The sequence below is a fragment of the Pleurodeles waltl genome, chromosome 12 (assembly GCF_031143425.1).
Source record: "Pleurodeles waltl isolate 20211129_DDA chromosome 12, aPleWal1.hap1.20221129, whole genome shotgun sequence".
NCBI classification, from domain to species: Eukaryota; Metazoa; Chordata; class Amphibia; order Caudata; family Salamandridae; genus Pleurodeles; species Pleurodeles waltl.
In genome coordinates this window covers 163,879,469-163,951,557 of record NC_090451.1, presented here as the reverse complement: position 1 = coordinate 163,951,557, position 72,089 = coordinate 163,879,469, and positions in this window count along the sequence as shown.

Genomic DNA, 72,089 nt, shown 5'->3' with positions numbered 1-72,089 from the left:
ATGGAATCGCCCTTCTGGGGTGTGTGGGGGCACAGTTTTGGAGAGTGGTCAATATTTTTAGAGGACTTGTAGGGGATTGCCAGTGGGCACTTTAAGTTGGTATCTGTAACAGGCACCTAACCTACATAGTCTGGATTAATAAACTTGACCAGGATACTTGACCTGGAAATTGAGGGTTGCTGGAGACCGGTGAACTCTGATCTTAAGCTCAGCCCGCCCTGCAACATGCAGTATGCCTCTGCTCACCCTGCTTGCGGCAAAGGACTGCAGAGGATCATGGGGGCCACTGGAGGCCTCGTTCACTGCCCATGAACTGCGGCCACCAAGTGATTTGACCGTCAGTCCCTGTTTGGCCTCTATTCCACCCCTCTCTACTGCTCACATTCTTTGTGCCCCTGTCTTCAAGCGAGGGCTACTTTGGAGTTTGCTCAGCCCTAGGACTGATGTGCTTTGTCACAGCACAGATCTCTGCTGTCTGGATGTCTGTTTTTGCCAGTCCGGCCTGCTCTCCCCAGCGCTAAGTGATATCTACAACTCTAACTGCAGCAGAAAGTGGAGTGGAGTGGAAAAAAGCAGAGCAACAGTAAATTGTGAGTCAAGTCTAAGGCAAGTGGGGTTATGTGGGGACTGTGAGATAGGCTGAATCTTAGGCTGCAGGCAGCCAGGGTCGGGCAAAGGCAGCTGGTCTTATGCCAGTACGGCTTGCATGGGCTGTGCTGTCCAGCGCTGCCCTTGCTTCCTTGTCCCCACTTCAATCTTCTTTACTTTTTTAAGCCATATCAACAAGTGGTTTGACGGAGCGCTGAGACATAGTTGTTTAACAATATACTGAGAAACTTACATTTTGTTGACTGCCTTCATAGTTTATTGGCAAGCTTGGAGGGAGTGGCATAAGAACTGAACCGGCCAAGAGGTCTGGTAAAGCAAGAAAAGACATCGCCATCTCCCAAAAACGTAAGAAGTATTGTTGTGGTGATGCAGTGCGCAGCACAGCTCAGCTGTCACCAGTCCTTGATGAGGGGTTTCATCCTTCCTCTTTTAGTGGCAGCAACCCCGCGGACTGTTTTTCATGATGATGAACGGCTTAACACTGCAGTTCTGGATCCCCATGATCATGTTGTTAATCTGACTCAATCAAACTCCCTGAAGCCCCAGGAGCCCCCTCTCATGGCTTATTTCAAGAAAAAAAAACTGCTGTAGCCAAGGTGAGCAGCGGAGCCACTCAGCCTGAGGTGGGTTTGGGCACACCTCTGATGTTTGATACCATGGATGCATTACCAAATGTTCTCCGATCTTTGGAATTACGTGCACTAGTACATTGGCCTGTATTACCAGTCATTTTTGTGGACGATTCTGGTTCAGAAAGCCCACAGAGGCAGGGGAGGCCTCCATTAATCAGTTAGTCTCTAAAGATAATCTAAGCTGTATGGTGTCACAGGCAGCCAATCTGGTTGTGATTTCACTGAAATATGAGTTCTCTCCAATAGTTATTCCAACGGACAATTCTTTTTACTCCACTGACTGGGTTGCCTCCCCAGCAGCGCCTTCATGGCACAATATGCAGGCTTCTATCAGCCAAGATTGCCAGCAGGACCATAGTATGGCTTACCTGACCATTGCCCCGGCCACACAATGGACTTGCAGTCCAACTGGTAGTATTCTTCCTATGCTTCCCATGATATCTTCAAGCAGGGCTAGTAATGGCAGCTCTCAAATAGAGATTAATGAAAGGGAACTTAACGACCAGTCACTTCTGGATCTATCTTGTCTTCAAACTGAATCTGTGGAAGGTGCTGACATTCAAGGGGCTGACAATACAACTCTGCACCCAATTCCACGGTTACCACCAGTGGCCCTGTATGGTCTCAGTTTCTTCAAACCTTGCAATCTGCTGTCTTGGACCTGAATTATCACTCTGACAAGCTGGACGTGCAAGTTGATTTGCTGAATGCATTAGCTGCCTATGTAGTGGGGATTGACCAGAAATTAAAAATGTAAATCAGCTAATCATCAGAGCGCAAACGAGCTCCAACTTAGTCCAACCAGCCTGTTGTTGCTCTCCCATTGTAGAAAGCTTATCATCTCTTCCCACCATTTTAAGCTCAGTCCTAGCCGAAATTGAGAAGTTCTCATCCTGCTCTCTGCCCCAGTTACTCCACTGAATCTGAGGTCCTTTTCAGATGTGGCACGAAAAAAAAAAAAAAAAGTTAAAACAGCGGACGATTACTTTCAGTTCAAACACCATTTTGAGTTGATTTGCTGATATTGGGATTTCTGAGCAATGCACTCCTGCAAGTTCAGTTCATTTGAAGAGCTGTTCACCTGGAGTCAAATCTATAGATGTTATCCCTCCATCCCACTTTAACTCTGTGCCACAAGTTGATTCTTCAAAATTACCCCCTCAGGGATTAATCTGGGAGCTCAACATCTGTTAAGTAAGAGGAAAAGAAACTACTTTGCAAACAACGGAACAAAAGATGGAGCCCACCGTTTCATGAGACTGCAAATAAAGGCCATCAGTCTGTTCAACATGACTCGCGACAGTTGCAGCAGGTGACCAATTTTATCCTGTTGACTAGTTCCTTCACGGACAAATAGGGGGCCTCTTGATGCCTAGCGAGACTGTGCATGATCCACTGACCAGTGTCGCTATGAAAGGAGTCTGAATCCCCCCTAAAGAATCATTCGTTCAGGACATGAAAGGCAAAGCAGACTGTCTTGCTATTCCCACGGCTACAAGCTTTGGGGTGATGGCATTTTTGGCATCACAGCCACATCACCAAACCCTTTAGTGGCCCATGATACCATTATTTGTAATGTTGTGGGTCTGAGACCCCCTTCCTCCTCCCCTGGGATGCCCCTATGAGCCAAGGAAGGCAGTCCCCTTTATTGTTATCCTGTCATCAAGGCTCTTCCACTGAATTGGTGGGTCAGTCTCACCCAAGGCCGCCACTTTGCTCTCCAAGTGCTTTATTTAACTGTATTACCTCTAAGCTACTTTTTATACCGGAACATCGTTCAAGGGGTGCCCATGACATTTTGAATAGAGGGAACATTTTAAGACTTTTTAAAGCCATCACAAAGCTGAGTGACAATGGATCTGCTGATATCATCTCTATTGAATGTCTCCCACAAATGGGCTCTCGGACAGGGGAAATTAATGTGATATCACTGGCTTTTGCTACTCTAGCGCAATCACTCCGCTATAGAAAAGACATATTCCACTCATAGGGTATTATGATTACTCCCCATAAGAATCCTGGTTATCCTGCATTTGTATCCAAACCCTCCAGTCTAAATCCTCTTGGTGCTTCCGAGATCGGGTGCATTCAGGACTCTGAGAGTGCCTCACAGAATTCCACAGAGTTTTTTTCAACTCCGCTGAACTCTGCACAATCGGAGTCTGTCAACTCCACCTGGTCCTAATAAAGACAGGGCCCTCAGACCCACTCTTCAGTTCACTTTCTGGATCTGCAAAAGGACTGCAAACGTAGAAATCTTCACTGCTAATTTGTAAAGCTGCTTCCTAACGGCAATGTTTCCTCCTCGGACACCGCCTGCAGCCTTGCACCGCTGTACTTTACCTTCACAGAACATTTTTCTTGAAAAATCTTTTAAGTCCAAAGGTAAGCGCTGACCGGGCCCATCACTTCAAGTATCCGACCTGTGCTCCACCGAGGTGCCAATTTTATATTAAATACTTAAATGATTCCTATATTCGATTCTACTTATTAGATTTTTGTCATCTTGTTGTGAACAAATTATTAAAATTCACTTTATGTTTCCAAACTCTTGTGTTGTGTTTTCACTTTATTGCTGTTTGTGTGCTGCATAAATAGTTTACACTTTGCCTCTAAGTTAAGCCTGACTGCTTTCTTTGTGCCAAGCTATCTGGTTAATTTAGTGATTGTGGCTGTTTCTTGACCAGGGCTCACACTCCAGTCAAAAAAAAAAAAAAAAAAAAAAAAAAAAAAAATATATATATATATATATATATATATATATATATATATATATATATATATATATATATATATATATATATATATATATATATATATATATATATATGTAAATGGAGTTTGGAGTTTGGTGATGCACTGGCAAGAGAGATCTCTTCATTAGGTCCAGTCGTCTGTCCATGGTAGTTATTATAACAGCCACATTTATCACCACAGCAGCAAAAACAGATCAAGTAATGATCTAACCTGGTGTAATAACAGTTAACACTGCAGCAAGAATAGAGCTGTGCCTATCACATGTACAACAGTTGACAGCACAGTAGGGTCAAGAGCAACAACCACTGATGTAAGAAAAGCAGAAACCACATAGGTAACCACAGCTGCCACTATGGCAGGGACAGCAGCAGAGACCACAGTGGTAACCATAATATAGACAATAGAAAAAACAGATGTCACCACATTAGGAACCACAGCAGTGGCAACAGCTGTTATAACAGCTGTTATCAACACAGCACCCAAAACAGGTACCACAACAGCTGCAAACACAATAATGCCCACTGTTGCAATGACTGGAGGGACCTCTGGAGCCCCAACCTTGCAGGGACCTAGATAGTAACACAGTAGGAGCCTCTGCATCAATGACTGTGGCCATGACAACTGCAACCATATTAGGTTCAACCATAGCAGTGACTACAGCAGCAAAAGAGGAGTCATTATACTAGCCACAACAGCTCTGACTTCAGACAATAAACATAATGACAATAATTGCAGCAAGCACAACAGGGAGGCAGTAACAGCGGCTTTTACCACAGCTATATCCACAGCAGAATTAACAATAGTAGCCAAAGCTATCACCATGTCAGGTTTAATTGCAGCAACCACTGCAATAACCACACTAATACCCATAGTTCCCATAACATCAAAGATAATGTCAACAACCTGAGTTATCACCACAGCAGCAACTATCCCAGTCAGGGCAACAGCAACCATCAGAGACCACAGCAGTGATGGTACCAACAGCGTTTTCAGACAGAACAATTGCCCACTCAGCTAGGACCACAGGAGCAATCACTGATGTAACCAAAATGAGGAACACACAACACACTACAGCTGTCATCATGGCATGGACAACAGCAATAAAAAAATCTTCCACAACAGCAGGAACAATAGCAGATACAACTGTTGCCACAGCATGCAATACCATAGCTACATGTAAAAATGCTGGCAAAAAGCCACTGTAGCAATAACCACTGCAAAAACAGAAAGGTCCTGTAAGAAATGGGGTCTTTGGTTGGCAGTTCTGTTACCCCCTGTCCAAGCAAGGACCCTCACTCTAGTCAGGGTAAGTCACACACAATCCAAATTATCCTGTGGCCACCCTCTGGTAGCTTGGCACTGAGCAGTCAGGCTTAACCTAGAAGGCAATGAGTAAAGTATTTGTGCAATAAATCATGCAAGTGTCAAGCCCTCCACTCTCCCAGCCAAGGAAGACTCATTCAAAATGCAGATGAATGCAAGTGAGGCTGAGTGTCCTGTGTTTGGGGTGTGTCTGAGAGTATGCACAAGGGAGCTGTCAACTAAACCTAGCCAGATGTGGATTGGAAGGCACAGAAGGATTTAAATGTAGAGAAATGCTCACTTTCTAAAAGTAGCATTTCTAAAATAGTAATATAAAATCCAACTTCACCATTAAGCAGGATTTTGTATCACCATTCTGGCCATACTAAATATGACCTGGCTACTCCTTTCAGATCAGGATCTACCACTCAAACAGTATGTGAAGGTAGCCCCAATGCTATCCTATGAAAGGAGCAGGCCTCACAGCATTGTAAAAACAAATTTAGGAGTTTTACACTGCCAGGACATATGGAACACACATGTTCATGGCCTGCCTTTTATCTACATAGGGCCTACCTTAGGGGGTTCATATATGTAGAAAAAGTGGAGTTTAAGGCTTGTCAAGTACTTTTAAATGGCAAGTCGAAGTGGCAGTGAAACTGCACACACAGGCACTGCATAGGCAGGCCGGAAACATGGTTAGGGGGCTACTTATGTGGGTGGCACAACCAGTGCTGTAGCCCACTAGCAGCATTTAATTAACTTGCCCTAGGCACATGTAGTGCACATGACTAGGGACTTACAAGTAAATTAAATAAGCCAACTAGGTATGAGCCAATGTCACCATGTTTCAAGGGGTGAGCATGTGCACTTTAGCACTGATTAGCAGTGGTAAATTGTGCAGAGTCCTAAAGCCAGCATAAATGAGGTCAGACAAACAGAAGGAGGAAGGCAAAAAGTTTGGGGGTGACCCTGCATAAAGGCCATTTCCAACAGGTCCATTACAGTGATTATAGTTGCAACAAGAGTAGGGCCCGCAGCTCCCATTTTGGAATGCAGAAAAGCAGTAATGACAGTTTCAATCAGACCACAACATCAACCAATGCTGCAACCACAGCATCCACTAAATCAGCAGCAGTAGCTTCCACCAATCAAAGAATACGGTAGCTACAGCTGCCATGAGTACAGTTACAAAAACAGCTGCAACTATAGTGGTAAGCACAAAAGAGACCAAAGCAGTGACAGCAACTTCCACAACAGCTGTTACCACAGTTGAGTTGTGACCACAAGAGAAACCATAGCTGCCACCACGATGGAGACCAGAGAAGCAAGTACAGCTGTAATAGCAGCAAATATAACTTCTGCCTCCACAGCAGAGGTAATGGCAGCGGCAACAGATTCCACAAGACGGACTGCAGCATAAACAACAGTTGTCAGCCCTGCAGGGAACACAGCAGTAACAACAGCTGCGACAACAGGATGGAGCACAGAAGAAAAAGTGGTTGCGGCATCATCAGGCACCAGAGCTAACAACGTCATCAAGAACCAACCAAATCAGTGACGACAGTGTTACAAATGCAGTGACCGAGGCAGGAAGAAACCAGTGACAACAGCTACTCCCATGGCCTGGGCAACAGCAATAACATGCGTTACCACGGCAAAAAGATAGAGACAAAATCAGTAGCCACATTTGTAGCACTAAGAAGATCAAAAACGTGATGCGGGGAATGATTAATGGGACATTCTATAATTCCATGTGAAAAGCAGCCATTAGTGGGTTTAGCACAGCAATCACAGAAGCATGTCTTGGTGTAACCTTTGAATTAGGGTATCTCACTGAGAACAAAATATGCATTGGCACTGCCTGTATGTCTGGATCTAATGTGCTATCATTTATGAACACAGAAAAGTACAACTGTGCACAGAATACTTGTGTCTCATGTCTGCGGACTCTTGCTGTTTCTGTGCCCCTCCCCACCACATGTCGTGCCCTGATTTTACTCTCAGCCTGTGTTGCAGTGCGGCTGTCTAGCAGCGACATACACAAATATTCTATAAATTTTTTAACATGCCCAGAAGTATTATCTAATTGAAGTCAGACCTATTGGCTAGTATATACTCAACTCGCTTGTAATTTCTTTAGGCATGTGATGTAAGGAAGTTGTGAAGGGGAATAGATATTTTAGCTATAAATAGGGATCTCCGGTGTTCCGCAATCGGCTCCAGCGGGAGGGCTACAGTGGGAGAGGTGAGAGTGTTTTGTTGGGAGAAGAAAATTGGAAGCAGGTGCATCATCTTTGGCACTTTCAGTTGCAAGGGGCAATTTAAAGTTAGACAGATGGTTTAGCTATGAGAGAGGGATGCTGAGAGGAAAGGGAAGTACCACTATGAGGCTGGTTTGCAAATTGCAGAAGGAATTTCTGGGCGGTAGAATATCAGGTTAACTAATCAAATATGTTGGCTTGGTGCTTATTAGTTGGAATATCAGTGGTGGGTTGCAAAATCTGGTCCAAATCCACCTTATTAAGTCCTAGTTGTGGGGGCTGAAGACAAGGGCAATTTGTTTACAAGATCCTCATCTGGCACGCTACAAGTGAGCATTTTTAAGGCGATATATTCTCAGAAAACATTGAGTACCACGTTAAACTTCTAACTTTCAAGATGTAGCATTTATGATTTAGTCTGAGCGAGATTGCGTTTTCCCAAGTCCTTTGATCATTTATTGCAGAAACCTTTATGTTTGCAAAATTTTCATCATTTTTACTCACACCTGTGAATAAAAGCTATGCAAGATTTCTAAACATTTAGGGCCAGATGTAGCAAAGTTTTGCGAGTCGCAAATGGCCTGAATCGCTATTTGCGACTGTGCAAAATCGGAAATGGGATGCAAAAATCCCATTTCCGACTCGCAAAAAGCGATGCGAGCCGTTAGCGACTCGCAAAAATTGCAACCCCATTTAGCAACCCGCAAATTGGAAGTCGCAATTTGCGAGTCGCAAACCATATGCAATTGCAACTCGCAAATTGCGACTAGTCGCAAAAAGCCCAGTTTGCATGTCCCATTTACCACTAACTCAGAGCAGGTGGTAACCATTACCAAAGTATAAAAGGAGAACCAGAAGGCATCTGGGTTACCCAAGATGGCGGAGATATACCTGATAGCAGTGAGGTGGAGAGTCCATGCAGCCCAGCAGAGGAGGCGGAGGAGCCAGAGACAGGAGAAGATTTACAGAACAAGGCAGACTCTTTTTCAGCAAACTGAGGAAGAGATCTATGACAAATACCGCCTTAGCAGCGCAGCCATACTAGAATTAATTGAATTACTAAAACCACAGCTAGAATGCCAGACTCTGCGCGGCTGCGCCATCCCTACGCATGTGCAAGTGCTATGCTCACTGCACCTCTTGGCCTCAGGGAGCTATCAGGGGGTCATTGCTGTGGCAGGTGGGGTATCTCAAAGTGCACTGTCAAGGTTCCTCAGGGCATTCCTAGATGCCATACTCACACACATGTCTCACTTCATATACCTACCCAGGAATGAGGCAGAAATTAACAGCACCAAGCTGGACTTTTACCGGATTGCCAACTTTCCCCATGTCATAGGGTGTGTAGATGGGACACATATTCAAATATGCCCCCCTGCAAACCTGGAATATCTGTTCCGCAACAGAAAGTGTACCCACTCACTGAATATACAGGTTGTTTGTGACGCCCATTATGTCATCACTGACATTTTCGCAAAATTTCCAGGCAGTACCCATGACTCCTACATTTTTAGGCACAGTGGGATACACCAACGGCTGGAACGTGGGGAGTTTGGAGACGGATACCTCCTAGGTAGAGCTGCATACACCTCGTAGACATACACACAGGTCACTGTGCACACCAACCAGGACTTTCTAACAGTATACTGTTTGTGCCCAACAGGTGACAGTGCATATGCACTACGGCTATGATTAATGACTCCGTTCTTAACACCCAGCAATGATTCCGAGAGGCGATACAACAGTGCACATAAGAGGACCAGGAACATAATTGAACGCACCTTCGGATTGCTGAAAGCAAGGTTCAGATGCCTCCACCGCAGTGGAGGTGCCCTCCAGTATACCCCCATTACAGCATTCAAAATTGTTGTCGCATGCGCCATCCTGCACAATATTGCCACCCGACGTGGGCTACCTCTCACCCCTGCAGACCCAGATTCAGAGGATGAAGAGCAGGAGCAACCACATCGCCATCATGGGGATCGGAGTATTGCAAATCAAGGCAGACTGAGACGGCAACACATCGCAACCCAATACTTTGGAAGGTACGTGTCAACTTCAACCATACTCACCTATTGACCAAAAACTCCATTTGTTAAGTGGAACAAAAAACTATTTAATATGTGCAGAAATTGAACTATTTACAATGCCTAACTGTTCATGTACATCAAAAAGCAAACCATGCATGGGGCACATTGCTGTCATGTGCCCCAACATCAGGGACAGGGTTCAGTCTATGTCCTACGGCGGCCTCTGCCAGCCTGGCTGGTCCCAGGTTGGTCTGCAGTGCTCTGCCTGGTACTCCCACTCTGGAGCACCCTAGTGTCACTGGCAGAGACACTGCTCACAGTGGAGCTCTCTTCGCTGTCCTGGGGGTTGTCCCCTGTGCCCCTGGACACATGCCGTGCCTCCATTAAATCGATCACATGTGTGATCCGGCCCAGGCCTCTAGCCACATCCACTGCAAAGTGGCCCATTTCAACTTGGAGGCCAACTGTCCTTCTCGACAGGCCAGTGGTGTTGACTGCCAGTCTGCCAATTGATGTGGCCATCCTGTCCAGCCTCTGGAGCAGCTGACGGTCCCTGCACCGCCCACCCTCGCTCTGTGACAGTAGTCCTGCCACTAGTTCCCGCATGGACAGGGCTAGGTCCCCAGTGTTTGTGCCAATGACGTCCAATTGGGAATGGAGCTGCTGCATGCTGGCCTCATTGCTCCTCACAAAGCGGTGCAGAACCCCACTAATTCTCCCTAACATATTGTTCTGCAGGTGCTGACCACGGAGCAGCTGTGCCTCGGTGATGGTGGTGGATGGACGCCTGGACTCAGGCTGCAGCCCTGCTCTCCTGAACCTGCGTCGCCTGCGCAGCGGTGTATGCCCTGTGAGCTCTACTGTGGCACTCCTGGCTATTGCTGGTGCAGCCTCCGGAACCACTGTTGCAGCAGGTGTTGACATCAAGGGGATGGTGTTGGTGGCGCAGGTGGGAGTGGTGGCAGCTCCTGTGCTTTCCTCATGGGGCTGGCTGCTGTGGCTTGTGGTGGTGTCTTTTGGGAGACCTGTGGGACATGGGGAACAGACTGTCAGTGTCTACTATCTGTTGCACACTTCCTAATAAACATTTGCCTATTTACTGCCTACTTGACTACGTTGCCCATAATGCATCATTCTGGTGTTTGCTACCCTGAAATGGAGCTATCATGGTTGTGCATGCCCCTGTGTACATGGTGGGTGGGGGTATGGCATTGATGGGGGTACAGGCATATCACATGGTACTCACCGGTTGATGTAGTGGGCTCAGAGGTGTCCAGATCTCAAAATCCTGTCACTGCCTCCTCCTCCAGGGTCTCCTCCACCCTTTCCTCCAGGGGTGTGGGTGGTGGTACGGATGATGGTCCCCCTCCTGTGCCTCTCATCTCCCGGAGCCTTTCTGCCACCCTCTCCTTGGCCCGGGAGCGGAGGTCATACCACCTCTTCTTGATCTCATCCACACTCCTGTGGCTGACTCCCAGAGAGTTCACTTTTTCTTGAATTTCCAGCCAGAGTTGTTTTTTGGTTGAGTCTGGCACATTGAGGGCTGCCTTTCCAAAGAGATCATCATAGTGCTGACAGAATTCTTCTGTCAGCACCTCCAGCTCCTTCTCAGAAAATTTAAGTTTTCTCTTTCTTGGTGTTTCTGCCATTGTAGCTGCTGTTCCTCCTGTTGGCTGTTCAGCAGTTTAAAATGGGTGTGGTCCTCCCTCCTCCCAGGTGTATTAGTAAACTTCATGGCTGTGATGTCATCATCATGTGCCAGGAAGTGTTTCCAGAGTGTTCTGGAGTGGTTTCTGGAGTGTTCTGCAGCACCTGCAATCAATTTAAATGTAACTCGCAATTTGCAACACCCACTCGCAAATTTCGAGTTAGTTTTTGCGCGGTCGCAAACAGCGACCTCGCAGACAGCGGACTCGCTATCTGCGTTGAGACTCCGGGTGCGAGTCGCAATTTGTACACGGACATTGTACCTGCATTTCTATTAGCGACACGCAATTTGCGAGTCGCACATGCTCGCAAATTGCGAGTCGCTAATTTTTTTGTACCTACATCTGGCCCTTAATGCGGAAACACTGGATTGAAGTAGCGCAGAACTTTTTACACGAGTGTGCTTTCAGTAATTATGCCTTCAGTAGGGCCCCCATAGCACTGTGGTACATGTAGTCCATGCACATATCAGTTAACCTTCATTTAGCAGTACAATGCAGATCATTTTTCAATAAGGCAAAGTCCTTTCATTTAAATTGTTTGCACAATTCAATTTTCCCTGAAGTAATCTCTTGACATCACCGTGTTTCATTTGGAATGTTACTGCAATTCGTGGCTACACAAAGATTGTGGTTGAGATTTATCTGTGTGACACAGTTTGAAAGTACTCTCGAGAAAAGGCACATCTGATTTCAATGCCAGCTAACACTTCTGAGCGAAAACCTGCACTTGGATGTATGGAAACCAATAAGGAGGAACTTTTTTGAATTATAGAAGGCCAATAAAAGGGCACTACACAAAATAATGCTTTCTTAATAAGAAATGTGCGCATCCTTGCTTTTGATTCTTAGGACATTACAAGTATACCAGTGCATTCTTTTAATTCCAATATTAGGGAGGTGAAATTCTGCATCTGCCCTATCCATGGTCCTGATGCTGATGAGCTTAAAGTTTAGTTAAAGAACACAGTTCAATCAATCAATCAATCACTGCATTTGTAAAGCGCGCTACATACCCGCGAGGGTCTCAAGGCGCTGGGGATGGGGGGGTGCTACTGGTCGAAGAGCCAGGTCTTGAGGAGTCTTCTGAAGGCCAGCAGGTCCTGGATCTGTCGTAGGATGGTAGGGAGAGTGTTCCAGGTCTTGGCGGCGAGGTCAGGAGAAGGATCTGCCGCCACCGGTGGTTTTTCGGATGCGGGGGACTGTGGCGAGGGCTAGGTTGGCTGAGCGGAGGCTTCGGGTGGGGGTGTGGAAGCTGAGTCGGTTGTTGAGGTAGGTGGGTCCGGTGTTGTGCAGTGCTTTGTGTGCGTGGATCAGGAGCTTGAAGGTGATCCTTTTGTTGACAGGGAGCCAGTGCAGGCCTCTCAGGTGGAGTGTGATGTGGCTGCGGCGGGGGACATCGAGGATGAGTTGGGCCGAGGTGTTCTGGATGCGTTGGAGTCGTCTCAGGAGCTTGTTTGTAGTTCCTGAGTAGAGGGCGTTCCCATAGTCGAGTCTGTTGGTGATGAAGGCCTGGGTAACGGTTTTTCTTGTGTCGAGGGGGATCCATTTGAAGATCCTGTGGAGCATACGGAGGGTGTTGAAGCAGGACGCGGAGACGGCGTTGACTTGCCTGGTCATGGAGAGAGTGGAGTCGAGGATGACCCCCAGGTTGCGTGCGTGGTCCGTGGGTTCCGGGGCTGTGCCTAGTGACGTGGGCTACCAAGAGTCGTCCCAGGCTGATGGGGTGGGTCCGAGAATGAGGACTTCCGTCTTGTCTGAGTTCAGCTTCAGTCTGCTGTTCTTCATCCAGTGGGCTACGGCCTTCATTCCTCGGTGGAGGTTAGTGTTGGCGGTGTGGGGATCTTCGGTGAGGGATATGATCAGCTGGGTGTCGTCGGCGTAGGAGATGATGTTGAGGTTGTGTTGTCGTGCGACGTGGGCGAGGGGGGCCATGTAGATATTGAACAGTGTCGGGCTGAGGGAGGATCCCTGTGGGACGCCGCAGATGATCTCGGTGGTTTTGGAGCGGAAGGGTGGGAGGTGGACGCTCTGGGTCCTGCCAGAGAGGAAGGATGTGGTCCAGGCCAGGGCCTTCTCTTGGATACCGGCGTCATGGAGGCGTGCTGATAGGGTGCAGTGGCAGACCGTGTCAAAGGCTGCTGATAGGTCCAGGAGGATGAGGGCGGCTGTTTCTCCTTTGTCCATCAGGGTCCGGATGTCGTCAGTGGCGGCGATGAGGGTGGTCTCGGTGCTGTGGATACTGCAAAAACCGGATTGGGAAGGGTCCAAGATGTTGTTGACTTCGAGGTAGCGGGTCAGCTGTTTGTTGACAATCTTCTCGGTCACTTTTGCCGGGAAAGGGAGCAGGGAGATGGGCCGGAATTTCTTGAGGTCCTTGGGGTCCGCCTTGGGCTTCTTCGGAAGGGCGTTGATCCCGGCATGCTTCCAGCTTTCTGGGAAGGTTGCTGTCTCGAAGGAACAGTTGATTGTTTTCCAGAGGTGGGGCACGATGGCTGCGCTGGCTTTGTTGAAGACGTGGTGAGGGCAGGGGTCCGATGGGGATCCGGAGTGGATGGAGTTCATGGTTTTGATGGTGTCTTCGTCGCTGACGCTGGACCAGACGGTCAGGCGACTGGTGCGAGTGGTAGTCGCAGGGGTGGTGGACTCGGTGGTGGGTGCAGGTGGTCAGGGTTGAAGCTGTTTTGGATGTCGGTGATCTTGCAGTGGAAGAAGGTGGCCAGTGAGTCGCACAGGTCTTGAGATGGCGGGATGTCGTTGGTGATGGAGCTGGGGTTGGAGAGTTCTTTCACGATGCTGAAGAGCTCTTTGGTGTTGTGTGTGTTGTTGTCTAGGCGGTCCTTGAAGGCGGTCTTCTTGGCGGTCTTGATGAGTTGGTGATGTCTGCGGGTGGCGCTCTTGAGGGCTGTGTGGTTGTCTGGTGTTCGGTCGTGGAGCCATTTCTTCTCCAGCTTTCGACAGGTGTGCTTGGAGATCCGGAGGTCCTCAGAGAACCAGGCGGCATTCTTGTTGGTGTGGTTGGTTGTAGAGGTCTTGAGAGGGGCGAGGGTGTTGGTGCAGTCGTTGATCCACTGTGTGAGGTTGGTCGCGGCGGTGTCTGGGTCGGTGGGGTCGGTGGGTGGTCTCAGGGCGAGGGCGGTAGTCAGTTGGTCCTCGGTGACCTTGCCCCAGCTATGGCGTGGTAGCTGTTGGGTGCAGTGGTGTGTGGTGGGTTTTCTGAAGGTGAAGTGGACGCATCTGTGGTCGGTCCAGTGTGGTTCGGTGGTGTGGTTGAACGAGACGTGGGGGCTTGCGGAGAAGATGGGGTCGAGTGTGTGTCCAGCGGCGTGAGTGGGTGTCATTACGAGCTGTTTGAGTCCGAGGTTGGCGAGGTTGTCGATCAGAGCGGTGGAGTTGGCGTCGTTGTTGTTCTCGAGGTGGAAGTTCAGGTCCCCGAGGAGGATGTAGTCCGTGGAAGCGAGGGCGTGGGTGCTGATGAGGTCAGCGATGGTGTCACTGAACTGTGGGTGGGGTCCGGGAGGTCTGTAGATGAGAGTTCCTCTGAGGGTGGTGTTGGGGTCGGTGTGGATCTGGAAGTGCATGTGCTCGGTGGTGGTGAGGGTGTCATTGGTGTTCGTTGAGATTTTGATGGAGTCTTTGTGGATGATGGCGATTCCTCCTCCCACTCCGTTGGTGCGGTCTCTGCGGGAGATCTTGTAGCCCTGTGGGATTGCTATGGCGATGTCTGGTGCTGAGGAGGCGTTCAGCCAGGTCTCCGTCAGGAAGGCGACGTCGGGCGGTGGAGTCTAGGAGGTCCCAAAGTTCGATGGCGTGCTTGTGAGCGGAGCAGGTGTTGAGGAGGATGCAGCGGAGGTGGTTGGGTTCTCTGGCTGGTGGTGTGGAGGGTTGGATGTTGGTGAATCTGCAGTTCCGGCAGGTGAAAGGCCCCTGGGTGCGTTTCGTGGTGGCCCGGTAGCAGGGGTGGTCTCGTCTGGTGTTGAGTGCATGGAGGGTGCTTGCGTCATAGTGCAGTCTGGCATTGCGGGGGGTGCGGGTTCCAGGGGTTCTGGTGCTGGGTGCTAACCAGTTAAAATGTCTTTCTATAAAATGATGTCAGGGGAGGATATTATAATGTGATGTTAAATCAGGATGTTGATAGGACGCAACCACTGTCTCAAAGCCATAACTATGCCAAAGCCAGAACCTGGTGTTCTGCTTGCATATTTAGAGGAATGTTTAATAATCTTTCATGCAATTTCAGGCAGCAAGCAAAGTTGCTGTCCTGCATTGCATGAAAGCCAGAGAGCAGAAAAGCACCATATTTACAAAGATTTGGAGCATTACTGCTCTCTCCTTGAGCTGGTGCAATGTGTGCTACCCAGCGCCAATGCGGGCACTATTGCACCATAGTGCAAGGGTGCCTGCATTACATGCAAAAGGAAATAAATATATTTCTCTGTGTTATACCTCACTTAGGAAGGTGTAGCATTTTGATGCATTCTGAGGTTTAATTCAGTAAATCTGGGAGTGCGCCGAAATCCATGGGTGGATGTATGGTAATGCTCATGCTCCACCCATGGAACACCTCCAAGTTGAAAAGTAACGTAACAGCGCAAGCAGCTGCATTGCATTACAGTTCTTTATGAAGCCATGCCAGGCCATGCAAATCAGTCCTTCCATGGCTTTGTAAATTCCAAATAGTCCTTTGTGTTGCCCTGTTTTAGAAATGGAGTCTTTGGTTGGCAGTCAGATTACCCCCTGTCCAAGCAAGGACCCTCACTCTAGTCAGGGAAAAGGAGAAACACACCCGGTTAAGTCCCGCTCACCCCCTTGGTAGCTTTGCACCAGCAAAAAGGCTTAACCCAGAGACAATGTTTGAAGTATTTGTACCAACACACAGTAATACAGTGAAAACACTACAACATGGACACCACAGCAGTTTAGAAAAATAGGTAATATTTATCTAGATCAAACAAGACCAAACAACAAAAATCCAACATGACAAGTCAAGATATGACTTTTCAAAAGAATAAGTCTTACTCGATAGAAAACAATGGTAACATTGATTTTACACCAAGTACCTGGTTTGTGTAAATAATAAAGCTGCATGGGTGAGCATGCGTTGGAAAAGTCAGTGATGCATCGATTCCTCACTCGCAAGTGAGGCCATGCGTTGTTTCTTCTCCCGTCAGGCTGGTGATGCGTCATTGTTTTCCCTCATAAGAGAGCGATGTGTTGATTTCCAGACAGGGCACTTAAGATCCACGCAGGTTCACAATAACTTTGACACCCAGCGGCCATGCCTTTGGGAATCCAGTTGCATGGCATTAGGAAACCACGCTGTGTGGGGTCTGTGTCGTTATCAGCAGTCGAAAGCGGGTGTTGCATCATTTCTCCAGCCACGATGCGTCAATCTCCAAGCCACGATGCAGGTGGAGCAGCGATTCTAGATTCAAAGCAGGTGGCGTGTCGTTTTCAGTTGCGTTGCAGGTGGTGTATCAAAAATGTCCCGTACAGCGTTCTGTGCGTGGATTTCAGTCCTTGTTCTGCCAACTTCACCTTTCAAAGGCCCAGGGGCAGGATGGGGCACCACTTGGCAGGGCAGGAATCTCAGAAGAGAGTCCAGGTGCTAGCAGAAGAAGTTTTTGATGGCCCTGAGACTTCATAACAGGAGGCAAGCTCAATCCAAGCCCTTGGAGACTCCTCACAAGCAGGAATATACCACAAAGTCCAGTCATTGTACACTTTCAGAGGCAGAAGCAGCAACTGCAAGATAGCCCAACAGAGAACAGGCAGGGATAGCACTTCTCCTCAGCTCTTCAGCTCTTATCGTTGGCAGGGAATCCACAAACAGACAGAGTCACAGAATGGTTTCAGCAAGAAAATGCCAGCTTTCGATAAGGGCATTTTCAAACTAACAATCTAAAAAACAACTTTACTAACAGATGTATTTTTAAATTGTGAGTTCAAAGACACCAAACTCAACATTTCTATCTGCTCTCAAAAGGAAACTGAAATGTAAGGATATTTAAAGGCAGCCCCCATGTTGACCTGTGGGAGAGATAGGCCTCATAACAGTGAGAACCTAATTTGGCAGTATTTCACTGATAGGACATCATGTAAAACACATCAGTACATGTCCCACCTTTAAAATACCCTGCACCCTGCCCATGGGGCTACCTAGGGTCTACCTCAGGGGTACTGTACATGTATAAAAAGCAAAGGTTTGGGCCTGGCAAGTGAGTACACTTGTCAGGTCAAATTGGCAGGTTAAAACTGCAGACACTGCAGTGGCAGGTCTGAGCCATGTTTAAAGGGCTACTCATGGGGGTGGCACAATCAGTGATGCAGGCCCAGTAGTAGCATTGGATTTACATGCCCTGGGCACCTCTAGTGCACTTTACTAGGGACTTACTAGTAAATCAAATATGCCAATCATGGAAAAACCAATTGCTCATATCATTACACAGGAGCACAGGAACATTAGCACTGGTCATCAGTGGTAAAGTGCCCAGAGCATCAAAAAACAGCAAAAACAGAGTCCAGCACACAGTTAAAACATGGGAAGCAGAGGCAAAAAAGTCAGGGGAGACCACGCCAAGGATGCCAGGTCTAACATCCTGCATTCCTAACCCTGTATTCCCATTCATATGTAAAAGCAACTTATTTGAATTTGACACACCCTTAGTTGAGAGTTCAAGTGTGCCACTGCCACTTTGTTGTGACATTATCCTGTGGCACTGAAGTGCAGAAACTTCAGTTCTTGTAGTCTTTCTATCCTACTTTGCTGTCCACTTTTATGAGGAACAATAGTTAATGAATTGTTTTATTATGTTCTTAGTACGTTTTTTAACCAGTTGCCACAGCCCTCCTGCTTGAATGAACTCTGCTCTTTAGTTTTTCCCCAAGACGATGCTGTTTTACATACAAAAGTGAGACAGGCATTTTCAGGACTTTAAGTGGGCTGTATCCTGCCGGTGCTGAGCACCGGCTGTTCTAAAAACCAGATCCTGAGAAGGGTCCCTATCGGGTTCTCAATTTATGGCCTCACCTTCAGTGTGAAAATAAAATAACTTGCAGATAGTACAAGCAAACACAGGCATTCATTGCTGTTTGATAGTGACCTGAAATCTCCATGGCTCAGAAGTGGTGGAGGGCAGAGCTAAGGCTCTAAATGTAACACCTATACAGTTATTTCCTAGACTACAGTCATGCTAACCAACGGGTCCAGTCCATGGGCACTGATGAATGGCGAGAGGGGAAGTAGTGTGGTGCTGAGAGGCAGGGGGATATGCTGATTTCTCCCACCATATGTGGTCTCACGTAGCATAGAAAGGGTATCTCAGTGGGTAAGCACCTGTTTAACACGTAGATCATTCATTGGAAGAACTATTTGGGTGTCTCAGATTTTCATTCTTTCCAGGTAGATACAACTGCAAATGACACAGTGTTCAGATGCAGTCCATTGTTTGTTTAAAAATACATATCTTACAGTGCAGACTACTCAGTAAGTAAAAGAGGATCTGTCTTGGCTGACATCGATAGAAATGCAGAGGAAAAGAAATCAGGCAGTTTGTGCTTTTGTTATTACATGTGCCTTTCCCTTGACTTCAGGTAGTTTTGAGAAACTGTACCTGCCCCCAGATGACCACGAAAACACCAGCAAACCACCCCTGAACCTTGTGAGCTGCTAAACTCTGAGTGCCTGATTTAGAGCTTGGTGGATGCGATTACTTTGTCAGAAACGTGATAGATATTCCGTCTGCTGTATTATATCCTATAGAAATCGTAATAGGGTGGACGGGATATTCGTCACATCTGTGATGGAGCAGCCTGTCCGCAAAACTCCAAATCAGGCCCCAAGTCTTTTGTTAATGCCTCACAAAATGTTTTTAATGTTGTGTGGATTTCACATGGGCTGTGAGATTCACTAACTGGCAGAGGATGTGGTGTTATGGCCAGAGCTGCTGACTTCAGAACTGGGATATCAGGTTTGAGTCTCAGCGTTGGCTCGACATTCTGTGATTCTGGGCAAATCACTTGATCTCCCTGTGCCTACAAAAAATGAATTTGTTCTAGTGTAATGTAACTCGTGCTCATATAACGTGATTCAGGTCAAACACACGCTATATGCAACTGAAAAAACAAACAAAAAACAAAGACAAAAAATTGCAAGAGGGGTCCTTTGTGGAGTTAAGTATACTGTCCAAATTGAAGTGGTACAATACCTCCCCAAGGGTAGCAGGCACAAACTAATGTAACACAATACAATGGACCGTTTATTATTTCGCAGTCTCAGTTTCAAAACTGGAACGTTTCCAATGGTGTTTATTACAAAGCCATCGTTGTAACTCATTTATCTTATGTAGCTAACAACTACTGACAAAGTAATAGCTTGTTTTAGGTGTAGGTGCAAGGTCAGTCAATAACAGAAAAAGCTAACAGAATAGTTGGGTGGCATGCCATGGTAAACACATATTTTTAACATACATGTTTAAGCCATGCCCTTAATTACACCAGGCCACGCCCCTTTGAGTCCCCCAGTGTTTCATCTCACTTAAAGCCCTGGGTGTCTCCTTTCGGGGCAGGAACTGTGCAGCCGCAGCTTCCTAGTGTTGACAGTGTGGATACTGCTACTGATGTTTATGCCAAGGCAGTGACAATAAAGTGACCCAATAACATATTATCTAGAGCAACAGCACTAGTAAGCACAAAGTCACAGATTTCTTACTACAGTTCAAAGGTCAAATTTGAGTTTATTGCCACAGTACGGACATTTTGAAATTAGAAAAAAACACGTGTCTGCACAGGTTATATATGCTTTTCACAGGGAAACTTTACTTTTAAGGCCCCATCAGTGTGATTTTATTTCATTGGACAAAGTTAACCTGTTGAGAGACAAAAGGCCCATCCTGACCCTCTTGAAACTAACTAAAAAACGGTAATAAATCACATAATGTATTTGGTGCAATCGCATATGTACAATTTATAGTTTTACATCTAATTGGTGTAATAGTTCTTTTGAGGTTCAAATTGGGCAGTAATTGCCCTGATTTTCAATGAAATTATGCTGATGTAGATATCATTGCCACCAATCATTTTGGTACCTTTACAATCTGAATCTGTTTTATAACACAATTATTTTCTGCCAACAGCAAGCGCTGTTTTTGATGTGGCATATGTTCAATATCCTTCATCAGCGATGTCCTTAAAACTTGCTTTGTTTATCGTTTTGACAAGTCTGGTCATTTCCATACTGTTACATTTGAGGCGAGAACGTTTAATAGAGATAGATAAAATGTGGAGATTGGCACTTAAATTTCATAAGTTTACCTTGTCCTCGTACTAAAATATCAGACCATTTTTTTGGTATTTGATAGCATCAAGGCAATTAAATGTATGAACACGCTTATTATGTGAATACTGAAAGTACAGGCGATAGTAAGGCCAAAATTTCGTGGGACCAAAGATTTTGTGACTTCATTAACTACTTCTGTCAAATGAGGGACCATTTTTGGACCATAATGGACCAACTACATAATTTCGAATATCTACTGGTGTTTCACTTGAAACCTCATAAAGTTAGACAAACCTGATAAAGTTAGGAAACAATTCAAAATCCCAAATGATAAAAAAAATAGTCTGTGCTAAAAAAACAGGAACAGTTTAATGTTTCATCCATGACATTCAATGCAGCGTCTGAAACAGTGCTTGAGGGTTCCCAGACCAACTTTCTCATTACTTTTGCTTCTCGCTTCAGAGGAAACAGGTTTAGGTTCGTCACACTGCTCAGAAGCAACGGGTCACTAATAGCTTGACACATTAGCTTTGTTGAAAAATATCACCGCCCCAGGCCAAATTCACCCAGCTTGACTCTGTGCCTGTTATTGTTACCGTTTCGTTTTCATTTATAGTTTCTTTAAAGTGTCTTGAGTCTGTCACAAGTGTCCATTGGTTGCCCTGCCGTAATGGTCTAATGCGACTGCGTGATATATGAAATTTAAAGTGGATCAGGGGTGTTCAGCGTAGGTCCAAAAGGGCTTTATCACATTTCTGGCTATCCCAAAAATATGAATGAGTATACAATAACGGAGATATAACACACTTACATTGTCAGTAGGTAGCCTGAAAATCTGGCATGGATCTGACACACTACACTGGACAGTGCTGTCACTAAGGGGCTGATTACAAGTATCCCTCAGAATTCCACTGTGAGGGGGAGTTTGTAATACTTATGAGTTTGGTATTGAGGCACTACAATCTGAATGTCGTTCTCCATTTTGGAGTGAAATATACAAAATAGGTGGTGGTAGAAATGGTGTTTTGGTTGGCAGTCAGGTAACCCCCTGTCCAAGCAAGGACCCGCTCTCTAGTTAGGGTAAGTTACACACAATCCAAATTATCTGTGCCCACCCTCTTGTAGCTTGGCACTGTGCAGTCAGGCTTAACTTAGAAGGCAATGTGTAAAGGGTTTGTGCAATAAATCATGCAATAACACAGTATAAACACCACAAAAATACACCACACAAGTTTAAGAAACTATATAATATTTATCTGGATAGAATAAGCTCAAAACATGTTGAAATATCATTTTAGAAAATTATTTAAAAAAGTCTTGAGTTCTTAAAAGCAATAAGTATCTCTTGCAAGCACAAAGTACCTGGTTTGCGTCAAAATTATCCGCAAGGGACCGCAGAGGAGGATAGACGTGGAAAATGGAGATGTGTGTGTCGGTTTCTCCAGGAGCACACAGATGATGCGTCGATATCTTTCATGCAGCCAGGGCCTTGCGTCAATTTCCGGCATGCGGAGTTGGCTCCTCTTCGGGTATTTAGACACCCCAGGGACGATGCGAAGAAATCTTGGACGTGCAGAACGAAGTCACAGGAGCTGCGTCGATTCAGTGGGCGATGCAGGGAAATTTCTGTCGCACAGCAGGCGCTGCGTCGATTCTTCTCGCAGGAAGTTGTGCTGCATCGTTCCGGCTCGGCTATTCGTCGATCCAGTGGACCGTGCATTGACGTTCCAGTCGCAATGCTGGCGCTGCGTCAATTTCCACTCGGGGAGCCAGGCTGCGTTGTTTCGGTTCGGCGTGCAGTGATTTTCGCACTGCAATGCAGGCTGTGCGTCGTTTCTGGCAGGCTCTGCGTCGAAATTGCGCCGCACAAGGAGTTCCTGCAGGGATGAAGTCTTTTTGTCCGTGAGACTACAGAAAACAGGACGCAAGCTCAATCCAAGCCTTGGAGAGCACTTCTCAGCAGAGCCAGAGGGCAGCAAGGCAGCAGGGCAACAGCAGGTCAGTAGTCCTTTGCAGAAAAGCAGTCAGGTGAGTTATTTGGGCAGCCAGGTAGTTCCTCTTGACAGGTTGCAGGTGCAGGTCCAGAAGTGTCTGAGTTGGTAGGATCAGAGGCCCTGTTTAAATACCCAGATATGCTTTTGAAGTGGGGGAGACTTCAAAGAATGCCTAAGAAGTGCACAAGGTCCCCTTTCAGTTCCAACCTCTCTGCCGGGGTCCCAGTAGGGGGTTTGTCAGTCCATTGTGTGAGGGCAGGCACTGTCCTTTGACATGTAAGTTTCAGGTCCTCCACCCTCCCAGCCCAGGAAGACCCATTCAGTATGCAGATGTGTGCAGGTGTGACTGAGCATCCTGTGTTTGGTTCGGGTTGTCTGAGTGAAATGCACAAGGGAGCTGTCAACTAACCCAGCCAGATGTGGATTGTAAGGCACAAAAGGATTTAAGTGCAGAGAAATTCTCACTTTCTAAAAGTGGCATTTCTAAAATAGTAATATTAAATCCAACTTCACCAGTCAGCAGGATTTTGTATTAGCATTCTGGCCATACTAAATATGACCTTGTTACTCCTTTCAAATCGGAATCTACCACTCAAACAGTATATGAGGGTAGCCCTAATGTTAGCCTATGAAAGGAGCAGGCCTCACAGCAGTGTGAAACGAATTTAGGAGTTTTACACTACCAGGACATATAACTATGCAGGTACATGTCCTGCCTTTTAACTACACAGAACCCTGCCCTATGTGTTACCTAGAGCCCACCTTAGGGGTGACATATATGTAGAAAAAGGGGAGTTTGAGGCTTGGCAAGTACTTTTAAATGCCAAGTCAAATTGGCAGTGAAACTGCACACACAGGCCTTGCAATGGCAGGGGTGAGACATGGTTAAGGGGCTACTTATGTGGGTGGCACAATCAGTGCTGCAGGTCCACTAGTAGCATTTAATCTACAGGCCCTGGGCACATGTAGTGCACTTTACTAGGGACTTATAAGTAAATGAAATAAGCCTATTGGGTATGAGCCAATGTCACCATGTTTTAAGGGAGAGAGCATATGCACTTTAGCACTGGTTAGCAGTGGTAAAGTGTGCATAGTCCTAAAACCAACAAAAAGAGTGTCAAAAAGTGGGGGGAGGCAGGCAAAAAGTTGAGGGTGACCACCCTAAGGCTGTCAGGTCTCACAGGTGGTATTTATCAAATCCAGTAAATTCCAGAAGCTGCAGGGAGGGGTGGGGCTAGGCCACGGGGAGGTGGGAGAGTGCACTAAGTGTGCAAGTGTGTTTGGCCGGCCGTTTCTGGTCAGCCAAACACACATGTGCACTTAGGTTTCTCCAACCCGGCTATATACACAGCAGGCTGAGGAAACAGCACAGACCCCAGGCGTGTGTCTGAGTGGCAGTGATTGCTGCTCAGACCAGTCCTGATGATGCTTACATGCTATGTTTAGCATGTAATCACTGCCAGAACTGATGGGGAGCCTGTGCTGGTGTCCCAGCGAATGCTGGGACACCGGAAGAGGATCGAGGCAGCAGGAGACGGCGACAGGAGACGGGTGGCGCAAGGTAAGTGGTTTCTTTTCTTTTTTTAAATAAAAGTTTCCCCCATCATTCGTCACCCCATGCCCCCCTCCTTGACATATGCGGCAGCTGCCACTGTATGTGTGCAAGGATTGGATTTATGGGTTGGAAGGCATTTAACCGATTTGATAGTTATCAGCTGCAATAAATACCACAACCTTCGATAAAGTTTGGCATGTCAAATCCACCGAAATTTAACAGGGAAAAGCATATGGTACTTACTGTATCGTGCGAATTGTGGTGTGTTATTCTTATAACCCACAAACTTGTAATAGATGCTATTTATTCCACCTGATGAATAATGTACCCCAAGGTATTATTATTTAGTTAAAAGTTAGTGTTGTGGTCACTGCAAATGGTGCGAACACCCACAATGTCATTCCTGTAATTAACCATAAACGTGCTTAATGCATTTTTCACACTCATGTGCACTCCTAAATTAGAACAAAAAACTCAAATGAAAGTGGTGCAGAAAGAGTGTGAAGGTGCATGAAGCTATTCCATTTTTGCAGGTAGTCTATTGAAAAATGAATCATCGAATAAAAAAGGGGAAAACAACAGAGAGTTTGTACAATTAAGATAATCCAAAGATATAGGGCTGGGATCGAGAGAGAGAACATCAAACTGCTGAAGTGGTGAATTTCCCTGAAGGGTCGCTGTAACACCTAATGGGTGCCTATAATGCTAATGAGCCATATGTACACTGATGGTGAGAGTAAACATGCAACTGTGAGTTTCCAAGTAACAACTGTCCCTAAAATTCAAAGTTTTTATGAATTGTTAGCTCAGCACTGCTCTCATTTTCCTCATACCATCTTTTTTCCTGAGGTAATAAAAATTGTGTAAGAAATTGGGTTATTGATTGACTGAGGTGACAGCCCTGGACAAGCATTAACCACAATCCATGTCACGGTAAGGCATAACCAAACCCCAAAGTAACCTGTGCTCAGCACAGATCAGTCAGGCTTAACTTAGAGACAATGGGTAAAGTACTTTTGCAACACTTCAAACAGTAACAATGAAAACACAACACAAAATGAGCCCACAACAGACTGGGTTCCTATTAGAAGAGTTAGAAGATTAGATCTTAATTTAATAAATAAAACAGGACCAGAACAACAAAAATCTTTAAAGGTTTTAGTTTAAATAGCGCCAAAAAGGGTAAAATGCCAACTGTGGATATCCAGTCGCACCAGACTGGGACAAAGTCATAAGTTCAGGCTGGCCTCAATGGATAGCAGGCCAGCTACAGGGACCCAGTTAGGTCTGCTGAACAAAAGTACCTTGAATTCTGTTTTTTCAGAACATTGTGTGGATCTGTGGCAAAGATGCGTTACATAACTAAGGGGGTGTGTTGGTTCAGAGATGCAGTGAGACTGCGGTGCAAAGTCCTGTTACATCAGCATCAAGGATACCATCGACAGGGCCCTGCGAAGTGAAGTCCAGTGTCGGGGATGCGACATGCAGTCAGGGTGGTGTGTTGCTTCCGAAGAGCTGCGATGCAGAGTCTGGCATCATCATTGAGGCTGCCATCGATTAGAGGTGCTAAGGCCTGCAATGAGGAAATGTCATGCAACAGTGGTTCCAAAGGTCATGCAGGTTGTGGCAGCATTTCACGTCTTTACCACAGGTTCAGTCCACACAGTGACGGTAATGTGTCAGTTCTGCTAAGGTTTGCACCACGCACCAGAGAGGACGTGTTAGACTTGGCACCCTTGGCATGGTCTCCCCTGACTTTTTGACTCTGCTTCTCAGTTTGTTGCTGTGCGCTGGTCTCTGTTCTTGCGGTTTTTGTTACTCTGGGCGCTTTACCACTGCTGACCAGTGCTAAAGTGCAAGTGCTCCCAATGTGAAATTGTGTGTGTAATTGGCTTTTCCATGATTGGCATATTTGATTTACTAGTAACTCCCTAGTAAGGGCCACTAGAGGTGCCTGTGGCCTGTAAAGCAAATGCTACTAGTGTGTCTACACCATTGATTGTGCCACCCACATGAGTAGCCCTGTAAACATGGATCTGACCTACCACTGTAGTGTCTGTGTGTGCAGTTTTAAACAGTCAATTTGACCTGGCATGTGTACACACTTGCCAGGCCCAAACCTTTCCTTTTTGTACATGTAAGGCACCCCTAAGGTAGATCCTTGGTAGCCCCATCGGCAGGGTCCAGTGTATGTTAAAGGTTGGACATGTAGTGATATGTTTTTACATGTCTTAACAGTGAAATACTGTTGTATTCTGTTTTCACTGTTGCAAGGCCTATCTCTCTCATAGGTTAACATAGGGGCTGCCTTTAAATAACCTTAAAGTGCAGTTTCTCTTTGAGAACAGATAGAGATATGGAGTTTCGGATGTCTAAACTCACAATTTAAAAATGCATCTTTTAGTGAAGTTTTTTCTTATATAGTTGGTTTGAAAATGCCACTTTTAGAAAGTAGGCATTTTTTTGCTTAAACCATTCTGTGACTCTGACTGTTTGTGGATTCCATGTCTGGATCAGACTGACCGTTGGGCTGTTTGCGAATCTCCTGTAGACAGTGACACAAAGGGAGCTGGGGTGTAGCCTGCATATCCTGATGAGCCATCTGGGCTAGAGTGGAGGAGGGAGGAGTGGTCACTTACACCTGAAAGGGCTGTGCCTGCCCTCATACAATGCATTCTCTACCTCCCTGGTGTGTGTCTGGGGCCTGGCCTGGGCAAGGCAGGATCCTGTAAACCACAGAGACGTTTCTTTGAAGTTGGGCAACCTCAAAGGCAGAAAGGGGAAAAGTATTGGACCCAAAACCCCAGACTTTAGATTTCTTCAAGATTTTTTTCTGGAACCAAGAGGAACCTTGTGCCAAGGAGAAGAGCTGAAGAGCTGAGGAGAAGTGTTGCCCCTGCCTGTGACTGTGCTTTGTTCGGCTATCCTGTAGTTGCTGCTTTTGCCTATGAAAGGGGACAAAGACTGGGACTTTGTGGTATAGTCCTGCATTGAGAAGAATCTCCAAGGGCTTGGACTGAGCTTGCCTCTTGTTTTTGAAGCCTCAGGGACAGCAAAGGCTTCACCAACTAGTCTCTGAATCTGTGTGCTGTGGACTCTAACTTGTCAGGGGGCGCCATTCCAGTTCCTCAGCCCCTGAGAGTGAATTTCTGATAAAATCCAGTGAAACTACACCAAGTGACACCATGCGACTTTGCAAGAATGCCGCTGCACGGAACCCATGACACCACCTGTACCTGAAGCTGTCGACTGTGTAGAAGGGCAATGACCCCACTGACAACACAGGCCCCAGCGTCACCATTGGCGCTGACATGCCAGGAACTAGCAAGATCAGAGTGTCGTAGCACCGGCGTTCGTGACACCCGACTATTTTGCAGCGCCTGTGACCCTGTGATGTGACCACGACCTGGTGGGGTCACCCCGCAGCATTGTGACTTTGCTGCCCTTTTATTTTGTTGGAGGTGCCCAGGGACTGATTCCTCACAACCTATGCTGCCTCACCTACACTGCTCTGCACAAGACCGGATGCCTCTTTGTGACACCTCTGCTCCTTCACCTTTCAGCACCGGAACTGACACCGCCTTAGATACAGCGAGGCCTCGCTCCCTGACTCTGTGCACCAGCCTGTTTTCCACACTTCGGCTAAGGTACTGTACCTGGGGGTCCGTGTGACTCTGTAAATGGTGCCAGTGGCATCGCATTGTGGGAAACGACTACGTCACAATGATGCTTAACATCTAATTTGCAGTATTGGTGCTTCAAGGCACTCTTTTTGTGTTTTTAATTGCTAAAATCATATTTTTAATTGTGGATTGTGGATTCTTATCATATCTGGTCTTGTTCAACTTAGATAAATATTTACTATTTTTCTAAACTGGTGTGGTGTCCATTTCGTAGTATCTCATTGTATTACTGTGTGTGTTGGTACAAATACTTTACACATTGCTCTGGGTTAAGCCTTTCTGCTCGTGCCAAGCTACCAAGGGGGTGAGCGTTAGTTAATCCAGTGTGTTTCTCCTTTGTTCTGACTAGAGTGAAGGTCCTTGGTTGGACAGGGGGTAACCTGACTGCCAACCAAAGACCCCATTTCTAACAGGATGCATCGGTTCTGCTGGATCCACAGGCTGGAAGAGCACTTTAGGCTTACTTTCAAGGGTCCGGGACTTGGATGGCCCATGTGGCAGATTCCAGGTGCAAATGCCAGGTTCTTGGAAGCCTGTTAAATCCTTGAGGCTTCAGAAGGGAGGACAGCCAACTAGCCCTTTGAGTCACTTTGGATTCAAGAGATGCAGTTCCATTCCTTCTCACCCGTGAAAGAGGGTGGATATCAGCAGGTGAGCATAGTAAGGCAGGAGTCCCACAGAGTGTGGTCCAGCAGCGTGGCAGTCCTTCAGCAGCACAGTTTTCCTTCTTCCTGGCAGAGTATCCATAGGCCCAGAAGTTTACTGAAGTGGTGGTGATTGGCCTCCATTTTTTACACCATGGTGCCCTAGTTCTGGAAGGTGAGAGAAGCTTCTAAATTGTGGCTGTGAAGTACAAAGAATTCCGTGCCTCCCCTTCCCTGCCTCCAAGCCGGCTAGGGCAGCAATTTTGCATTATTAGCTCTTTCTGTATGGACAGGATACAGCCCATTCGGATGTAAGTGAGGTTGTGTCCAGCTCCTCCCTCTCATCCTGCCAATGATCAGCCATTCAGTCACAGCTAATCTCTCATTGTGTGTGGCTGTCTATGAGGAATACACAAAGCCCAACTGACAACTATACCAAATCGTGTCAACGCAGACAAGCTACATGCACGAAATGGCTAAAACAACAAAATGGCAACTTTAGGAAAATGCAATTTGCAGAATTGCCATTTGAAATCCAACTTCACCATAAGTTAAGATTTTAATTTGTGAATCCAGAGACACCAATCACAGGAACCAGTTATCTCTTCCCATTTGGAAATTAGTGTTATAAAATGTAATAAGTCAACTCTTGTTTTATCCTATGGTAGAGATGACCATTGCAGTAGTGAAAAACACATTTGAGAGTTTTTGACTGCTAGGATACAAATAAACTTTAAAGTGCATATCCTACTTTTTAAATACACTGTATCCAGCCCTCTGGGCTGACCATGATCAACCCTAGTGGTAACCGATATGCATTAAGAAGGAAGATTTGGACCTGGCAAATGGTTTATTTTGTCTGGTCGATATGGCAGTAAAAACTGCCCACACAGACTTCGCAATGGCAGGCCTGAGACATGATTAAGGAGCTACTTAAGTGGGTGGAACAATCAGTGCTGCAGGCTAACTGGTAGCATTTGGTGTGCAGGCCCTGGGCACATGCAGTGCACTTTACTAAGGATTTATAAGTATATTTAATATGCCAATTGGTATAAGCCAATGTTACCATGTTTTAAGTAGTGAGCACAAGCATGTTAGCACTGGGTATCAGTGGTAAAGTGCACAGAGTCCTAAGGCCAATATAAAGAAATTCACAAAACATAGGAGGAGGAAGGCAAACAAATGGGGATGATCCTGCAGGAAGGGCTACGTCCAACAAGTAGCAGTTGCTAAGTAACCCTTTGTTATTCATGATACCTTCAGGCTTTTATAAACAGAAACAGAATTTTGTATTCTCCAGCTTGTACTTTCAGTTTTTCTACTTGTGTAGCCTTAGGTGTCCCAGCAAGCCACAGTGTGGTTTTCTAAAATGTCAAGGCCAGATGATGGTGACACACAAGGAAAGAGACAGCCACACACTCTTCTATGATGGGGACTGAAGGGGGGGCAGCTGTGTTAGTAGTTAAATATTTTGGCACCTTCTGAACTGTTTCTACTTCCAGGTAAATCCAAGACATGATGGGAATAACTGTATAACTGCCTCATGGTGGATATTAATATTTCTTACATGATTCTGCAGTCTGCACCAGATCTCTCCATTCTCCAGGAGAACCTTTTCTACAAAAAGTAAATTATGGTAGCCTTTAGAAAACGATTACCATTGTTCAGAGATAGCAGTTATTATGGATTGGATAGCATATGCGTGTTTAATTAAGAAATAATGATAACTTAATTAGCCTCATGATTATTACTGTTCTCCTAGTCAATGAACGAAGATGCTTTATACTGTTCAATTTACATTTTTTGTACATGTGCAATAAGGCTTTCAGTCAAATAAGAAACTTCATAATGTTCTAGTCTTTGTTTATGTTTATATGATAGTGCAAGTCTCATTTTGAATCTGGGGGCTAGCACTAGCAAGTGCACTTCATTTGGGCATTCTAGTAGAATGAGATTGGTAGACGATATACTGTATATATATATATATATATATATATTTCTAGATGAATCCCTGAAGCCACAAATATAGTTTGTAGCAAAACTACACAATTTGGGGAGTACATGCATTTCCCTAATATCAGCTCTCTTTCTTTTTGGGAAGGGCAAATCCTGGTACATAGTACCGTAAGCATTCCTAGATGAAGTATCAAGTTATGTTCTAGATTTCCCAGACTAAGAGGCAAAGGGAGTCATTTAAGGTTGGGTGGTAATGGAATACCTTCTCATCCGTGGAGGAATTGCTAGATTCAAAAAATAATCTACTAGAGAACTTTTAAAATCAAAGGCATCTACATTAATGTGAAGGGAATTGCACCAGTAATGGGGAGAGGGTGTCAGAAGTCAGTAGAAAGCACAGTGCGGTAGCAGAGGTCTGAAAGAGTACAGTGCAGCAGAGTTCAGAAAACATAACATGATAAGAGGGGCACAGTAAGACAGTGTTGAATAGTCGAAGGATGTAGAATATAGCAAGCCTTTAGAGGACAGAGTAACAATGATGGAGGATGTCCTGAAATGTAACATGTTAATTTGAAAGTGTACATGACATGTACCAGACATGCAACCCAACAGAGTAGAGAGGATATCTGAGAGCTAAACCATTCCAAGCCTACCAGCTTAAAAAAACAAACTATAGTATAAGGTATTAGAATTAATGGCATTGATCATCATATGTATACTGCAAAGTAAAATGTGTGTCAATACTACTTATATTTAGCATGCCACATAATGTGATTGGAAACCTTTGAATCAACAAAGTATGATTTATGCAAGCACAGAAAGCAATTCAATGGAGTCAGCATAAGCTGAATACGTACAGGATCAACAGAGTAGATTAAATTTTCATATATACCATGAAATGGTGAATGACAAATATATACAACTTTAACATGTGTGCATCTATGGAATAAAAGGAAGGTTGAGCAACATGACACTGCACTATTGTTTTCCAGAGACAAGACAAGAACAGCTCATCATGGTAGTTGCAGTCATTTGTTAACACCTTTGCAAATCATTGTTAAAACTGGGTTACACATACCTATCTAAATCACTACAGTGAGAATGAACTCATATTTACACATTTACAATATGTACACATGTATATAATGTGAATAGGTGAAAATACCACTTACAAGCACTATACCTTAACGTTCAAATAGATAGATTTTGAAACCTTTTTTTCTGGAGTACAATAACCTACATTGAGATAAAGCAAGTGGTAGGCAACTACAAAGGGATGATCCATGGAGAACAACACACAATCTTACAAAACATATTACTTATTGTGAAAAAGAGAGATACAACCATGATACTAGCAATTTGGATGAAACAAGCTGTTTGTAGACCCAGGTTTAGATACACATGTTTTGATAAGGTGCTTGAACATTCTGAACTGCTAACTTAAGTGCAAAAGGTCAATTTGTGATTAGTGAGGCATTGCAAAGTTCATCGTACCAATCTCCGCTCTACCAAGGATTCCTGTCAAGCCTTCATGATGTAGGATCTGCAAGACCGTCTCCTCCTAGGGAAGGAGTTCTAAGGTGTGGGGGGCTGGGAGAACCACCACCAGTCCTCTGGGCTTGCAGGTGACACTTGTAGGCCAGTGAGCGCATTCTCCCCTGCAGGTCATTCCACCTCTTCCTAATTTACTCCTGTATGAGCAGATTATTAACTGCAGAATTCACTCTGTTCATTATCCTGGTCCACATTTCCCTTTTCTGAAATATGATTGTATTTTGTACCTGGGCTCCAAACAATTGTAGCTCTACTCTAATAATTTCATGCATCATGGCTGTCAATTCTCGCTCTGTAAAGCATGGATTCCTCCTCAATGCCATAGGGAATATCTAAACAAATTAACTGGTGCCCCAAAAAAGTTGATGCTCAATAAAACAAATGTATGAAAAGTAAAATAAAAACAGAGGGGGAAAAAAAAAAACCTGTGTCGTTTGTGGCAAAATGTGCATCAAAATGCCCTGCTGCCGTGGATCGTGCTCTAAAATGGAGCATGTTTTATAGAGTGTTTTGCAGGTGTTCGCAAATGTCCAATAAACATCAGGTGTGGGTAGCTAACATACATTCAATAGCAACAGCCGGAATACAATGCTGAACTGGTCATCGGACCTCCACTGGTACATCGCCAGCATGACTGTGTTATCTAAGTATGGTTGGCGCAATGCTGCCATCCCAACAGAATACTTGGGACTGCCCCCGCGGTGGGTTTGTGGTATTACCATCAAGATGTAAATCAGGCCCATTGTTTTGATTTTCAAAGGTTGTTTAGCATTTTGTGTTACGTTTTCTATCTGGGGACCACTGTTGTTTCATAGTCATAAATCTAAGTGCTCAATGCAGCATCCTATGCTCTTAGTGTTGTGGCTCCTGTGTTGTGCCTGGTGGCCTCAGGAATGTCTCCAGTTCTTTGGACAGAAAATTGTGCACCCTACGTTGGCCTCCTGGGCTCATAACACACCAAGAGTTCCTGCATCCACTACCACAAACAATGGTGATTAACCACCTGTTCACATCATAACATTAATTAACACTGCATGAGGTTCAGAGCAGGCATATCTGAGCAACAATAGCATGCGAGAGCATATAATGGCAAACAGATGTTGAAATATGGGAGTGTTATTGTTCATGGTGGATGCCCGGCACATATACCTGCCCTATAAACGTACTAAACTGTATCAAAACGGCCCAATATGTTAAAAGCAAACTCTGAACAAATGTCGTCGTGTGCTGTGCACTTGAATCATCATCTTACTACAAGGTTGCAATTTTTTTTACTTCATATGCACCGAGTCCTCACTATGCAGACTAAATGCACATCCTTTGATTTCACTCTCCATGTGCACTCTCTTTGAAAACATGCTCTGTACAAACTTTACACCCTATCAACAACCATTAAGTATCATTTCCATACCAGATCTCGGCATCTTCTCTCCGTTCACTTGGGCTGTCCCACGCCCACGTGCCACAGACGCATTTACATACTGGATCCTATCTGCACCCACAGTGCTCCCTCTATGCAGACACTCATCATGCTAGCTCAATGTATACCCAATGCGTTCACCGTGCACCCTCTTTTCACGCACTCCCTGCACACATCATGCATTACTTCGGCTCCGATTCCCTGTGCCCACAGTGCATTTGCTCTACTTTTTCTCAATTAATACTTTATTTCGCCACAGACCATAAACGTAATTAACACAATAAATTGCATTCTACAGTCAATTAAAACAGGTAATACCTCAGATATAAATGTACATTATGGTCATACCAATTGGTGCCAGGAAGCAGCATAATTTGTAAAAAATGGAAGTGCAACTGATGCTGATAAAATATAAAAACAATTGTAGTTGCACTTTAAAATATCCATTATGTTACACAGCATTACGCGTCTGCAGTGGACCCTTTGACAAACAATGGAGTGATACAAGATTACAGGGAGCGATAGCAACTCGGTATATTGTCATAGTAGCCCTAAGGCCAGTGCACTCGTCACATTTACAATTTAAAAACTCAAAACTAGTGGGATGTTGGGGTGCCCTCCCTCAGTAACAGATGGGCAAAAATAATCTCAAATATACAAAAGACAATGGGCGCTCGTTACATTGTCATTGAGTTCCTAAGGCCACCAGCACTCGTTGCCTTTACAGTTTAGAACTCTCAGTGCACAAAACTTTATAATGCATAACATTGCCCTCCCTCAGTAGGCCAATGTGTCAAGGGGGCTTCTAAGGGCATACACATCCCATACCATCTCACAAGTCAGCCTGGTTTTATAAAGTGCAAGTGCAATCCATGGCAAAACAAATGAGATTGACACTTGTTGGCCAAATTAAGGTGTCAATTAAATATAGCCTTAGAACCCGCCATAGTGGGCTCTACCAGCTATTAAAGGCCCGCTCCCCGCGTTAAATGCCCGAGCCGAAGGCGAGGGCATTTAACAAGGGAGAGGGACTTTAATCGCCGGTAGAGCCTGCTACAGCGGGTTCTAAGGCTATTAGAACATTCTGCCACTCAGGGCAGAATGTTCTATTAAAAAAAAAAAATGTTCACGGAGCCCGAGGGGATTAAAAGCCCCTCGGGCCCGTGAGGCTTTGTTCACAGCTGTTGCTGTGAACAAAGCGAACATTGGAATGTTTGCGCTGCGGGCTTTTACCGGCCAGTAAAAGCCTGCAGCAATCCATTGTTTTCAATGGAGCCCCCAGCATTCCAATGTTCTAATATAGCCTTAGAACCCGCCGTAGCGGGCTCTACCGGCTATTAAAGGCCCGCTCCCCGCGTTAAATGCCCGAGCCGAAGGCGAGGGCATTTAACAAGGGAGAGGGACTTTAATAGCCGGTAGAGCCCGCTACGGCGGGTTCTAAGGCTATTAGAACATTCTGCCACACAGGGCAGAATGTTCTATCAAAAAAAAAAATGTTCACGGAGCCCGAGGGGATTTAAATCCCCTCGGGCTCCGTGAGGCTTTGTTCACAGCTGTTGCTGTGAACAAAGCGAATATTGGAATGTTGGCGCTGCGGGCTTTTACCGGCCTGTAAAAGCCCGCAGCACTCCATTGTCTTCAATGGACATGCCAACATTCCAATGTTCTAATTAACTTTTGAACACTGCAGGTACATACAGAGTCCACAGAACAATCAGCTGCCATACTAAAATAAAAATACCTACAGTTGCCCATTTAAATTATATATCATCACCTTTTAAAAGTAACTGAGTCGGCACTGCGGATGCCTATAATATGCATAAAACAATAACCACCCTTAATTCGTATTATCTAATTGCTTGCCATATCATATACTAGGCTTTAAATCATAAGGCCCATTTTTATCCTAATTACGCCCACTGCTAGCAGAAATGTACTCATACAGAATGCTGTTAATCTGCTCCTATCTGATCTCATAATTCAGAGAGTGTGCAAATAGTGCTGGATCCCCAGGTTCCGACAATAGCATATCAGTCATTTAACTCTGGCAGGCGAATGCAATAGACAAGTGAATAAAACATGTTCTATATTTTCATCTTGCCCAAGATGTTTTGGACACACTTTATTAGCTTTAGAAGCGGTACTCTCGTTGCTCAATTTGTCAGCAAAACTAGCCAGTGCTAGCGTGCCAATCCTAAAATGAATAAAGTGTTTCAGCCCACTGTGACGTGATCTCGTCAAGATACATTTCAAACCTCAGAGAAGGTTTCAAGGACAGGAACCTACCAGTAAGGGTATCACTATGAGCATTCTGTAGATGGTTCGTTTTTATATACCACGAGAAGGATTTCTTTAAATAGCTTTTGAGTATGACTTGGAAGCAGAGAGTATAAGCCACAGATGTTCCAACCACAGTTTATACATCAATTTTTTAATGTGTGACAGCCAGGGAATGAACACATTCCTTTTTAAGTGAACAAGCTCATGTAGGCCTTGATGACAGGAGCTTAATTCTGGATTTGACCAAGGGTCTCCAAAATACTGGGTCACCTATCTGGGTCAAAGCTAAGTCAAAATACACAGAAACAAGTTGGGTGGCTTACGGAATGCAGAGCAGTGATCTCATAAAATGATTTTCCCTAACTGATAGTGAATCCACTGGTGCCATCTCCCAGACCTCAGCCCCATATGAGACAGCTTACTGGACAGCTACCTCATAAATGTCTTGTGCGGGGGAAATGTCTTTCTGGGTGGAGGCCCTATGCATCCTCTCAATTTCAGCAGCTTTGTACAGGATAATTGCCTCATACTTCTCAATGTGGGCAGACCATAGAAGGGAAATGATAATTCTAATGCCCAGATAATAGAATGATTTAACTTCTTTGAAAATTGTAGCTCCCAGTAACAGATTACTCCAGAAGGATTTGTGAGCCCTAAAGGACATACATTTAGCTTTTTTGGTGTTAATTTCTAGCTGTCTAGAATTACAAAAATCCTGGAATCTACTTAAGTTCCTGAAACCGACAGGGGTTATTGAGATGAGCACCGTGTGGTCAGCAAACAACAGGTCGGGTATAGGGATGCCACCGAGTTTAGGTGCATCATGGATGCAGTCCAGAAAGTGGTTAAATTCACCTTTAATAAACAAGAAAAAGGGTTTTTTGCAAGTCCTCAACCCTGTCACACACCTTGTGTAACTTGTATCCTCTCTGTCATCTCCCCATCCTTACCCCACCATACCTGGGCAAAATTGTATTTGTTGATCCTCATTTGAATCTCTACCAAGTAGGAAGGGACTCCCATTGACCTGAGAGAGTACGGGAGGCACACTGTGGGTACCAGATTAAAGGTAGCTCTCAGGTCAATGAAGGCTACATATATATGGTCCTTCATGATCTTAATGTATTTTCACACTATCAATAAATATCTAATGATCTGGTCCACAGTTCCCACCTTAAAAAATCTCAACCCAGACTGGAACGGAGGGAGGATTTTATTGGCAACAATTCACACCTAGATTTCGGCTCAGACCTGGTGGCAAACCACCTTCTGTAAGGTATGGATGAGACTGATGGTGCTGTAATTACTAGGGTCTGATCTAACACCCTTTTAGTAAATTGGTACAATCATGCCCCTCGCCATGGATCCGAAAGAGGAGCTCCAGCCATGATTGCATTTGAGAGGATGTTGCTAAATGTAGCTCATACCTCTCTCTGAGCAATACAAGTCACCCAGAATACATTCAAGTTTGGGGACTTTCCCGGGCTTCAGGGACATGATCACTACTTTGGTGTCTTCTGGATCACAAATATCAGGCCCTAGATTCACGCGATCATTACTGGCATCACAACAAGAATCAATAGTACATGGTGTCTGTGTTAAATAAGGTGTTGAATATCGATTAGAAAAGTGATGTACCCAAACCTGCTGTTGTATATAGTGAACAGTAGAGGCTCTAGATTTTAACCACTACGGGAGTTTATGTGCCAAAAAGAGGAGACATCTTTCCTAATGGGAGCCTTCTTTAAATCCTGCCAATTCTGCTCATTCCAGCACTTTGTTACTTTCCTCTAGCATTCCTTTATAATGTTGCCCAGCTTCATGAATTTGCTGTGGGTTTAGGGATTTTTTGGGCCCGCCTGCAGACCTTAGTGAACCATATTGCTGCCTCAGAGGGGACTCGTTTAATGCTACCAGAGCCTATCTCGGCCGGGAAAAGCCTGCAGAGAGAGCTGAATAGATTACTGTGAATATTAAGAATAGGTATGGTATAGAAATCAACATTCACAAAGGGTGAAAGAACCATATCAAAAAGTTGTAGACTGAGGCAACCTGCTTAGAACAAGAGCTAAATTTAGACCACTTACAACAATCATTTCCCTAGGGAATCCAGGAAGGTCAGAAGCCTCTAACAGCCCCTCTTTTAAGAACTAGTTGCAAGGGGTAGTGATCACTCTCTGTCCTATATGTAACCCAGAAGTCCACTAGCCAATCCCAAAAATCAATTGAGGGAAATATGTAACCAATTCTGCCCTTTTGCAGCCCTTTATGAAAGGTAAATACCCTCTCCACATCCAAAATGTATCTAATGTTACATGCCCGGACCATGTGTGAAATCGTGAACTGGGCCAATTTTGTAGCCACAGCAGAGCAAGATATTAGGGGTGGATCGAAAAATTCCAGGATGAACAATGCTCTGTTTTATAGTTCAATTACCAGTGAAATATAATCCAGTGGCTCAAAAGTGGTGTTGAAATCTCCTCCAATCATAAGCTTGGGTTTATAAGACAATGACTCAAGCTGAGAATCCACTTATTATTGGGGAAGCACTGTTCTGAGCCACACTTCAGACATAAATGTTGTACATGTTCATAATATATCCATTGCTAGCCCTTGCAATTACCCAAATATATCTGGTGACTCAATTGTCAATTGCTTGATTGCCCATGTAAGGGATACTTTGACCCATATCAAAAGGCCCCCGGATGGGGAGCCAGATAAGGAAGGAAGCCCATTCACTGCAAAGGTTGCAAACTTACCCAAATAGGCAGCTTTAAAGCCCATGTTTCCTGAAATATGCAGAGATAGCAAGTGTCTATATAGGTACCCTATATCTGATTGGCCAGCTTACTGCATATACTGGCAACATTCCACAAAAGAACCTGCAAATGGCCTATAGTTCTGAGTTATCCCCAACCAGTATCCGAAAAATGGTCCTCACCACCAAAACAAAATCTGCCAAGACGTCTAGATGCCCTGGAGATTCCTCAGGGCTGGCTAAGATTGATTCAAAGACAAGAGATTCATGAACAGCAGCTAGTGGCAGTCAGTTGACACCAGTCAAGGGCTGCTCCCTCTTGGGGTTACCCTCCTTGATGTCTATGGGACTGCTATGGTGATTTCTGCTAAGAAAGGGGATTTGAATCCCAGTTGCAGAAGTACAAATATTACAGGCCTCTATTGCCAAAAAAAACATCTAGGATTCCCCTGGATGCCATTTCACTGTCAATGATGTCAGATGGCTTGGATTTGTGAGAGATCCTGCGTACACTTAAAATATCTTTCATGAAAATCAACTTGCTTTTGAGCTACCCCTTAACCAGTGTATAACTGTCTTCAATAACTCTGCTCTCTAAACCTACTTTTTCCAATTTAGGGACTCTGATCAATTAAAAATTCCATACACCCTTATTGGGGCTTGTATGGAATGGTTTTATCCTATGGGTGGAACCGCACAAATCACTACTAATGCGCCAGACCATACACCTCCCCCTGTGAGGGGCATGTCACGAAATCCAGAAGCATTTGCTCCCCCAGAATACCTTTTAGTCATTATATGTAGGGAGTCAAGAGCTCAACTTAAACTTGCCCATTACCTTCACCCCATTGCCAGCCCCGATTGCCTTTGGAGTGATATAAATGGGATTTCAACTATGGCACACCTGTGGTCTACTCTACTGGGGAATATCGCAGGAGGATAAAACGTGGGCCTGGGGGGAACAAGGGGCTTAGACAAGGGCAAGCTAGCTGTGTTGGTCTGAGATTTAGTGATCTGAACAATCATTTGTGTTTGAGCGTTTAGTTTACATACAAGAGATTTAACAATCTCCTGTAAACCCATTATTTGTCAAGCGAAATGTTACTAATTCACACAAATTAGTTGTTCCATCATCTGATTTAGTGGCTATACTATCCTCCTCCATCAGCTCTGCATTTGTAAAGAACCTGCCGTTACTTTAAAGGTGCAAATGTATTTGAGCAAACTACTCCAGGTTCAAGGGGTTGAGGTTGACAAACCAGTGTAGTAGTCCCACTGGATGCTGCCTGAATTGCTGCCAAAACTATGTATATATATATTTTCACTCTGGGAAAAGTGCATGTGTCTTAGATGCAGGAGCCAAGGTGGAGGCCCAGCCCTGCATCTTTCGGGTGATGACTGACAAAAATGGTTGTGACCTTGGCCTGGTCTTTGCACAGGCACATCCCTCACAGTAGGTGGTTTAAATACGCTTTATAGCATGATTCATATGGGAAGGGCCTACCTCCACCCTCCTTCTTGCAGCTTTGGAGTCTGGAGATATGAAGTCTATGGTTTCAACAGACATCTTTGGCCTACTTATTCAGTAAATCTTCCCTGCAAAAACATTTTGAGCACACTCTCTGCACTCACAATGCATTCATTCTTCAGTGCTCTATGCACACCAAATCCCTGCTCACATAGCCTGTCTGCACATCATGCTACATGCACAAACCATAGCAGCACCTTTTTGTTTATTTCCACTGAAGTGGAAGCTGCATGCTTTGGAATAGGACTCACCCAGGATCTTAACACAAGCCTTTGAAGTCTCTGAAATGCAGGGGGTTCCCACCCAACCCTTCAGGGGCCTCTATTCAGGCCAATTCGATGATTAAGTGTGACCTATGGGAGACTCAGGCACCCTCAGTTCTTAATTTGAGCTGATAGTTTCCAGTGCTGGGCACTGTCAATTAATTGCAACACCAACACTTCTGACAGTTTGCCATGGTGGCACTGTTTGTCTAATTTAGAGATTAGCACAACAACAGTTGTTTACTAATTAAATATGCATTAAAAGTGACTACTATATGCCACTTTTTTAGCTTTGGAGGCCTGGAATCGCTTGCAGAAGTGTGATGGTTAGTAATTGTGTTGGTACTGTAATTGACAGAGCTGGCAGAGGCATCGGGTTGTGGGAGCTGTGGTGGCCTCCGAACGAGGGCACTTCTCACTCATGATTTTTACACATTGAGCATTGGACAACCCTTATCACATTCTGCAAGGGGTTTACATCACCTTGCATTACACCACTGGGTTCTCCTTTGTCTGCAGCCTTCTGTGACAACTTGCACTGCAACATCACAGTTGATGTTGGAAAAAGAATGACATACAAGTTGATACGCAGCACTAATTAAATTATTAGTCTCAGACTCTTTCAGAGAGGATACAGAAATGTGCCCTGCATAGTTAAGGTGCTCGAAAACTGCTCATAGGGTATTTCTACAAATCAGCTTCCTAGAAGTGTTGGACAGAGAATTTTTTTGAAGCTTTCACTGTTCAGTGTTAGAAATGGGGTCTGTGGTTGGCAGTCTGTTTACACTCTGTCCAAGCCGGGACCCTAACTCTAGCCAGGTGAATGGAGACACACACTTGGATAGCTCCTACTCACCCCCTTGGTAGCTTGGCACAAGCAGTCAGACTTATCACAAAGGCAATGTGTTAAGTATTTGTACAATCAGACACAGTAACACAGTGAACACAGCACAAAAGGACTCAACACCAGGTACGAAAAATAGCCAATATTTATCTGAGCAACACAAGACCAAAACAACAAAAACCCAACAGAAACAAGTGAAGTTATGATTTTTTAAAGATTAAACTTCAATACAGGGCTTAGAAAAAGAAGTGCTTCGATTTGCTGATAGCATCATGACAAGGTCGTTCCCAAAAATCCGGCCCTAATGGCGCCGGTCACAGAGTCACAGTACCTTGTGTAAATGAGGAAACAAGGCAGTGCATGGATTCAGGGATCTAGGCATCGATGGATACAGTGTGGCATCAGTTCTGGTGCTGCGGAGTGAAGGACTGGAGGCATTGGTGCAAGGCATCGGGTCCTTGCTGCGGAGCTGTGGATGTGAGGTGGCATCAGTGCATTGTGATGGGTCCACACGCTTCCAGCGGAGTCGATATCCGGCGGTCAAGGCTTGGATCAGCGAAGTCGGGATTCATGGAAGTCAGTGACACAGCACTTCAGGACTCACAGAGCCAGGGAATTCAGCGAGGCTGCGGCGTCATCGAGCCTACGGGTTGTCTCACTTCAGCGAGGACTACAGCTTCAGTTGCAGGTGGCATCGTAGAATCTAGCAGCAGCGTCAGTCTGGAATCTTCCAAAGTTGGAACACTTGGTTCTTCTTGATTTTTCACCAGCTTCTCCTTTCAAGGGCCCAGGGACTGGATAGGGCACCACTTGGGAGGGCAGGAGTCTCAGCAGAAAGCCCAGGCAGGTGCTGGCAGAACAAGTCTTTAAAGGTCTGAAACTTTAGAATAGGGGACAAGCTCAGTCGAAGCCCTTGGAGATACCTCTCAAGCAGGAATATACCACAAAGTCCAGTCTTTGTTCCCTTTGTCAGGCAGAAGCAGCAACAGCAGGATAGCCCAACAAAGAACAGTCACAGGCGGGGCAGAACTTCTCCTTCAGCTCTTCTCCTGGTAGAGGTTCCTCTTAAACCCTTGAAGTGATCTAAAGTCCAATACTTATACCCCTTTGAAGTTTTCCAACTTCAAAGAAAAGTCTCTGTTGTTTATAGAATCCTGCCTTGCCCAAGCCGGGCTCCAGACACACACCAGGGGGTTGGAGACATTGTGTGAGGGCAGGCACAGCCCTTTCAGGTGTAAGTGACCACTCCTCTCTCTACTCCCTTTGTGTCACTGCCTAGTGGAGATGCACATACAGGCCAACTGTCAGCCTGACTCAGAAAAGGGATCCATAAACTAGCAGAATGACAGAATGGTTTAAGAAAGAATATGCCCACTTCCTAAAAGTGGCATTTTCAAACTAACAATCTAAAAACCACCTCCCCTAAAAAATGTATTTTTAAATTGTGAGTTCAGAGACCCCAAACTTCATATTCCTATCTGCTCTCAAAGGGAATCTGCACTTTAAGGATATTTAAAGCAGCCTCCATGTTAACCTATGAGAGAGAGAGGCCTTGCAACAGTGATAGACACATTTAGCAGTATTTCACTGTTAGGACATGTGAAAACACATAAGTACAGGTCCTACTGTTAACATACATTGCACCGTGCCCATGGCGCCAGCCAGGGCCTACCTAAGGGGTGCCTTACATGTATAAAAAGGGGAGGTTTAGGTCTGGCAAGTGACTGCACTTGCCAAGTCCAATTGGCAGTTTAAAAACTGCACACACAGACACAGCAGTGGCAGGGCTGAGCCATGTTTACAGGGATATTCATGTGGGTGGAACAATCAGTGCTGCAGGCCCACTAGTAGCATTTGATTTACAGGCCCTAGGCACCTCTAATGCACTTTACCAGGGACTTACTAGTGAATCAAGTATGCCAATTATGAAAAAGCCAATTACACATAGGGGGCACTTGCACTTTAGCACTGGTCAGCAGTGGTAAAGTGCCCAGAGTAACAAAAACAGCAAAACAGAGTCCAGCACACAGCAACAACTTGGGAAGTAGAGGCAAAAAGTTAGGGGAGACCACACCAAGGATGCCAGGTCCAACACATGTCCCCCCCAGCTGAAAGTGGGGAGAACTACCCACCCTCCTGGGAGCTCTCTTCACAAAGATGGAAGAATCTGGGCAGACTGTCAACATTGGTGTGTTCTATGCCAGGAGGGTGTTCCACAGTAAAGTCCATCCCCTGTAGGGAAATGGACCACCTCAACAGTTTTGGATTCTCACACCCTCATCTGCATTAACCAGCTGAGGGTACTGTGGTCGGTCTGAACCAGGATGTCAGTCCGAAACAAGTAGGGTCCTAGATTCTTCAGCGCCCAGACCACAGCAAAAGCTTCACACTCAATTGCACTCCATCTATGTTCCCTGGGAAGTAACCTCCTACTGATGAAGGCTACAAGTTGATTGAGGCCCTCTTCCTTTAGCTGTGACAACACTGCTCCCACACCATGATCTGAGGCATCCGTCTGCACTACAAATTCTTGAAAGGTCAGGGGCCTTCAGCACAGGGGCCATGCATATATGTCTGCCTTCAGGGAATCAAAGCTGTCTGGCAAGACTCAGTCCAGATCACTTTCTTTGGTTGCTTCTTGGAAGTTAACTCTGTTAAGGGAGCAACAGTGGTCCCATTCTCCTTCACAAACCTCCTATAGTAACCTGTGAGACTTAAAAAGGCTCTCACCTCAGTCTATGTCTTGGGGGGCTCCCAAGCCAGAACAGTGTCAACCTTGGGTTGTAGGGATGCCACCTGGCCACACCCACCTGGTGCACAAAGTACACTACAGAGCCCTGCTCTATTTGGCACTTACTAGCCTTAATAGTGAGGCCTGCCTTGTGTAGGGCCTCTAACACTTTACAGAGGTGCTGCAAATGTTCCTCCCAAGTGGAGTTGAACACAGCAATGTCATCCAGGTAGGCTGCACTGAAATCATCCAGTTCAGCCAACACCTGGTTAACCAGCCTTTGAAAGGTGGCAGGGACATTTTTCATCCCAAAGCCCATCACCCTAAACTAGTTGTACCAATCTGGATAGAAAACGCAGACCTCTCCTTAGCCCCCACTATCAGAGCAATCTGCAATATCCAGAGATCAGATCAAAAGTACTTAGATATTTGTCAGCCCCTAACCGATCAATAAGCTCAGCAGCTCTGGGGATGGGGTGCTCGTCAGTCTTTGTGATCGCATTGAGTCTCTGGTAATCCACACAGAATCTGAGTTTGGAAGTGGCACCAGGAGCATCAGCGTTTGGGACCAAGACCACAGGACTGGTCCAAGGGCTACTGGAAAAATCAATAACCCCGAGAGCTAACATTTTGGATGAGTCATCCTTAATGCTGGCTCTAACCTTGTCAGTCACCCTGTAAACTTTATGTTTCACAGGTGGACTGTTCCCAGTGTCCACATCATCTGTGTACAAGTGTGTGACCCCTGGGATCAAGGAAAAGAGAGAGGCAAACTGTCACAACACTTGGTGATAGTTTGTCTGTTGTTCTAGAGTCAGTGAGGTGGAGAGGTTCACACCCTCCACTAAACCATCTTTCACTTTTGCAGAAAGGAGGTCAGGAAGAGGCTCACTTTCTTCCTCCACCCCATCATCAGTTGCCAAATTATTCTTCTGTCCTCTCAAAGTGAGGCTTGAGGCAGCCACATGCAGGGCACTCAAAGGGTTTCTAGGAGTCCGTAAGATCACCAGATAGGTGACATCACTCTTGCGTTCTACCACGTCAAAAGTCCCAGTCCACTTATCTTGGAGAGCGCTCAGCTCTGCTGGGGCCATCACCCAGACATTTTGTCTGGGGTAAAACTCGCCCAGAGTGGCATTCTGGTCAAACCACTGTTTGATATCTTCCTGACTTGCTTCCAGGTTCTCTTGGGCGAGCTTCCTGAAGGGGGAAGTCTGGTTCCTAAAAGCCAGCATGTAACAGAATACTTCCGATCGAGGGCTTACTGGAGGCCTTCTCCAAGCCTTCCCTAACCTGATTCAAAGGTCCCCTCACAGGGTTGGCCATACAACAACTCTAAAGAGCTTAATTTAAGGCCCTTTTGTGACACTTTCTTGTAGGCGAACAGAAGGCATGGCAAGAGGACGTCCCACTTGCACCTCAAGGGCTCTGACAGGCACATAATCATGCCCTTCAAGGTGCAGTTGAGTCTCTCATATAGAGCGTTTCCTTGAGGATGTTAAGGAGTGGTAAAATTGTAGGTTACCCCACACAGCTTCACAGAGACTTCATATATGTAGCGATGAAGTTGGTACCTCTGTCAGATACTACCTCCTTGGGGAACCTCATGCGGGTAAAAAAATCCATCAATGCACGCCCCACCGCAGAGGAGGTGATTGATCTCAAAGGAATGGCATCTGGGTACCTGGTGGCATGGTTCACCAAGACCAAGATAAACCTGTTGCCCATGGCTGTCTAGGGATTCAGAGGCCCCACAATGTCAATATCAACGCTTTCAAACGGGGTGCTGAAAACAGGAAAAGGTTGGAGGGGAGCCTTACATTTCCCCCAACTCTTGCCACTTGCCTAAAAAGTTTGGCAAGGCCTACAGTGCACATCTGGGTGCCTGGGAAACTGGGTCCAGTAAAGGTTTGTGGCAAGCCTCTCAAAGGTCTTGTCCAGCCCCAAATGTCCATCTAAAGGCACATCATGAGCCAGACCCAGTAGGAAGGCTCTGAAACACTGGGGTACCACCACCACACAAGCTGTCCCAGGCTCAGCAACCATAGCCTCATTAACTAGGAGGCCATCCTCCCAGTAAATCAACTGTGATCCAGACTCTTTACCAGACGACTTTCTGTAGCATTCTGCCCCAAAGCCTCCAGAGTAGGGCATTGTTAGACCTGACAGCCTTAGGGTGGTCACCCCTAACTTTTTGCCTGCCTCCCTCCACTTTTTGGACACTGTTTTTGCTGGCTTTTAGACTCTGCGCACTTTATCACTGCTAACCAGTGCTAAAGTGCATGTGCTCTCTCCCTTTAAACATGGTAACCTTGGATCATACCTGATTGGACTATTTAATTTACTTATAAGTCCCTAGTAATGTGCACTATATGTGCCTAGGGCCTGTAGATTAAATGCTACTAGTGGGCCTGCAGCGCTGGATGTGCCGCCCACTCAAGTAGCCCCTTTACCTTGTCTCAGGCCTGCCATTGCAAGGCCTGTATGTGCAGTTTCACTGTCACCTCGACTTGGCATTTAAAAGTACTTGCCAAGCCTAAAGCTCCCCTTTCTCCACGTATAAGTCACCCCTAATGTGTGCCCTAGTAACCCCTAGAGCAGGGTGCTGTGTGGGTGAAAGGCAGGACATGTACCTGAGTAGTTTACATGTCCTGGTAGTGTAAAACTCCTAAATTCGTTTTGCACTCCTGTGAGGCCTGCTCCCTTCATAGGCTAACATTGCAGCTGCCCTCATACAGTACTGAAGTGGTAGCTGCTGATCTGAAAGGAGTAGGAAGGTCATATTTAGTATGGCCAGAATGGTAATACCAAATCCTGCTGACTGGTGAAGTTGGATTTAATATTACTATTTTAGAAATGCCACTTTTAGAAAGAGAGCATTTCTTTGCACTTAAATCTTTCTGTGCCTTACAATCCACGTCTGGCTGGGCTTAGTTGACAGCTCCTTGTGCATTCACTCAGACACCCCAAACACAGGGTACTCAGCCTCACTTGCATACATCTGCATTTTGAATGGGTCTTCCTGGGCTGGGAGGGTGGAGGGCCTTCTCTCACAAAGGACTGCCACACCCCCTACTGGGACCGTCGCAGACAGGATTGAACTGAAAGGGGACCTGGTGCACTTCTTAGCCACTCTTTGAAGTCTCCCCCACTTCAAAGGCACATTTGGGTATAAAACAGGGCCTCTGCCCTACCTCATCAGACACTTGCTGGAGAAGAAACCTGAACCAGAACCTGCATCCTGCCAAGAAGAACTGCCTGGCTGCCTAAAGGGCTCACCTGACTGCTTTCTACAAAGGACTGCTGCCTTGCTGTTGCCCTGCTGCCTTGCTGAACTCTTGTCTGGCTGTAAAAGTGTTCTCCAAGGGCTTGGATAGAGCTTGCCTCCTGTTCCCTGAAGTCTCAGGACCAAAAAGACTTATCTTTTTCATCTGGACTCTTCGTGCGCCGAAAATTTAGACGCACAGCTTGCTCCGCGGTGAGAAAAACGCCACACACCGACGCTGATCGAATCGACGCCTTCGGGACGACCGGAACTTCGACGCACTGCCTCGCAAGGACAACGCCGGCCAACTTCCAGAGGGGAAATCGACGCGATGCCTGCCGTGAGAGCGAAACTTCAACGCACAGCCCCGCGGAACGATGCGCAGCCGGAAAACAAGCAGGAGAATCCACGCACAGACCCCGGGACATCTGGTAATCCCATGACCCACAGAAAGAGACTGTCCGTGCGCCGGAAAACGACGCACAACTTCCCCGCGTGAAAAATAATGACGCAAGTTCGTGTGTGCAGGGGAGAAATCGACGCACACACCATTTTTCCCCGTATCTCTTCTTCTGCGGCCCTTTGTGGAGATTTTCCACTTTAAACCAGGTACTTTGTGCTTGAAAGAGACTTTGTTTGCTTTTTAAAGACTTAAACTTTATATCACTTTTCAGTGATATCTCTACAATTTCACATTGCATCTTTATTCGTTTTGACCTACAATTATCCTGATAAATATTATATATTTTTCTAAACACTGTGTGGGGTATTTTTGTGGTGCTATATTGTGTTATTGTATGATTTATTGCACAAATACTTTACACATTGCCTTCTAAGTTAAGCCTGACTGCTCGTGCCAAGCTACCAGAGGGTGGGCACAGGATATTCTTGGATTGTGTGTGACTTACCCTGACTAGAGTGAGGGTTCTTGATTGGACAGAGGGTAACCTGACTGCAAACCAAAAACCCCATTTCTAACATTGGTGATCAGCGGTGAGGATAGGACTTGTATTTGTGCAGTGACATACAGTAGCTAAGTATTTCACTACCTACCCACAGTTGAAGGTCAACTTGATTTTTTCTCTTGTTTTGCAAATTCGTTTTCCTGACAATTTTCAAAAACTAAATCCTCACTCAACATGTCTCTGACTGGGTCTCAAGTAGGAGACTTTGACCTAGCCCTGTTGGATACATATATGGTCAAACAGCTAGGAGGGTTCTGCAGGATGATTAGAGTAACCACCCAAGGGGCCTCCAAAAAGGAGGACTTTCAAGTGGCGCTGAGGGCCTGGGCAGAAGCCCATTTAGAGGAGGATGATGAGGAAGAGGAGCCAGAAAATGACCTTTAAGAGGATTTGTTGCTATCAGTGGATGATGTTACCACTGCAATTGTGCCCCCTTCCAGACCAGGGAGCAGTGTCTCTGTGCAAAGCCTGACCGCAGAGGAAATGAGAGAAGAAAGGGAGTTTCAAATGCAAATGGCAAAACTGAAAATTGAGGCCCAACAGGAAGACAAGAGGGCAGAGAGAGAAGCCAATCAAGCTGAGGCTGAGAGAGAAGCCAAACAAGCTGAGGCTGAAGGAGCAGCCAAACAGGTGGAAGCTGAAAGAGCTGAAGCTGCAGCTGAGAGAGCTTTGGCTGAAAAGAAACTATTGTTGGCTCATGAACTGAGTCTCAAGGAGCTGGAGATCAAGGCGAGACAGTCTGAATCCAGCAATAATGGAGGCAGCATACAGACAGGACCTGCTGGAGAAAAGAAGGTTTGTATACCCAAAAATGCGGTGCCCAGTTTTGTGGTGGGAGATGACATAGATAAATGGTTAGCTGATTATGAAGTTGTACTAAGGGCTCATGAGGTTCCTGAAGGGCAATGTGGGGTAGCTATGTGGGGTTATGTGCCGCCATTGGGGAGGGACACACTTCTCACATTGGATCAAGCTGATCAAACACATACCCACTTCAGAAAGCCACTTTACTTGCCAAGTTTGGGCTGACCCCTGAGGGATACTGTCAGAGGTTCAGGGACAGCACCAAACAAACCACACAAACATGGGTACATTTCTTTGACTTTTCCAGTAAGGCACTGAATGGATGGGTGCAGGGCAACAAAGTAGATAATTATAAAGGGTTATATGACTTGATTCTGAGAGAGCATATGCTCAATACTACTTATACAGAGTTGCGTCAGCACTTGGCAGATAGTAAGCTGACTGATCCCAGGAAGCTTGCTGAGAAGGCAGACCTCTGGGTTAGCACCAGAGTGTCCAAAAAGGTACCTGGGGGGGGACACCCACAAAGGTGGCCAGGGTTCCCAAAAGAAGAAATAGGGGGGAGATAAACTTACAGATAAGGAACTCTCCAAAGGCCCCCAAAAGAATTCCCAGGGAGGGGGTGGCAACCATTCCTTTTCCAGATTTGGGAAAAAGCCAGGGACTTATGATAAATCAGGGAGATCCAACCCCAAATGCTTAGAGTGCTACCAATATGGTCACTATAAAGGCGACCCCCAGTGCTCCAAGAGGGCACCGTCCACTACTGGACAGACACCTGGGTTGACTAGTGTAGCGCTCGGGGGGAGATGGACCCAGATAGCTTTGGGGAGCAGGTAGAGATTTCCCTAGTGTCCCTGGGAGAAGGAGAAATGGTGCCCAAAGTCCACATGCCCCAAAATACTTCCAAGTACACGCAGTGGGTTATCATTGATGGAAAAAAGGTGGAGGCTCTGCGTGACACAGGAGCCAGTATGACTACTATCAAGAGCCAGCTGGTGTCAACAGAGCAGATAGTCCCTAATACATTCCACCAGGTCATAGTCGCTGACAATCATGAGAGTCACCTACCGGTGGCTCTGGTTTTCTTTGAGTGGGGGGGGGGCTCTCTGGTACATCTGAAAGTAGCTGTGAGTCCTGCCATGCCTGTACATTGTCTGTTAGGCAATGATCTTGAGCATACTGCTTGGAAAGAAGTAGAGCTCAGATCTCACCTGGAGATGTTAGGGTTACCTGAGTGGGTCTGCATGACCACACGGTCCATGGCTGACCAAGAGGGAAGACAAGGGCGTTTGGAGCCTGGAACAATGGCCAGAGAACTGCCAAGAGGAGGGGCAAGGGGCGGGGGAAACCGGTCCCAGAAGTTCCCGCAGTGGTTGAGGAGGCTCCTGAACCAACTGGGGAAGACATTGCCACCCTAGGTGATCTACCTGAGCTTGCTGGCTGGCAAGTTGAGTGTGGACCCACCAGGGAGGAATTCTGCAAGGCGCAGAAAGAATTTCCCACTCTAGAGGGTCTGAGGAAGCAAGCCTCAACCCAGGCAGCAGGTGAAGCCTCTGGCGATCACCACATATATTGGGAGAATGATCTCCTCACAAGTGAGCCTAAGGTTCCCGCCATTGGGGCAGCGCGTACGCTGGTGGTCCCCTAGTGTTACCGAACCTTCCTACTGGGTCTGGCTCACGACATTCCCCTGGCAGGACATTTGGGGCAAGACAAGACCTTTGCCAGGCTTGTCACCCACTTTTATTGGCCCAGAATAAAGACAACTCAGATACGTTCTGTAGATCTTGTCCTACCTGCCAGGCCAGTGGTAAAACAGGAAAAAGGGTTAAGACCCCCCTGATTCCACTTCCTGTCGTTGGCACCCCCTTTGAAAGGGTGGGCATCGACGTTGTTGGTCCATTGGACCCCAAAACTGCCCTAGGCAACAAGTTCATCCTGGTTTTGGTGGACCATGCCACCCGTTACCCAGAGGCAATCCCTCTGAGGACCGTAACTGCACCGGTGGTGACCAGAACTCTGATGGGGATATTTACCTGTGTGGGATTCCCAAAGGAGATAGTGTCTGACAGAGGCACTAACTTGATGTCTGCATACATGAAGGCTATGTGGAAAGCGTGTGGTGTAACCTACAAGTTCACCACACCCTATCACCCCCAATCTAATGGTCTTGTGGAGAGATTCAACAAGACCTTGAAAGGCATGATTGGTGGCCTCCCTGAGGCGTAAGTGGGATGTCCTCTTACCATGCCTTCTCTTTGCTTACAGAGAGGTACCCCAGAAGGGTGTAGGGTTCAGTCCCTCTGAGCTTCTCTACGGGTACCCTGTCAGGGGACCCTTAAGCATTGTCAAGGAGGGGTTGGAGAAAACTCCAAAGGCACCCCCTCAGGATGTGGTAAGCTACATGTTGGCCCTCCGCAACCAGATGACCCGCTTCTGGAAAGAGGCCAAAAGTAACTTTGAGGCCAGTCAAGAGGTAATGAAACGCTGGTATGACCAGAAGGCCACCCTGGTAGAGTTTTAACCTGGAGACCAAGTGTGGGTAATGGAGCCAGTAGAGCCTAGAGCTCTCCAGGACCGGTGGACTGGCCCATTTGAAGTAAAGGAGCAGAAAGGGGAGGCCACTTACCTAGTGGACCTCCAGACCCCTAGGAACACCCTAAGGGTGCTCCATGTCAACCGACTGAAGCCTCATTTTGAGAGGTCTGAAATCAACATGCTTCTGGTCACAGATGAAGGAATGGAAGAGGAGAGTGAACCTCTCCCCGTCCTCCTCTCTGCCCAAGAAGGTGATGGGTTAGTGAAAGGTGTCATTCTCTCTGACTCCCTGACTCTAAACCAGAGAGTAGACTGCTATGAGCTGTTGGAGCAGTTCTCCCCCCTGTTCTCCCTTACTCCTGGACTGACCCACCTCTGACATTGACACAGGTGACAGTCTCCCTGTGAAGAACGAAATTTACAGGTTATCGGATAAGGTGAAGGCCAGCATCAAGGAGGAGGTCTCCAAGATGTTAGCTTTAAGGGTTATTGAGAAATCCAGTAGTCCCTGGGCCAGCCCGGTGGTGTTGGTCCCTAAGGCTACTGCCCCAGGTGTCAGGTGTTAGCCACGGCGCCTACATTGCCGATCGGGATAACCTAGTCCTTTTGGACTACATATCCCATGACGCCTAGAGGGGAAGAGGTCGCTTAAAAAGCAAGCACATACAGGAAGTAATGTGCGTTATTCGTTTCCTAGAAACCAGTCGGAGGGACAACGAGGGCTCTTGCTGTCGGCGTTTCCGAGGTTGAGTTGTTTGCTTAGGAGGTTTAATTCCTCCTTCGGTTTTCCGTGGAGCTTGGGACCTTCCCAATATCAGGGGGAGTGTCGAGTTTATTTTCCCAGAGGAACCTGCCACGAAGGAGAGGTGGTAGCGGTGAGACGATTTGGTGCCGGAATCCCTCGCCTTTCTTTTTCAGTTCGACAAGGACACTGGTAACTTCTGAAGCACGGCGGTCTTTTGTTTGAGTTACCAATAAAGCACGATTATCCTTGGGGCCAGAGAACATTATATGTTTGGCTACGACAAGGGGTTAATGTTTATTTTTGCGGGAATTGAACTGCCGGGACGATTTTTTCTTTTCAATACGTGATGAAATAACACCGGGTTATTACTACAAATTGCGTGACTATGACCTGGGGCTTAGTGGATTAACTGAGTCATAGAAAGGACTCTTATCATCGTTAATTTTATTCCCTTTCTCTTTGTTTCTGTCTCCTCATTATTTCGTGACTATCTTGTATAAATGTGGGTGTTGAGCAACCCATTAGAGATCATCGGTATTAATTGTTGGCTTGGGGCGTCCATCTATGATTCAGATGGAGCACAGATAGGTGTTGGATTAGTTCTGCCCTCATGAGTTATGGGCAGGTACGGTCGTTGGTACTTTAGCGAGACATTGCGAGAGTAGACAGGCAATGTGATATTAACACTGTGTATTTCTCTCTTTACAGATATCCCGTCCCTGCTGTTCCTTCCCCTTCCTTCCCTCACCCGATTACTCCAATGCACCGTGGTTTATATAGGTGACTTGGTGGAGTCAGGAGGCGGACCCTTATTTGCATCGCGCCGAGTCTGAGGAGCATCTACAACGTGACAGAATAACGCACCCACGAATAACGCTCCTCCCGCTCGGTGTGATACAAAGATGGCGTCTATGGATGATGTACTACAGGCGTTAGTAGTAGTGCAACAAGAGTTGGCTAATTCTAGGGTGGAGGCAGCAGCGTTAAAGGAAAAGGTAGAAAGGCTTACTAGGAATCCCTTTGATGCTTCAGCATCCACACCACAGGTAACCGTGAATGTCTCCCCTCCTATCCCTTTGGCCAGCCCGGAACGGTATTCAGGGGACCCCAGGAAAGTTCAGGCCTTTCTAACTCAGTTGTCTCTACAATTCTCTTGTAGACCCGCGTCTTTTCCCTCTAACCTTTCCAGGGTAATGTTCGCTATTTCTTATCTCTCGGGAGACGCAGCCAATTGGGCCGTACCATTAGTCAGGAACGATGACCCCTTGTTATCGGACTGGAATGCCTTTCGGACGGCTTTCGAGAGGGTGTTTGATCATAGAACAACCACTTTTATTGCTGACAGGGAATTACTGGAGTTGAGACAGGGGAGGTCTGATCTGGTCTCTTATCTCACAACCTTTAATAGATTGGTGGCAGAATCAGGGTGGCCAGAAGAGAAGAGAATGTCTCTCTATTATCAAGGTTTACGAGACGACATGAAGGATATACTCGCTCAAATAGACCCGCAGCCTTCCACTTGTACAGATCTTGTGAATCTTACCCTGAGACTGAATCACAGATTAGCAGAAAGAAGGGGAGAGCGTAGAGCGGGGGATAGGCGACCAGGCATTCCAGAAAGGGAAGTGCGATCTGTTTCTACTCCCAATGATATAGGTGGGGAGCCTATGGACGTGGGAGCCGTTAGGGCACCCTTGTCGAAGTCCGAGAAGGAGAGTAGGAGGGTACAGGGGTTGTGCATGTATTGCGGCAAGAAGGGTCATTATGTAAGAGAGTGTCCCCAGAAACCACGTAAGAGATTCTCCTACTCCCCCACCCAAAAGGCAGCGGTTACGGCAGGAAAAACATCGGAGAAAGAGGAATTGCCCGTTATAGAACCCCAACCGGTGTTACGGTTAACTTCCTTAGCCCTTTTTCCAAAGGAGCAAAAGGCGTCCCACCTTTTGTTAGCAGTGGAGCTGGTGTCCAAAGAACGAAATTTTCCAGTATGGGCGATGATAGACTCCGGAGCCACGGGAAATTTCATAGATGCAGGGGTGGTTAGGAGATTGGGACTTCCTAGCATTCCGAGAAAGGACCCCGAAATAGTGTTGGCGGTTGATGGTACACCGCTGAAATCTGGGCCCCTTACAGAACATACTGAGGACCTTGGGTTGATCTTCAATGGGGTATCTCCGGAACATAAAGAAAGAATTAGACTGGATATAATAGAGGCTCCTCAGTATGAAATTATTTTAGGAATGCCCTGAAGGGAGCTTACCATCTGGTCAGAATCCGCGAAGGGGACGAGTGGAAAACGGCGTTCAAAACCCGTTATGGTCTGTTTGAGTACTTGGTAATGCCGTTCGGGTTGTGTAACGCCCCGGCGGCATTCCAGTATTTTCTGAACGATGTTCTCAAGGAATACGTAGACCGTTTCGTGATCGTTTATATAGATGACATTCTGGTGTATTCCACATCCCTGGAGCGCCACTCTGACCATGTTTCCTTAGTACTCCTAGCATTGCGACAGCATAGTCTTTTTTGCAAACTGAGCAAATGCGAGTTCCATGTCCGGAAGGTTGAGTTCTTGGGGGTGGATTTAAGCCCTGAAGGGTTTTGCATGTCGACAAGAAAAATACAGGCTGTTCAGGAGTGGCCAGTACCCACTAGTGTGAGAGACGTGCAATGCTTCCTTGGGTTTTCCAATTACTATAGAAGATTCATCTTTCATTTTTCTCACATTGTGTCACCTATAACAAGGTTACTAAGAAAGGGGGTGTCTTTTGTTTGGTCAGAGGAAGCAGAGGAGGCCTTTTGCTTTTTGAAACAGGCCTTCTGCTCCGCACCTATACTTCAACATCCCCAGCCGGATGCCCCTTTTATCGTCGAAGCGGATGCCTCGGATATAGCGATAGGGGCCGTGTTATCACAAAGAAACAAAACCACCGGACAGCTTCATCCTGTTGCGTTTTTATCTAGGAAACAATCGGCTGCGGAACTTAACTATACGGTGGCAGAAAAGGAATTGTTAGCCATCAAAAAGGCATTCCAAGAATGGCGACACTACCTATGGGGAGCTCAACACCCGGTCACGGTATATACTGATCACCGAAATCTGCAGTATATGAAGGAGGCAAGACAACTTACCCAGCGGCAAATGAGGTGGATGCTGTTTTTTTCAGAATACGAGTTTGTGGTGACCTTCCGTTCTGGGGTTGACAATCGCAAGGCAGATTCACTGTCTCGACAAGAGGACGTGAGAACCATCGCTTCAAGACCTGAGGAAGCAATCATCAAACCTGAAAAAGTGCTTTGTGCCCTTCATATCTCCCATTTCTTAGAAAAGGTTTCTAAGCATAAGTCTGCTGCTCAGTGGAAGAAATGGGCGGAGTTAAGTCAGGACCGTACCCTTAAGCATGGAATACCGTTGCAAGGTAATCGTTTGTATTTGCCAACACGTGAACTCCGATTGCAAGCCTTTTATTGGTGTCATGATGCGGTAACGGCTGGTCATCCTGGTTACACCAAAACGGCGCAAATAGTTCGACGACATTTCAGGTGGGAAGGTTGGGCTAAAGACGTTGCGGCCTGGGTGGCTCGGTGTGAGATATGTGCACGGGCCAAGGGAGAAAACGCGAAGAGCCAGGGCAGACTGATACCTTTGCCCACTCCGGATAAACCATGGCAAACCATTAGCGTGGATTTTGTGGTAGGATTACCAATGGATCAGGGGTACAACGCTATCATGGTGGTAATCGATAGCCTTACCAAGATGGGTCATTTTCTCCCTTGTAGAAATCTGCCTACAGCCAGTCAAACCGCCCATCTAATTTTGTCTCAAGTGGTGCGGTTACATGGTCTACCGAGAACCATTATTTCGGACAGAGGCCCCCAGTTTATTGCTAGGTTTTGGCGTATGTGGTGCAAGGTGCTACGCATTGAATCCGCACTGTCCACCAGTTTCCACCCACAAACCGATGGCCAGACGGAGCGCCTCAATCAAACCCTGAAAAAATATTTGAGGTGCTATGCAAAGGACGCTCACGAATCCTGGGTTTCGTTGCTATGGCTGGCAGAACTATCATACAACAATGCTTGGCATAGCTCGATACGAGAATCTCCTTTTCGTGCTAACACGGGGTTCCACGCGGAAATGTTGCCCATAAACATACCTAGGGAAGTCACGGATCAACCTACGGTTCATGCCATGATTAAGAATCTCCAATCCGTGCAAAAGAAGATACGACTCAATCTGGAGAAGGCCAAAGAACAGTATAAAAAGTGGGGTGATGAACATCGGCGTGAGGGGCCGGCATATCAGCCAGGCGATAGAGTGTGGCTTTCCACCAAGTATATACGCTTCAAGATGCGTAGCGTCTTTCATCCTCGTTACATTGGTCCCTATGAGGTGTTACGCCAGATAAACCCTGTGGCTTACCGTCTCAACTTACCTGCTTCCTTAAGGATCCATCCGGTATTTCATTGCAGCCTTTTGAAACCGGCTCTTTCAGCGACCCGGCAGGCGGTGCCTCCGGTGGTCAGAGATGGGCAGCTGGAGTACGAGGTGCGCAGAGTGTTGGATTCCAAACGACGGGGGGGTAAGCTGTGGTACTTGGTTTCATGGAAGGGGTACAATGATGAGGACGATTCATGGGAGCCGGAAAGCAATGTCCATGCCCCTAGGGCAGTACGGCTGTTTCATGCCCGTCATCCCTCTAAACCTGGTCCTAGGAGGCGCTTTGGAGGCGGGCGTACTGTCAGGTGTTAGCCACGGCGCCTACATTGCCGATCGGGATAACCTAGTCCTTTTGGACTACATATCCCATGACGCCTAGAGGGGAAGAGGTCGCTTAAAAAGCAAGCACATACAGGAAGTAATGTGCGTTATTCGTTTCCTAGAAACCAGTCGGAGGGACAACGAGGGCTCTTGCTGTCGGCGTTTCCGAGGTTGAGTTGTTTGCTTAGGAGGTTTAATTCCTCCTTCGGTTTTCCGTGGAGCTTGGGACCTTCCCAATATCAGGGGGAGTGTCGAGTTTATTTTCCCAGAGGAACCTGCCACGAAGGAGAGGTGGTATCGGTGAGACGATTTGGTGCCGGAATCCCTCGCCTTTCTTTTTCAGTTCGACAAGGACACTGGTAACTTCTGAAGCACGGCGGTCTTTTGTTTGAGTTACCAATAAAGCACGATTATCCTTGGGGCCAGAGAACATCATATGTTTGGCTACGACAAGGGGTTAATGTTTATTTTTGCGGGAATTGAACTGCCGGGACGATTTTTTCTTTTCAATACGTGATGAAATAATACCGGGTTATTCCTACAAATTGCGTGACTATGACCTGGGGCTTAGTGGATTAACTGAGTCATAGAAAGGACTCTTATCATCGTTAATTTTATTCCCTTTCTCTTTGTTTCTGTCTCCTCATTATTTCGTGACTATCTTGTATAAATGTGGGTGTTGAGCAACCCATTAGAGATCATCGGTATTAATTGTTGGCTTGGGGCGTCCATCTATGATTCAGATGGAGCACAGATAGGTGTTGGATTAGTTCTGCCCTCATGAGTTATGGGCAGGTACGGTCGTTGGTACTTTAGCGAGACATTGCGAGAGTAGACAGGCAATGTGATATTAACACTGTGTATTTCTCTCTTTACAGATATCCCGTCCCTGCTGTTCCTTCCCCTTCCTTCCCTCACCCGATTACTCCAATGCACCGTGGTTTATATAGGTGACTTGGTGGAGTCAGGAGGCGGACCCTTATTTGCATCGCGCCGAGTCTGAGGAGCATCTACAACGTGACAGAATAACGCACCCACGAATAACGCTCCTCCCGCTCGGTGTGATACAAAGATGGCGTCTATGGATGATGTACTACAGGCGTTAGTAGTAGTGCAACAAGAGTTGGCTAATTCTAGGGTGGAGGCAGCAGCGTTAAAGGAAAAGGTAGAAAGGCTTACTAGGAATCCCTTTGATGCTTCAGCATCCACACCACAGGTAACCGTGAATGTCTCCCCTCCTATCCCTTTGGCCAGCCCGGAACGGTATTCAGGGGACCCCAGGAAAGTTCAGGCCTTTCTAACTCAGTTGTCTCTACAATTCTCTTGTAGACCCGCGTCTTTTCCCTCTAACCTTTCCAGGGTAATGTTCGCTATTTCTTATCTCTCGGGAGACGCAGCCAATTGGGCCGTACCATTAGTCAGGAACGATGACCCCTTGTTATCGGACTGGAATGCCTTTCGGACGGCTTTCGAGAGGGTGTTTGATCATAGAACAACCACTTTTAGTGCTGACAGGGAATTACTGGAGTTGAGACAGGGGAGGTCTGATCTGGTCTCTTATCTCACGACCTTTAATAGATTGGTGGCAGAATCAGGGTGGCCAGAAGAGAAGAGAATGTCTCTCTATTATCAAGGTTTACGAGACGACATGAAGGATATACTCGCTCAAATAGACCCGCAGCCTTCCACTTGTACAGATCTTGTGAATCTTACCCTGAGACTGAATCACAGATTAGCAGAAAGAAGGGGAGAGCGTAGAGCGGGGGATAGGCGACCAGGCATTCCAGAAAGGGAAGTGCGATCTGTTTCTACTCCCAATGATATAGGTGGGGAGCCTATGGACGTGGGAGCCGTTAGGGCACCCTTGTCGAAGTCCGAGAAGGAGAGTAGGAGGGTACAGGGGTTGTGCATGTATTGCGGCAAGAAGGGTCATTATGTAAGAGAGTGTCCCCAGAAACCACGTAAGAGATTCTCCTACTCCCCCACCCAAAAGGCAGCGGTTACGGCAGGAAAAACATCGGAGAAAGAGGAATTGCCCGTTATAGAACCCCAACCGGTGTTACGGTTAACTTCCTTAGCCCTTTTTCCAAAGGAGCAAAAGGCGTCCCACCTTTTGTTAGCAGTGGAGCTGGTGTCCAAAGAACGAAATTTTCCAGTATGGGCGATGATAGACTCCGGAGCCACGGGAAATTTCATAGATGCAGGGGTGGTTAGGAGATTGGGACTTCCTAGCATTCCGAGAAAGGACCCCGAAATAGTGTTGGCGGTTGATGGTACACCGCTGAAATCTGGGCCCCTTACAGAACATACTGAGGACCTTGGGTTGATCTTCAATGGGGTATCTCCGGAACATAAAGAAAGAATTAGACTGGATATAATAGAGGCTCCTCAGTATGAAATTATTTTAGGAATGCCCTGAAGGGAGCTTACCATCTGGTCAGAATCCGCGAAGGGGACGAGTGGAAAACGGCGTTCAAAACCCGTTATGGTCTGTTTGAGTACTTGGTAATGCCGTTCGGGTTGTGTAACGCCCCGGCGGCATTCCAGTATTTTCTGAACGATGTTCTCAAGGAATACGTAGACCGTTTCGTGATCGTTTATATAGATGACATTCTGGTGTATTCCACATCCCTGGAGCGCCACTCTGACCATGTTTCCTTAGTACTCCTAGCATTGCGACAGCATAGTCTTTTTTGCAAACTGAGCAAATGCGAGTTCCATGTCCGGAAGGTTGAGTTCTTGGGGGTGGATTTAAGCCCTGAAGGGTTTTGCATGTCGACAAGAAAAATACAGGCTGTTCAGGAGTGGCCAGTACCCACTAGTGTGAGAGACGTGCAATGCTTCCTTGGGTTTTCCAATTACTATAGAAGATTCATCTTTCATTTTTCTCACATTGTGTCACCTATAACAAGGTTACTAAGAAAGGGGGTGTCTTTTGTTTGGTCAGAGGAAGCAGAGGAGGCCTTTTGCTTTTTGAAACAGGCCTTCTGCTCCGCACCTATACTTCAACATCCCCAGCCGGATGCCCCTTTTATCGTCGAAGCGGATGCCTCGGATATAGCGATAGGGGCCGTGTTATCACAAAGAAACAAAACCACCGGACAGCTTCATCCTGTTGCGTTTTTATCTAGGAAACAATCGGCTGCGGAACTTAACTATACGGTGGCAGAAAAGGAATTGTTAGCCATCAAAAAGGCATTCCAAGAATGGCGACACTACCTATGGGGAGCTCAACACCCGGTCACGGTATATACTGATCACCGAAATCTGCAGTATATGAAGGAGGCAAGACAACTTACCCAGCGGCAAATGAGGTGGATGCTGTTTTTTTCAGAATACGAGTTTGTGGTGACCTTCCGTTCTGGGGTTGACAATCGCAAGGCAGATTCACTGTCTCGACAAGAGGACGTGAGAACCATCGCTTCAAGACCTGAGGAAGCAATCATCAAACCTGAAAAAGTGCTTTGTGCCCTTCATATCTCCCATTTCTTAGAAAAGGTTTCTAAGCATAAGTCTGCTGCTCAGTGGAAGAAATGGGCGGAGTTAAGTCAGGACCGTACCCTTAAGCATGGAATACCGTTGCAAGGTAATCGTTTGTATTTGCCAACACGTGAACTCCGATTGCAAGCCTTTTATTGGTGTCATGATGCGGTAACGGCTGGTCATCCTGGTTACACCAAAACGGCGCAAATAGTTCGACGACATTTCAGGTGGGAAGGTTGGGCTAAAGACGTTGCGGCCTGGGTGGCTCGGTGTGAGATATGTGCACGGGCCAAGGGAGAAAACGCGAAGAGCCAGGGCAGACTGATACCTTTGCCCACTCCGGATAAACCATGGCAAACCATTAGCGTGGATTTTGTGGTAGGATTACCAATGGATCAGGGGTACAACGCTATCATGGTGGTAATCGATAGCCTTACCAAGATGGGTCATTTTCTCCCTTGTAGAAATCTGCCTACAGCCAGTCAAACCGCCCATCTAATTTTGTCTCAAGTGGTGCGGTTACATGGTCTACCGAGAACCATTATTTCGGACAGAGGCCCCCAGTTTATTGCTTGGTTTTGGCGTATGTGGTGCAAGGTGCTACGCATTGAATCCGCACTGTCCACCAGTTTCCACCCACAAACCGATGGCCAGACGGAGCGCCTCAATCAAACCCTGAAAAAATATTTGAGGTGCTATGCAAAGGACGCTCACGAATCCTGGGTTTCGTTGCTATGGCTGGCAGAACTATCATACAACAATGCTTGGCATAGCTCGATACGAGAATCTCCTTTTCGTGCTAACACGGGGTTCCACGCGGAAATGTTGCCCATAAACATACCTAGGGAAGTCACGGATCAACCTACGGTTCATGCCATGATTAAGAATCTCCAATCCATGCAAAAGAAGATACGACTCAATCTGGAGAAGGCCAAAGAACAGTATAAAAAGTGGGGTGATGAACATCGGCGTGAGGGGCCGGCATATCAGCCAGGCGATAGAGTGTGGCTTTCCACCAAGTATATACGCTTCAAGATGCGTAGCGTCTTTCATCCTCGTTACATTGGTCCCTATGAGGTGTTACGCCAGATAAACCCTGTGGCTTACCGTCTCAACTTACCTGCTTCCTTAAGGATCCATCCGGTATTTCATTGCAGCCTTTTGAAACCGGCTCTTTCAGCGACCCGGCAGGCGGTGCCTCCGGTGGTCAGAGATGGGCAGCTGGAGTACGAGGTGCGCAGAGTGTTGGATTCCAAACGACGGGGGGGTAAGCTGTGGTACTTGGTTTCATGGAAGGGGTACAATGATGAGGACGATTCATGGGAGCCGGAAAGCAATGTCCATGCCCCTAGGGCAGTACGGCTGTTTCATGCCCGTCATCCCTCTAAACCTGGTCCTAGGAGGCGCTTTGGAGGCGGGCGTACTGTCAGGTGTTAGCCACGGCGCCTACATTGCCGATCGGGATAACCTAGTCCTTTTGGACTACATATCCCATGACGCCTAGAGGGGAAGAGGTCGCTTAAAAAGCAAGCACATACAGGAAGTAATGTGCGTTATTCGTTTCCTAGAAACCAGTCGGAGGGACAACGAGGGCTCTTGCTGTCGGCGTTTCCGAGGTTGAGTTGTTTGCTTAGGAGGTTTAATTCCTCCTTCGGTTTTCCGTGGAGCTTGGGACCTTCCCAATATCAGGGGGAGTGTCGAGTTTATTTTCCCAGAGGAACCTGCCACGAAGGAGAGGTGGTATCGGTGAGACGATTTGGTGCCGGAATCCCTCGCCTTTCTTTTTCAGTTCGACAAGGACACTGGTAACTTCTGAAGCACGGCGGTCTTTTGTTTGAGTTACCAATAAAGCACGATTATCCTTGGGGCCAGAGAACATCATATGTTTGGCTACGACAAGGGGTTAATGTTTATTTTTGCGGGAATTGAACTGCCGGGACGATTTTTTCTTTTCAATACGTGATGAAATAATACCGGGTTATTCCTACAAATTGCGTGACTATGACCTGGGGCTTAGTGGATTAACTGAGTCATAGAAAGGACTCTTATCATCGTTAATTTTATTCCCTTTCTCTTTGTTTCTGTCTCCTCATTATTTCGTGACTATCTTGTATAAATGTGGGTGTTGAGCAACCCATTAGAGATCATCGGTATTAATTGTTGGCTTGGGGCGTCCATCTATGATTCAGATGGAGCACAGATAGGTGTTGGATTAGTTCTGCCCTCATGAGTTATGGGCAGGTACGGTCGTTGGTACTTTAGCGAGACATTGCGAGAGTAGACAGGCAATGTGATATTAACACTGTGTATTTCTCTCTTTACAGATATCCCGTCCCTGCTGTTCCTTCCCCTTCCTTCCCTCACCCGATTACTCCAATGCACCGTGGTTTATATAGGTGACTTGGTGGAGTCAGGATGCGGACCCTTATTTGCATCGCGCCGAGTCTGAGGAGCATCTACAACGTGACACCAGGTGTGAAGCCAGAACTCCGGTTCTGTGTGGACTACTGGGGTCTTGACTCAGTCACACGGACTGATGCTCACCCCATCCCTCGAGCTGATGAGCTCGTTGACAGACTGGGCGCTGCCAAGTTCCTGAGTACGTTTGATATTACTTCAGGGTACTGGCAGATCGCCCTGACTGAGGGGGCTAAAGAGAGATCTGCATTTTCCACACCTGATGGCCATTACCAGTTCCGGGTGATGCCATTCGGGTTGAAAAATGCCCCCGCTACCTTCCAACGGTTGGTTAACGGGGTCCTAGCTGGCAAGGATGCCTTCTGTGCAGCCTACCTGGACGACATAGCTGTCTACAGTTCCAGCTGGGAGGAACACCTGCTCCACCTCAATGAGGTGCTTCAGGCTCTGCAACAGGCAGGCCTGACCATCAAGGCTAGTAAGTGCCAGATTGGGCAGGGTTCCGTGGTGTACTTGGGACACCTAGTGGGTGGTGGCAAGGTGCAGCCACTCCAGGCCAAGATTGAAACTATCAAGGCCTGGCAACCACCTAGAACACAGACTGAGGTGAGAGCCTTTTCAGGCCTCACAGGATACTACCGCAGATTTGTCAAGGGCTATGGTAACATTGTGTCACCCTTGACAGAACTCACTTCCAAGAAACAACCTAGGTTGGTGAATTGGACAGAGGCTTGTCAGAAAGCTTTTGACTCTCTAAAGGAAGCCATGTGCACGGCCCCCGTGCTCAAGGCCCCTGACTACTCCCAGGAATTGATCGTGCAGACAGACGCTTCAGAGCATGGCATAGGGGCAGTCCTAGCACAGCTAAATGAGGAGGGCCTAGACCAACCAGTAGTCTTTATTAGCAGAAGGCTATTACCACGGGAACAGAGGTGGAGTGCTATTGAGAGAGAAGCTTTTGCTGTGGTCTGGGCACTGAAGAAGCTGAGGCCATACTTGTTTGGGACTCACTTCCGGGTTCAGACAGACCACAGGCCCCTCAGATGGCTCATGCAGATTATTGGTGAAAATCCTAAACTCTTGAGGTGGTCCATTTCCCTACAGGGGATGGACTTTACGGTGGAGCATCGCCTAGGGGTTGACCACGCCAATGCTGATGGTCTCCAGATACTTCCGCCTTAGCGATGAGAGGTCCCAGGAGGTCGGGTAGCTCTCCCCACTTTCAGCAGGGGGGGACACATGTTAGACCTGACAGCCTTAGGGTGGTCACCCCTAACTTTTTGCCTGCCTCTCTCCACTTTTTGGACACTGTTTATGCTGGCTTTTAGACTCTGCGCACTTTATCACTGCTAACCAGTGGTAAAGTGCATATGCTCTCTTCCTTTAAACATGGTAACCTTGGATCATACCTGATTGGACTATTTAATTTACTTATAAGTCCCTAGTAATGTGCACTATGGGGGTCGTTCTGACTCCCGCCGGCCGCGGTAAGCGCAGGGCCGGCGGGAGCCGCCAGAATACCGCTGCGCGGTCATAAGACCGCCGCAGGTATTCTGGGTTTCCCGCTGGGCTGGCGGGCGACCGCCAGAAGGCCGCCCGCCAGCCCAGCGGGAAACACCCTTCCACAAGGATGCCGGCTCCGAATGGAGCCGGCGGAGTGGAAGGGGTGCGACGGGTGCAGTTGCACCCGTCGCGATTTTCAGTGTCTGCATGGCAGACACTGAAAATCTTGGTGGGGCCCTGTTACGGGGGCCCCTGCAGTGCCCATGCCATTGGCATGGGCACTGCAGGGGCCCCCAGGGGCCCCACGACACCCCATACCGCCATCCTGTTCCTGGCGGCCAAAACTGCCAGGAACAGGATGGCGGTATGGGGGTCGGAATCCCCATGGCGGCGCAGCAAGCTGCGCCGCCATGGATGATTCCCCAGGGCAGCGGAAAACCGGCGGTACACCGCCGGTTTTCCGTTTCTGACCGCGGCTGTACCGCCGCGGTCAGAATGCCCTTGGGAGCACCGCCAGCCTGTTGGCGGTGCTCCCGCGGTCCCCGGCCCTGGTGGTCCATGACCGCCAGGGTCGGAATGACCGCCTATATGTCCCCAGGGCCTGTAGATTACATGCTACTAGTGGGCCTGCAGCACTGGTTGTGCCACCCACTCAAGTAGCCCCTTTACCTTGTCTCAGGCCTGCCATTGCAAGGCCTGTGTGTGCAGTTTCACTGTCACCTCGACTTGGCATTTAAAAGTACTTGCCAAGCCTAAACCTCCCCTTTCTCCACATATAAGTCACCCCTAATGTGTGCCTTAGGTAACCCCTAGAGCAGGGTGCTGTGTGGGTGAAAGGCAGGACATGTACCTGTGTATTTTACATGTCCTGGTAGTGTAAAACTCCTAAATTCATTTTGCACTACTGTGAGGCCTGCTCCCTTCATAGGCTAATATTGGGGCTCCCCTCATACAGTATTGAAGTGGTAGCTGCTGATCTGAAAGGAGTAGGAAGGTCATATTTAGTATGGCCAGAATGGTAATACCAAATCCTGCTGACTGGTGAAGTTGGATTTAATATTACTATTTTAGAAATGCCACTTTTAGAAAGTGAGCATTTCTTTGCACTTAAATCTTTCTGTGCCTACAATCCACGTCTAGCTGGGCTTAGTTGACAGCTCCTTGTGCATTCACTCAGACACACCCCAAACACAGGGTACTCAGCCTCACTTGCATACATCTGCATTTTGAAAGGGTCTTCCTGGGCTGGAAGGGTGGAGGGCCTGCTCTCACACAAAGGACTGCCACACCCCCTACTGGGACCCTGGCAGACAAGATTGAACTGAAAGGGGACCTGGTGCACTTCTTAGCCACTCTTTGAAGTCTCCCCCACTTCAAAGGCACATTTGGGTATAAAACAGGGCCTCTGCCCTACCTCATCAGACACTTGCTGGAGAAGAAACCTGAACCAGAACCTGCATCCTGCCAAGAAGAACTGCCTGGCTGCCTAAAGGACTCACCTGACTGCTTTCTACAAAGAACTGCTGCCTTGCTGTTGCCCTGCTGCCTTGCTGAACTCTTGTCTGGCTGTAAAAGTGCTCTCCAAGGGCTTGGATAGAGCTTGCCTCCTGTTCCCTGAAGTCTCAGGACCAAAAAGACTTCTCTTTTTCATTTGGACTCTTAGACTCAACTTTCGATGCACAGCTTGCTCTGCGGTGAGAAAAACGCCGCACACCGAAGCTGATCGACGCGACGCCTTCGGGACGACCGGAACTTCGACGCACAGCCTCGCAAGGACAACGCCGCCCGACTTCTAGAGGGGAAATAGACGCGACGCCTGCCATGTGAGCAAAACATCCACGCACAGACCCGCGGAATGACGCGCAGCCGGAAAACAAGCAGGAGAATCCATGCACAGACCCCGGGACATCTGGTAATCCCGCAACCCACAGAAAGAGACTGTCCGCACGCCGGAAAACGACGCACTACTTCCCCCCTTGAAAAATAACGACGCAAGTTTGTGTGTGCAGGGGAGAAATCGACGCACACACCATTTTTCCACGTATCTTTTCTTCTGCGGCCCTTTGTGGAGATTTTCCACTTTAAACCAGGTACTTTGTGCTTGAAAGAGACTTTGTTTGCTTTTTAAAGACTTAAGACACTTTATATCACTTTTCAGTGATATCTCTAAAATTTCACATTGCATCTTTATTTGTTTTGACCTACAATTATCCTGATAAATATTATATATTTTTCTAAACACTGTGTGGTGTATTTTTGTGGTGCTATATTGTGTTATTGTATGATTTATTGCACAAATACTTTACACATTGCCTTTTAAGTTAAGCCTGACTGCTCATGCCAAGCTACCAGACGGTGGGCACAGTATAATTTTGGATTGTGTGTGACTTACCCTGACTAGAGTGAGGGTTCTTGCTTGGACAGAGGGTAACCTGACTGCCAACCAAAAACCCATTTTCTAACAGGCATGTTTTCTGAACCTCACAGAATGCTTCCCTGGTGGGTCCCCCGTCCTGCTGCCACTGAATCAGCTCAGACACCTCCCCCAGTTCAGCCACCTGTTCCCCTGTAGGCTCCGGGGCGTCCGCCTCAGGTTCAGCCTCCTCCCGGACCATGGGAACTTCTGGGGCGGGTTTCCTACGCCCCTTGCCCTTCCTTCTTCTGTCAGGCACCTGGCCCACTCTTTCAGGATCCAGGACCTCCTGAACAGCGTGACTAGCTGCCATTTACCGTGTGGAAAAACACACACACACCCCGCCAGGCCCAACATCTCCTAATGAGAACTGTTTTTCACCTCCGTCCAAGGGGAAACTTCCAGGTCATTGCCAAGCAGACAATCTACAGGCATCGTTGGACTCACAGCTACTCTCAAGGCACCTGAGACCCCCCATTCAAAGGGAACCTGTGCCACTCTGCACAGGTGCTCTGAGTTGTCTACTGCAACTTCCTGGTGAAGTGCATGGGGAACTACCTGTTCTTCAGACACGAAGTTACTTCTCACAGTAGTCACATGGGCTCCTGTGCCTCTCAGAGCCTCCACCCTCTGTCCATTGATGCTCACCCACTGCCTTTACTTCTTAGTGTTCTCAGGCACAATGGTCGTTTTGACCATCTCACTGTTCCCTAGTGAGGCAAGGGTCTTCTCAGCTGGCTCCCACCCACCTGGAACCACTCCTCCTCAATCGCTATACTGGCCAAACCCTGTGACTGAGCACCAGAGGGTGCCGGTGTCCACCTGGGACATTTGGGATCCCCCCTCACATGACTCACCTGGTTACATGCATAACACTTGCAGGGTCCCATCTCTGCGGGTTTCCCTGTAGAGACCCGTCGTTTCTTTTTAACTGTGGGATGGGAATCCTAACCCTGGAACCTAGGTTGGGGCACTTTAGAGAACTCCCCCTGTTTACCTGTAACCCCCCACTTCTTCTGATGGGGACCCTGCCCATCCTTGGTTTGGTCTTCCCTATACCTCTTTTGGACCCTTGTGCTCTCCCAACAGTCCGCTTCCAGTGCAAGCTTCCCGGGGTCAGTCAGCTTGCTCTCAATCATGTGCTGGTGCAGCTCTGGAAAGCAAAGACTGTACAAGTGCTCCCAAGCAATTAAGTTGTACAGCCCCTAATAAGTTGTTAACTTACTGCCCTTCACCCAACCATCCATTGACTTGCAGAAAGAGTCAACACATTCTAACCAGGTTTGGAATTCCCCCTTTTTGCAGGACCTAAACTTGTCCTTATACTGCTCTGGAGTGAGACCATACCTTGTGAGTAGGAAGGCCTTCATTATGGTGCATTTGAGTACCTAAGGATCCCCTAAGAATGTCCAGGTATCCCTCCCTTCTACCTCAAAGTGCTTCCACAGACCCACCCCCCAATGTGCTTCAGGGACAATGTTAATGTGGAGAGCAGACTCATACTCTTCGAACTACAAGTATATGTCATCTTCCCTCTTGTAATCCTTAACTTGGTCTTTGGGAAAGTATATGTCATCTTCCCTCTTGTAATCCTTAACTTGGTCTTTGGGAAAGTGCACCCTCCTCTCAGGCTGCACTGAGGGACGGCTGCCACCATCTCTACTAGAAGGTCTCCTCTGATCTAGTTCCTTACAAACTAAGCTCATTTGCCAGCAGTATCTTCTTCTCCTCAATGGCCAAGTGCAAAGTTCCAAGGCAGAACAAAGAGTTCCCAATGAGAAGTTCAAAAGGTTAAAAAAAATGGAAGTATATCAAGTCCAAGAAGAGAAAAAGCAAAAACACAAAAACAAGTGGTATGTGGTCACATAATGGTCTGTACTGAAAACAGTAGTGTACACTTAATCACTGTATGTCAAGTACTAATGCAAGTTCAATCCTCACCGCTGATCACCGATGTTAGAAAAGGGGGTCTCTTGTTGGCAGTCAGTTTGCACTCTGTCCAAGCAGGGACCCTCACTCTAGTCAAAGGAATGGGGATACACACTTGGATAACCCCTGCTCAGCCCCTTGGTAGCTTGGCACAAGCAATCAGGCGTATCCCAAAGGCAATGTGTAAAGTCTTAGTACAATCACACACAGTAACACAATGAAAATAGCACAAAAGGACTCCACACCAGGTTAGAAAAATAGTCAGTATTTATCTGAGCAACACAAGACCAAAGCGACAAAAATCCAACATACACAAGTCAAGTTATGAATTTTTAACAATTAAACTTTAATATAGCACATAGAAACACAAGTGCTTCAATTTGGTGCCATCACGGCATCGTGACGGAGTCGTTTCCAACAATCTGGTGCTAATGGCGGTGGTCACTGAGTCACACGAACCCCCAAGTACAGTACCTTGCATAAATTAGGAAAAAGCCCATGCAGGGAGTTAGGGATAAAGGCATCGCTGAATCCGGTGCGGTGTTGGTTCTGATGCTGCAGAGCGAAGGAGCGGAGGCATCGTTGTGAGGCGTAGGGTTCGTGCTGCAGAGCTGTGGAGGTGAGTCAGTGTGAAGCGTTGGATCCACGTCCTTCCAGCAGGGTCAATATCCAGCGGTCACGGCGTGGTGCAGCAAAGTTGGGTTTCATGGAGCTTGGTGACATGACACTTCTGAATCACGGAGTCAGGGACTTCAGCGAGACTGCGTGACATCGGGCCTACTGGGTTGTCTCACTCCAGTGAGGACGACGGCTTCAGAGGCAAGCAGTGTCTTGGAATCTAGCAACAGCGTCAGTCTGGAGTCATCCGAAGTTGGAACACTTGGTTCTTCTTGGTTTTTCACCAGCTTCTCCTTTCAGGAGGCCAGCGACTGGATAGGGCACCACTTGGCAGGGCAGGAGTCTCAGCACAGAGTCCAGGTGCTGGCAGAGGAAGTCTTTAATGGTCCTAAGACTTCAGAACAGGGGGCAAGCTCAGTCTAAGCTCTTGGAGAAACCTCTCAAGCAGGAATATACCACAAAGTCCCCCTTCTCAGGCAGAAGTAGCAACTGCAGGATAGGCCAACACAGCACAGTCACAGGCAGGGGCAGCTCTTCTCCTTCAGCTCTTCTCCTGGCAGAGGTTCCTCTTGAATACTTGAAGTGATCTAAAGTCTGGGGTTTTGTGTTCAATACTTGTACTCCTTTCTGCATTTGAAGTTGCCCAACTTAAAAGAAAATGTTCTGCTGTTTACAGGATCCTGCCTAGCCCAGGCCTGGCTCCAGACACACACCAGGGGGTTGGAGACTGCACTGTGTGAGGCCAAGCACAGCCCTTTCAGGTGTAAGTGATCATTCCTCCCTCCATCTACCCCAGATGGCCCATCGGGATATGCAGGCTACACCCCAGCTCCCATTGAGTCACTGTCTAGTGGAGAAGCACAAACAGCCCAACTGTCAGTGTGACCCAGTCAAGGAATCCACAGACAGTCAGAGTCACAGAATGGTTTAAACAAGAAAATTACCACTTTCTAAAAGTGGCATTTTCAAACTAACAATCTAAAAACCACCTTCACTAAAAGATGCATTTTTAAAATGTGAGTTCAGAGACCCCAAACTGCTCTCCAAGAGAAACTACACTTTAAGGATATTTAAAGGCATCTCCCATGTTAACCTATGACAGAGAGAGGCCTTGCAACAGTGAAAACCGAATTTGGCAGTCTTTCACTGTTAGGCCATGTAAAAACTAGGGGTGGGCAGTGAACTCCACGTAGAGCAACTGAGTGTTTGCCTCGCTTGCGCTCATCAATGGTGAGTTGGCGAGCGCAAGCAAGGGAAATCTTACTCAAGACCACCTTATGCCGAGATTTCCCAAAGCTAGGGATCGCAGATGGTTGTGACCGCTCGCATTGAGAAATCTTCCGTTCCTGTTGAGGTAGCTGCTACTAAAGCAGAAAATCAACTCAAGCGCCAGAAAAGAAGCAGCGTACCATGCAACCTAACTCACTCCGCTGCTTGCGGAACTCCGGGTAGCGCAGCAGAGTTTCCGGGCCCTTCATGGAGCTCCGCATAGTGCACGTCCGCCCTGGCCCAGTAAAAACACAGAAGTACATGTCCTACTTTTATCATACACTGCACCCAGCCCATTGGGCTACCTAGAACTTATTTAGGGGTGCCATACATTTATAAAAAAGGAAGGTTTAAGCCTGGCAAGTGAGTGCACTTGCCTAGTCGAGTTGGCAGGTTAAAAACTGCACACACAGTCACTGCAGTAGCAGGTCTGAGCCATGTTTACAGGGCTACTCATGTGGGTGGCACAATCAGTGCTGAGGCCCACTAGTAGCATTTGATATACAGGTCCTAGGCACCTCTACTAGGGACTTACTAGTGAATCATTTATGGCAAGTATAGAAAAGCCAATTACACATACAATTTCACATAGGGGGCACCTGCACTTTAGCACTGGACAGCAGTGGTAAAGTGCCCAGAGTAACAAAAACAGCAAAAACAGATTCCGGCACACAGGAACAACCTGGTGAGTAGAAGCAAAAAGTTAGGGGAGACCACGCTAAGAATGCCAGATCTAACATTCAGCAATTAAAAATGGTAGTGTCTTCCCCAGCCTGCATACCTGCCAATGACTACACCACACATGGAGCTGGGTATTACATGTCTTCATTTATCTGCATTTAACTGCAAACTCAACATTCTAAACCTGTATTCACTTCAACCCGCTCTAACACATACGTCACAGTTCTACAGAGTCCACAGGACCCAAAAGGGTTCCATCATTAATAACACACACACATAAACAAAACATTCGAAGCACAAGCTTTTAAAATATGGAATATATTTTGCCCACTAATGAATCACTAAGTAGTTTCCATACATCCTTTCAAGTCATTATAACATCTATTTTTGCTTTATTAGTGTTTATAAATGCAAAGAATTCTGCCCCGTCATGCTCAAGTGGAAGTATATAAAAAAGTGATGACTGGGATGCTTGAATTAATCTCAGCTACTGGAAATCACTCAGGCCGTGTTCCAGTCCATTGTTAACTTGCACACCATGGCACCTCAGATTAAACCCAGCCATATGCAAATTAGCCTTGCCCCTGCTCCAATGGCAACAGAACAGCCTGAACTGCCAGCCTAGGTCCTCCTTGAAACGGAACATTAAATTGGTACCTTCCCACCTCCTGCTTTCAAACCACAACACCACCCACACTTGCTACTACACCACTCAGTACTTCCCACCACGTTCTATTCCTTCACTTGCCTCTTTCCTAGATGATTCAAGTCAGCTTCAAGGCCTTTTTCAGTTTGTCTTCACATCTGCCTGAGTGAGTTGATTTAAGTTGGTGCTTGAGTAGGAGACTTGGGTGAACTGGTGTGAGTAAGTATATATTAAGAGAGTATATGTGAGTTGCTGTCAGTATG